Raw genomic sequence first — 72,089 nt, 5'->3', positions numbered from 1 at the left:
CACTTTACGCCGCCTGCTGGTCTCTCCCCCCCATCCTTCGCCACTTTGATCCCGCCTGTCCGACAGAAGTTCACACTGACGCGAGCGGTGTGGACTTGGGCGCAGTTTTTGCCCAGCGAAAGCCTGGGTATCCGGAATACGTCGTCGCTTACGCCAGCCGCGCCCTCACCAAGGCGGAATCAAACTATTCTGTCACAGAAAAAGAATGTCTCGCCATCATTTGGGCAATTGCCAAGTTCCGCCCTTACATTTACGGCCGGCCCTTCTATGTCATCACAGACCACCACGCCCTATGCTGGCTATCCTCCCTCAAAGATCCTTCTGGCCGACTCGCCCGCTGGGCTTTACGTCTCCAGGAGTTTGATATACACGTCATTTATCGCTCCGGCCGCAAGCACTCGGACGCCGACGCCCTTTCTCGTTCACCACTCCCATGCGAGTCAACCTCTGCCCTCGTCTGTGCCTACGAATTCTCTTCGTTCAACATCCCTGATATGCTCTCCGAACAACTGAAGGATCCTTGGATCACCTCGCTGCTAAACTTCCTGAACACTCCCTCGCCGCATCATTCGACCCGGACCCTTCGCCGCCAAGCCCACCACTTCGCCGTTCGTGATGGCCTCTTATACCGCCGTAATTACCTCCCCGACGGCCGGAAGTGGCTGTTGGTCATCCCTCGACACCTCCGTGCTACAATCGGTGCCTCTATTCACGCCGCTCCACAATGCGGCCACGCCGGTGTACTGAAAACATATGCTCGCCTTCGTCAGCGATTCTGCTGGCGAGGTATGTACCGCTACATACGTCAGCACATTCGGTCATGCACCGCCTGCCGACGTCGCAAGAAACCTCCCCACTCCGCCGCCGCTCCTTTGCAGCCGTTACCTTGCCCTGGCCGTCCCTTTGACAAGGCGGATTTAAAGTGGTGGCGAAGGCTGGGCCGAAAAGTGGTTTACCGCGACTGCAGCACAACCAGAGGATGGGGGGCAAAACACTCATATAAAGAAATGATAAAGCTACAAAATTGGAATGTAATCTGCCAATAGAAAAGAAAAAATATATTAGCACCTTGTTTTAAGAAAGAGGTAAGTCATTTTATTAAAACCTGGCAAATTTTGTATTTTTGCAACACTCTTGACCTGCCCCCTATTCATGAGTGTGCGGTGCATTACAGCGCGTCTTTGCAGGCCTTGTTTCGATACCCGGCTAACCCGGCCACGCCAGTGTCTGGAAGTGTTGCTGCCTTTCTATGCTGCCCCTCCTTTACCAGTCACTTTCATTGCGTTCCCAGTTGCACATTAACAAGGCCATAACTAGCAGGAACTCGAGCACACAAGGCGAGCACATTTGACTGGCAAAGGTTGGGGCGCGCTGAAAGGCAGCAACCTTCGAGAGGTACGGGCTCGAAAACGCGGATTCTACAGAAAGACTGCTTTATAATTCGCGCCAAAGCATACGTTTGCGTGACGTCATTCTACGTCACGTTTGCGTAGTTTGCCCCCCAAAATCCAGGGGGCGCTGGAGTGCCCACGAGCCGCCATTTTTTGGACCAATGGGCGTCTATGGAGTCTTCGCTACCAGTGTACATCTACCTTGCCTTTGACCGCGTCGGCATTGATCTTTATGGCCCGCTTCCAACTACTTCGGCTAATAATCGGTGAATCATCGTTGCCGTTGACCATCTCACCCGTTACATCGAAACGTCGGCTCTCAAATCATCAAACGTCAAACGTCAAACGTCAAAACATCAAACGTCGGCTACCGCAAACGATATGTCGCTCACTTCATTCTACACAGTCTTCAAGGTGAAAAACGTAGCGCAAAGAAACGAGGACACAGAAAGACGGACAACACACGGCGCTTACTTCCAACAATGGTTTATTTCAGAAAGAAAAAGTGGTTTTATAACGAAATCACGACCAACACGCTGACAAACCATGTGCTAGCAAAGCGTATCAGCCAGATATGCGAGCTTTTTCGCCATCAATGATACAGAGGGGGGTACTTACACAATCATCTTTCAAAAGTGATATCCATTCAGCTTCTATGATTTCTCGTGTCAACCGGTTATTGTGCACATTTAAAACCATGCATTGTTCAAGAAGCGGTATGCAGTGACATGACCGGCAGTGGACTGACAACCCTTTTCCACGCATATCATCTACGTCACGCCCATGCTCTCGAAGCCTATCATTCAGGCATCTGCCGGTTTGCCCTACATACTGCTTGCCACAGGAAAGAGGAATTTGATAAATGACATTTTCAATACAATGGACAAACTTTTTCCTATGTTTTTTCGTACAACCAACACCGTTTTTAGATTTTTTGAAATGTTTCGTACACAGATGACTCAACTTCTTAGGCGCAGAAAAAACCACTCTGGCTCCCGAACGTTGCGCTATTTTTTTGAGATTATGAGAAAACTTATGAAAATAAGGAATGACGGCAACTTTTTCTTTCTTACTCATGGCATCCTGGTTATCCTGGCCTTTTTTATTGCAGACATTCTTCAAAACACCTTCCGCCACAGACACTAGGACATGGGAAGGGTAACCAGCATTCTCAAGCCTCTTACATTGCTGAGAAAAACTTTCATGCATGAGGTGCGGGCAAGACTTCTTCAAACAAGACTTCTTCAAAGTAAGCGCCGTGTGTTGTCCGTCTTTCTGTGTCCTCGTTTCTTTGCGCTACGTTTTTCACCTTGAAGCTATGAACCAACAAGCCCAAGCATATACCCTTCTGAAATACACAGTCTTGTTCTTCGTCACGGCGCCCCGAAATAACTTCTAAGTGACCGCGGCCGTGTTTTTCTCTCGGACGCCGTCGAGCCCTGCTCAAGCAACGCCAAATCGTTCATCGCTACACCAGCGCCTATCACCCCCAGACCAACGGCATGACTGAGCGGTTCAACCGCACTCTGAGTGACATGCTCGCCATGTACGTTGACACCGCCCACTCCAACTGGGATCAAGTGCTCCCGTTCGTCACGTACGCGTATAACAAAGCTACTCAGACAACAACGGAGTTTTCTCCTTTCTTCCTCTTATATGGCCGGGAGCCTATATCCACCATGGACACCATCCTTCCTTATCACCCTGACCCTTCCGAGACCACCTTACTCTCCGAAGCTCACCTGTATGCCGAAGAATGCCGGCAACTTGCCCGCTCTTTCACCACACAGCAACAATCGGATCAGAAGCACCGTCTGGATTCCCCGGACCCTCCAGCGTCATACCCATCTGGCGCCCTCGTTTGGCTCTGGGTGCCTTCCTCCACTCCTGGCCTCGCCACGAAACTACTGTCTCGCTTTCACGGATGTTACCGGGTTGTCCACCAAACTTCTCCGGTGACTTATATCGTTGAGCCGCTCGTTCCCTCTTCGGACCACCGTCGCCGGGGGCGCGAAACTGTGCACGTTGAGCGCCTCAAGCCTTACTATGACCCGCCCATCCTCTCCACTCCGTAAGTCGCCAGGATGGCTCCTTTTTCGGAGGGAGAGTAATTGTAATGGGACCGACAGGCGCAGCGCAGCGAAGAAGCGGACGAGTTCAAGCGGGACCACGCAGAAGCAGACGAACTGCAGCTGGGATTTTTGAACGACGCCTGTGAGTGTGCCCGTCGTGTCGCCGGTCAACCAAGACCAACCGACCTGTGCTTCAAATAAACGCCTTGACAACACATAGGTTTTACAAGACGTTGTGTGGTACGCGTCAAAACTTGCTCTCATAACTGCGCGAATGGCGCGTATTCATGCATAAAACAGCGAGAGAAGTTGTTTTAGAGCGAAACGAGCCAGATCTAAACATATCGGTTTTGCAAGCCGTCCTGATACGCGTCAAATCTTATTGCCTCAGAACTGCGCGAAAAGCGTGTATTTCTGCTTAAAACAACGGGAGAATTTGTTTTAGTGCGAAGCGAGCCAGATCTAAAAAATTTGATGTGATAATGCGCGAAACCGCGTATTCATGCTTAAAACAACGAGAAGTTGTTTTAGAGCGAAAGGAGCCAGATCTAAACATATCGGTTTTGCAAGCCGTCGTGATACGCGTCAAAACTTTCTCTCAGAACTGCGCGAAAGCGAGTATTCTTGCCTAAGAGAACCGAAGTTGTTTTAGTGCGAAACGAGCCAGATCTAAACACATCGGTTTTACAAGCCGTCGTGTGATACGCATTAAAACTTGACCTGATAACTGCGCGAAAACGCGTATTCATGCTTAAAACAACGGGAGAAGTGCTTTTTGTGCGAAACGAGCCGAATTTAAACACAATGGGTTTTACAAGCCGTTCTGTGGTACGCGTCAAAACTTGCTCTCATAACAGCGCGAATGGCGCGTATTCATGCATAAAACAGCGGGAGAAGTTGTTTTAGAGCGAAACGAGCCAGATCTAAACATATCGGTTTTGCAAGCAGTCCTGATACGCGTCAAAACTTATTCCCTCAGAACTGCGCGAAAAGCGTGTATTTATGCTTAAAACAACGGGAGAATTTGTTTTAGTGCGAAGCGAGCCAGATCTAAAAAATTTGATGTGATAATGCGCGAAAGCGAGTATTCAGGCTTAAAACAACGGGAGAAGTTGTTTAAGAGCGAAACGAGAAACATCTAAACACATCGGCTTTAGAAGCCGTCGTGTGATACGCGTCAAAACTTGGTCTCATAACTGCGCGAATGGCGTGTGTTCATTTATTTATTTATTTATTTATTTATTAATACTGCAATCCCAGGAAGGGATTTTCGCAGGGTGAGCATACAGAAAATAGGTAAGTACAAATATTAAAAAAAAGTACAAAGGCCACAAATTAATAATAAGCAACAAAACACAACCGAAAAAATGAAAGGCTCAATGACGTAACACAACAAAAAAATACACTAAGGTTTGGGGCATATAAATACACTACTATCAAGTCATCAGTGAACATGGTCAACAGGAAATTAATTAAATGAAGAAAGAGCACCAAAACGATCACAATATTAAATTCAGTTCCAAAATGGGAACCGGGAATGCATGACAGAGGACATTATTGTGCACTGAGGTTGCCGATGAATGATGTTACAGATAGCTGTAAGACTTCGTCGTTAGTAAGTTGATTCCACTCCGTTACTGTTCGCGGAAAAATGCTGAAAACAATCGAAGTTGTTTTAGTGCGAAACGAGCCAGATCTAAGCACAGCCGTTTTACAAGTCATCGTGCAATTCGCGTCAAAACTTCATTTCATAACTGCGCGAAGAGCGCGTATTCATGCTTAAAACAACGAAAGAAGTTGTTTCAGAGCGAAACGAGCCAGATCTAAACACCTCGGTTTTACAAGTCATCTTCTCATACGCGTCAGAACTTAGTCTGTCAGAACAGCGCGAAAAAGCGTTTATTCGTGCCTAAAACAACTCGACAAGTTGTGTAGTCCAAAACAAGCCAGACCTAAGCACAACGGTTTCGCAAGCCATCGTGATACGCCTCAAAACCTAATCTCACAGAACTGCGCAAAAGCGAGTATTCTTGCTTAAACCAAAGAGAGACGTTGTTCTAGTGCGAAACGAGCCAGATCTAAACACATCGGTATTTCTAGCCGTCGTGTGCTACGCGTTAAAATTTGATCTCATAACTGCGCAAAAAGCGCGTATTCATGCTTAAAACAACGGGAGAAGTTGTTTTAGAGCGAAACGAGCCAGATCTAAGCACATCGGTTTTACAAGTCATCGTTTGATACGCGTCAAAACTTGATCTGATAACTGCGCGAAAAGCGCGTATTCATGATTAAAACAACGAAAGAAGTTGTTTTAGAGCGAAAGGAGCCAGATATTAGCACTTCGGTTTTGCGAGCCGTCGTGATAAGCGTCGAAACATAGTCTCAGAACAGCGCGAAAAGCGTTTATTCGTGGTTAAAAAACTCGACAAGTTGTTTAGTCCGAAACGAGCCAGATCTAAGCACAACGGTTTTACAAGTCGTCGTGTAATACGCGTCAAGACTTAATAATTTTTTATATATTTATTACAACATCATAGGCACCTTTAAAGTGGTATTACATCTCTCAGAGCTGCGCGAAAAGCATGTATTCTTGCTTAAACCAACGGGAGTTGTTTTAGACCGAAACGGGTCAGATTTAAGCAAATTGGTTTTACAAGTAGTCGTGTGATACGCGTCAAAACTCATTCCCTCAGAACTGAGATAAAAGCGTGTATTTCTGCTTAAAACAACGTGAGGAGTTCTTTTATAGCGAAACGAGCCAGATCTAAACACACAGGTTTTACAAGCCGTAGTGTGGTACAGGTCAAAACTTGTTCTCATAACTGCGCGTATGGCGCGTATTCATGCTTAAAACAACGAGAGAAGTTGTTTTAGAGCGAAAGGAGCCAGATCTAAACATATCGGTTTTGCAAGCCTTCGTGATACGCGTCAAAACTTTATCTCAGAACTGCGCGAAAGCGAGTATTCTTGCTTAAAACAACCGGAGAGTTGTTTTAGTGCGAAACGAGCCAGATCAAGGCATATCGGTTTTACAAGTCATTGTGTGATACGCGTCAAAACTCGATCTCACAACAGCGCGAAAAGCGCGTATTCCTGCTTAAAACAACGGGAGAAGTTGTTTAGAGCAAAACGAGCCAGATCTAAACTCATCGGTTTTCCATTCTTCTTTCACTCCCTCCCTTGTCCCTTCCCTGAAGGCGCGGTTCAGGTGCTCAACGATATATGAGACAGATACTGCGCCATTTCCTTTCACCAAAAAACAATTATTATTATTATTATTTTTCAAGCCATCGTGATACGCGTCAAAACTTAATCTCTCAGAACTGCGCGAAAGCGAGTATTCTTGCTTAAACAACGAGAGAAGTTGTTTTAGTGCGAAACGAGCCAGATCTAAACAGATCGGTTTATAAGCCGTCGTGTGATACGTGTTAAAACTTGATCTCATAACTGCGCGAAAAGAGCGTATTCATGCTTAAAACAGCGGGAGAAGTTGTTTTAGAGCGAAACGAGCCTGATCTAAGCACATCGGTTTTACAAGTCATCGTTTGACACGCGTCAAAACTTGATATCATAACTGAGCGAAAAGCGCGTATTCATGCTTAAAACTATGGGAGAATTTGTTTTAGAGCGAAACTACCCAGATCTAAACACATAGGTTTTACAAGCCGTCGTGTGATACGCGTCAAAACTTGATCTCATAACTGCGCGAAAAGCGCGTATTCATGCTTAAAAAAACCGAAGAAGTTGCTTTAGAGAGAAACGAGCCAGATCTAAACATATCGGTTTTGCAAGCCGTCCTAATACGCGCCAAATCTTATTCCCTCAGAACTGCGCGAAAAGCGTGTATATCTGCTTAAAACAACTGGAGAAGTTGTTTTAGTGCGAAACGAGCAAGATCTAAACACATCGGTTTTACATTCCGTCGTGTGATACGCGTCAAACTTTGATGTGATAATGTGCGCAAACGCGTATTCATATTTAAACAACGAGAGAAGTTGTTTTAGAGCGAAAGGAGCCAGATATAAACATATCGGTTTTGCAAGCCTTCGTGATACGCGTCAAAACTTTATCTCTCAGAACTGCGCGAATGCGAGTATTCTTGCTTAAAACAACCGGAGAAGTTGTTTCACTTCGAAACGAGTCGGATCAAAGCATATCGGTTTTACAAGTCATCGTGCGATACGCGTCAAACCTCGATCTCATAAAAGCGCGAAAAGCGCGTATTCCTGCTTAAAACAACGGGAGAAGTGGTTTAGAGCGAAACGAGCCAGTTCTAAACTCATCGGTTTTGCAAGCCATCGTGATACACGTCAAAACTTATTCTCTCAGAACTGCCCGAAAGCGAGTATTCTTGCTTAAACCAACGAGAGAATTTGTTTTAGAGCGAAACTAGCCAGATCTAAACACATAGGTTTTACAAGTCATCGTGCGATACGCGTCAAAACTCGATCTCATAACAGCGCGAAAACGCGTATTCCTGCTTAAAACAACGGGAGAAGTTGTTTAGAGCGAAACGAGCCAGATCTAAACTCATCGGTTTTGCAAGCCATCGTGATACGCGTCATAACGTATTCTCTCAGAACTGCGCGAAAGCGATTATTCTTGCTTAAACCAACGAGAGAAGTTGTTTTAGTGCGAAACAAGCCAGATATAAACACATCGGTTTTATAAGCCGTCGTGTGATACGCGTTTCGTTTCGTTGACAACCCGGATCACTGCTTTCAAGGGGCACCTTCAGTTCAACCCCGCCTTCAAAGCCCAAGGTTTGATTCCCCGTTCCTTACTTCTGCATCGGCCTGCTTGCACAAGGTTTGGGTTGAGTGTAGTCTCAAAAGCGGAACGAGAGCTTCTACAGGCTAGGATCCTGGAATGCAAAGACAAAATCAGAAAGCTGGAAAAGGATGCGCTTTTGCAAGACGACGGTTAGAATTCAACTGCCCGGAAGAATTCCCTAGCATACAACTGCATGCAAACTTCCAAGCTGGCCTTCGGACGCGACAAGCTAAGCTTGCTCACGAGAACAAATTGGAGAGGCTGAGGCAGAGCCGGGGAGGCAGCTCTTCGGATGCCCGAAAAGCGTTAGTGCGAAACCTTTCGTCCTACCAGCCGAACCGGGCGGAAATGTCTGTTTTGAGCCTTGGCCTGAATTTCAGCACTGGCCCCGCTCTCGACATCAGAAAGGTTATATGTGCTGCAGAGACTGCTTTAAACCAGGTTGACCCGTCGCGCCGAGACGAAGCCCGCACACGCCTGGTGAGTGTCCTTTCCAAGCTACGTTCTCATTCGTCGGTCTCTCCTCTTACGCGCCAAGAAAAAGAAGCTATTACAAGCCTCCGCACCAATCCAGACATTGCAATACTTCCGGCCGACAAGGGGAATGCCACTGCACTTTTAGATAAGTGCGATTACAAAAAGAAAATGCTGATCCTCTTGGAAGACGCTAATACTTACTCTCGTCTCGCTCGAGATCCGACGGCCAAGGTGCAGAGAGAACTACAAAAATTGCTGGCCGACGTTTTCCGAGCGGTGCCCCCGCAGCACAGGTCGCTGTATTTCTACCCATTGTGCCACAATGGTTCAGCACCGGCGATCTACGGCCTGCCAAAGATTCACAAGCCTGACGTCCCTCAGCGCCCTATAGTGGATTTTACGCGCTCACCGCTTCAGAATCTGTTCAAGTTTCTGCACAGAGTTATCTCTCCTCTCGTCGGCAGGAGCCCTACGCACCTGCGTAACACCCAGCACTTCATCAAAAAGGTTGAAAACCTTAAAATCAACGCTGGAGAAATCTTGATTTCATTCGACGTAAAGTCATTCTTCATACGTGTGCCGATTGTCCTTGCCCTGGAAGCATGCATCGCTGCCCTTGAATCAGACCCATCACTGCCAGAAAGAACCTTGATAGATGTGCATGACCTGACCCGCCTTCTGAAATTTTGCCTGTCAAACACGTACTTTACTTTTGAGGATGTCCCGTTCAGGCAGATTCACGGAGCCGCCATGGGTGCATCGATTTCTGTGACAGTTGCGAACTTGGCCATGGAAGAAATCGAAGGCCGTGCTCTTGCGTCCTTCACGCCTGAACCAAAAGTATTCCTGAGGTACGTTGACGACTGCTTTTGCATCCTGAAGAAAGAAGCATTGCATGACTTTACTATGGATTACAGGCGCGAAAACAGACAGACCACAAGATAGATAAACGGGACGGAGCGCCACTCACAACTGATTTATTCAAAGGCACGACAAACATATATATACCAGCTGACACGCAAGGAATACTATCATGTTCTAATCTGATATGACAGCGAACGCGTGAAAAAATCGTTCTCTGCCCTATACAACGATATGGACGTGTCGCTGACACACATGCTTCTTTTCTTAGCAATAAAAAATGCTTCGATTAATTCCCTGGCTTTTGTGTCTTTACTTCTTGATAAAATTCGCACACCAGAAAACCATGGCTCACAAGAGCGTGACGGGCAAGACCTTATATGCTTAGGCAAATTTGGCCCTTCCTTATTTTGCTCCACATTTCTTTCATGTTCCCTAATTCGCTCATTAACGCAGCGTCCAGTTTGCCCTATATAGGAGCGGCCGCACGAGAGGGGGATTTCATAGACCACACCTTCGTTGCACTTCATGAACGATCGCCCATGTTTGGTGCCACACCCTCTCTCATCATTTCGTTCTCTTTCAATGCGAGAACAAAGGCTTCGGAGCTTTTTTGGGGCTGAAAAGACAAGCGGCGCACCATGCCTGCTCGCAACCTTTTTCAAATTGCTGGATAACTTGTGCACATAGGGCACCACCACAGGTCGCACCACCTCTTCTCGAGGGACATCTTGGCCATCTCTCACAGCCTTTCTTTTTATTTTCTGTAGTAGGCTTTCTGCGACCGCCGTTACGAGCGAACCAGGGAACCCGGCTGAAGACAGCCTAGCCAATTGGTTTTGGAAACTTAGTTGCATCTTGTGAGAGCATGATTTTCTAATAGCGGATTCGAGGCAGAGTGTAGCAATCCCCCTTTTTATTAGCTTGAAGTGAGCAGAATCCTATGGCAGAAGCCCCTTTTTTGCGCGCGGAGCATACGCCCAACAAACCTGTTCCTCACAAAAATCAGAACTAACATCTAAAAACTATAAAACATTACCTTCAGGAGCTTTACAAGTAAAACTTAAGCCATTTCCATTTTGTCTAAATAAGGATAACACATCACGCACACTTTCTTCGAAGTTTAAACTTCCGTCCTTGGTAAGAATGATTAAAAAGTCGTCCACATATCTGAACACTTTAAAAACTTTGCTGCCTGGTAAAACCTGGTTCAAAACTTGATCCATTTGGGAAAGAAAAATATTACACAAAACCGGTGCAACACAGGAGCCTATACATATGCCAGCTTTTTGCAGAAAACACTGCTCGTCAAAAGTTACGAAGGTAGACTCTAAATAAAACTGTAAAAGGGTTAAAAAGTCATCGATGGATACACCCGCAGTATTTTGAAAGGAAATAGGGTATTTACTTTCAATGCAATCTCTGACAGCAGTAAACAAGGCTTCGTGAGGAACAGAATAAAATAAATCCACAACATCTACCGAGAAGGCGCGTCCAACATCACGATGCGATTCAAAGAATTCACACACTTGATCGGACTTTTTGGTAAGAAAGGGGTCTTCTATATCAAGCTTACCCAACTTATCTAACAAGAACCGGCTAAGCAGCCTCTGCCATGACCCCTTTTCAGTAACGATAGTTCTAAAGGGCATACCTTGCTTGTGCGTTTTTACTGAAAAGAACACTTTTAATGCATTATTCTTGCATTTGGCAATCTGTTTGCTCAACCGGACTAAACCGAGCTGCTCACACATTGCAACAGCTCTGTTCTTAACTTTTGTCGCTTTCACTTCGACAGGCGAAAAATTCTTATCAATTGCCCGGGTTGCTCTTTCCGAGAAATTATTTTCCGATAAAACTACAAATCCACCTTCTTTATCTGCTTGTAAAAGCTTTAGGTTATTGTTCTTAAAGAAAGACACAATAGCTCGGAGTGAAGTTCCCTTATGACGAACAGGTACCCGGTTACAGGATTTAAGCAGGCAGTCCACGCCCTCAAGTAGACACTTTTCATGCTCCTCTGGATTGGCCTTACTGGCGATTCGACGATTGATGGCTATCAGTTCTTGAGGCGGCACTTGTGGTTCCAGTTCAAACTTGGGCCCCTTTTGAAGCACTGATGACACTTCCTCAGGCAGATGAATGTCCCTCACAACCACTGAACCTCCCCCACAATTCTTCTTCTTCATACTTCTTTCCTTTAGCAGCTTGTCTAACATGCACACCCAAAGTTGTTCAGTCATTTGGGAAGCTAACGTCTTCACGGAGCGAAGATTTCTGTCAGCGAGCCAGGTAGGATATTGCTTTTGGCAGGATACACGTAGAAGATCATTTAGCAGGCGGATTTGACGCCATAACTCAGACCTGAGGATCCTACTTATCCGCTTCACATGCCCCCAGGAGGGTAGAATAGGCCGGAAAAGGGCACTTCAGCAGGCACCAGTCCATTCTTGATACAGAAGGCAATATTCCTTGCACGACAGGTGGTAGCTACAGAACATGAAATCCATTGGTCAATAAAACATGGAGACGACACACACACAGACAGGCCCACTGTACTAGAAATATAGCTTAAAAGAACGTCTTGCTGGGCAAGTTGGTACATCTTTGGATTACAGGCGCGAAAACAGACACACCACAAGATAGATAAACGGGACGGAGCGCCACTCACAACTGATTTATTCAAAGGCACGACAAACATATATATACCAGCTGACACGCAAGAAATACTATCATGTTCCAATCTGATATGACAGCGAACGCGTGAAAACATCGTTCTCTGCCCTATACAACGATATGGACGTGTCGCTGATATATATATGTTTGTCGTGCCTTTGAATAAATCAGTTGTGAGTGGCGCTCCGTCCCGTTTATCTATCTTGTGGTCTGTCTGTTTTCGCGCCTATAATCCAAAGATGTACCAACTTGCCCAGCAAGACGTTCTTTTAAGCTATATTTCTAGTACAGTGGGCCTGTCTGTGTGTGTGTCGTCCCCATGTTTTATTGAACAATGGATTTCATGTTCCGTGGCTACCACCTGTCGTGCAAGGAATATTGCCTTCTGTATCAAAAATGGACTGGTGCCTGCTGAAGTGCCCTTTTCCGGCCTATTCTACCCTCCTGGGGGCATGTGAAGCGGATAAGTAGGATCCTCAGGTCTGAGTTATGGCGTCAAATCCGCCTGCTAAATGATCTTCTACGTGTATCCTGCCAAAAGCAATATCCTACCTGGCTCGCTGACAGAAATCTTCGCTCCGTGAAGACGTTAGCTTCCCAAGCGACTGAACAACTTTAGGTGTGCAGGTTAGACAAGCTGCTAAAGGAAAGAAGTATGAAGAAGAAGAATTGTGGGGGAGGTTTAGTGGTTGTGGGGGACATTCATCTGCCTGAGGAAGTGTCATCAGTGCTTCAAAATGGGCCCAAGTTTGGACTGGAACCACAAGTGCCGCCTCAAGAACTGATAGCCATCAATCGTCGAATCGCCAGTAAGGCCAATCCAGAGGAGCATAAAAAATGTCTACTTGAGGGCGTGGACTGCCTGCTTAAATCCTGTAACCGGGTACCTGTTCGTCATAAGGGAACTTCACCCCGAGCTATTGTGTCTTTCTTTAAGAACAATAACCTAAAGCTTTTACATCAGATAAAGAAGGTGGATTTGTAGTTTTATCGGAAAATAATTTCTCGGAAAGAGCAACCCGGGCAATTGATAAGAATTTTTCGCCTGGCAAAGTGAAAGCGACAAAAGTTAAGAACAGAGCTGTTGCAATGTGTGAGCAGCTCGGTTTAGTCCGGTTGAGCAAACAGATTGCCAAATGCAAGAATAATGCATTAAAAGTGTTCTTTTCAGTAAAAACGCACAAGCAAGGTATGCCCTTTAGCACTATCGTTACTGAAAAGGGGTCATGGCATAGCTGCTTAGCCGGTTCTTGTTAGATAAGTTGGGTAAGCTTGATATAGAAGACCCCTTTCTTACCAAAAAGTCCGATCAAGTGTGTGAATTCTTTGAATCGCATCGTGATGTTGGACGCGCCTTCTCGGTAGATGTTGTGGATTTATTTTATTCTGTTCCTCACGAAGCCTTGTTTACTGCTGTCAGAGATTGCATTGAAAGTAAATACCCTATTTCCTTTCAAAATACTGCGGGTGTATCCATCGATGACTTTTTAACCCTTTTACAGTTTTATTTAGAGTCTACCTTCGTAACTTTTGACGAGCAGTGTTTTCTGCAAAAAGCTGGCATATGTATAGGCTCCTGTGTTGTACCGGTTTTGTGTAATATTTTTCTTTCCCAAATGGATCAAGTTTTGAACCAGGTTTTACCAGGCAGCAAAGTTTTTAAAGTTTTCAGATATGTGGACGACTTTTCAATCATTCTTACCAAGGACGGAAGTTTAAACTTCGAAGAAAGTGTGCGTGATGTGTTATCCTTATTTAGACAAAATGGAAATGGCTTAAGTTTTACTTGTGAAGTTCCTGAAGGTAATGTTTTACAGTTTTTAGATGTTAGTTTTGATTTTTGTGAGGAACAGGTTTGTTGGGCGTATGCTCCGCGCGCAAAAAAGGGGCTTCTGCCATAGGATTCTGCTCACTCCAAGCTAATAAAAAGGGGGATTGCTACACTCTGCCTCGAATCCGCAATTAGAAAATCATGCTCTCACAAGATGCAACTAAGTTTCCAAAACCAATTGGCTAGGATGTCTTCAGCCGGGTTCCCTGGTTCGCTCGTAACGGCGGTCGCAGAAAGCCTACTACAGAAAATAAAAAGAAAGGCTGTGAGAGCTGGCCAAGATGTCCCTCGAGAAGAGGTGGTGCGACCTGTGGTGGTGCCCTATGTGCACAAGTTATCCCACAATTTGAAAAAGGTTGCGAGCAGGCATGGTGTGCCGCTTGTCTTTTCAGCCCCAACAAAGCTCGGAAGCCTTTGTTCTCGCATCGAAAGAGAACGAAATGATGAGAGAGGGTGTGGCACCAAACATGGGCGATCGATCATTAAGTGCACCGAAGGTGTGGTCTATGAAATCCCCCTCTCGTGCGGCCGCTCCTATGTAGGGCAAACTGGACGCTGCGTTAATGAGCGAATCAGGGAACATGCAAGAAATGTGGAGCAAATAAGGAAGGGCCAAATTTGCCTAAGCATATAAAGTCTTGCCTGTCACGCTCTTGTGAGCCATGTTTTTCTGGTGTGCGAATATTATCAAGAAGTAAAGACACAAAAGCCAGGGAATTAATCGAAGCATTCTTTATTGCTAAGAAAAGAAGCATGTGTGTCAGCGACACATCCATATCGTTGTATAGGGCAGAGAACGATTTTTTCACGCGTTCGCTGTCATATCAGATTGGAACATGATAGTATTCCTTGCGAGTCAGCTGGTATATATATGTTTGTCGTGCCTTTGAATAAATCAGTTGTGAGTGGCGCTCCGTCCCGTTTATCTACCTTGTGGTCTGTCTGTTTTCGCGCCTGTAATCCAAAGATGTACCAACTTGCCCAGCAAGACGTTCTTTTATTGACTTTACTACTCACCTCAACAGTTTGGAGCCTAGCATACAGTTCACCGTTGAAGAGGAAATCAACGGCTGCCTCCCATTTTTAGATATACTCGTTTCCAGACAGTCCTCACGTCTAAATTTCACCATTTACAGAAAACCCACGCATACCGGCCGGTACCTACATTTTAAGTCCGTTCACCCTGATTGCCAGAAACGTGCTGTGGTGTCATCGCTCCTCCGACGAAAAGAAATGTGTTCCAGACGAGAAGACCAGATTGCTGAAGATGTGAGTGTACGGCGTGACTTGTCCACATGTGGCTATCCTGTACACGTCATGGACTCCGTACAGCGCCAAATGGAACGTCCTAGGCTGCAAGCTAGTCCCGCTACCCAGAAGCGAGCCGCGATTCCCTATGTTCCTAGCATCAGGGAACCTTTGGCGCGCATGTTACGGTCCTACGAAGTCAAGACAGCGCATGTGCCAGCCCGAAAACTGAGGAGTCAGGTTGTGCACGTCAAAGACAAGCTAAAGAAAGAAAAGTTCCCAGGTGTCGTGTATTCGATACCCTGTGCGGACTGCCGTTCTGTGTATATCGGCGAGTCGGGTAACTTTGAACGAAGAATACGGGACCACCAGAGTGACGTCAGAAACCGGCGCGCAGGTCAAAATGCGCTTGCCGAGCACTCGGTTTCAGCCGCACACAACATAGACTGGGCCGAGGCACGTGTGATTGCAAAAGAAAGGGACAGAAAGTCACGGCTCTATCTGGAATTACTGATTATTCAGACGACAGCGCACACGCTCAATCGAAATGACGGGAACTTGCCCCCAATCTACGCCAGGTGTCTGGGGTCGCTCATGCGCCGTGTATAAATAAAGGACGAAGCTACGTTATGCCTCATTGTGAACAAGGCTCCCGTGGGGGAGCCGAAACGTCATCCCATCTTTTCATTTGGTCGGCGCCTTCTTCTTTCGTCATAGAACTTGATCTCAAAACTGCGCGAAAAACGCGTATTCATGCTTAAAACAACGGGAGAAGTTGTTTTAGAGCGAAACGAGCCAGATCTAAGCACATCGGTTCTACAAGTCATCGTTTGACATGCGTCAAACTTGATATCATAACTGCGCAAAAAGCGCGTATTCATGCTTAAAACAACGGGAGAATTTGTTTTTGAGCGAAACGAGCCAGATCTAAACACATCGATTTTACAAGGCGTCGTGTGATACGCGGCAAAACTTGATCTCGTAACTGCGCGAATAGCGCGTATTCATGCAAAAAACAAGCGGAGAAGTTCTTTTAGAGGGAAACGAGCCAGTTCTAAACACATCGGTTATGCAAGCCGTCGTGATACGAGTCAAAACTTAATGTCTCAGAACGGCGCGAAAGCGAGTATTCTTGCTTAAAACAATCGGAGAAGTTGTTTTAGAGCGAAGCGAGCCAGATCTAAACTTATCGGCTGTGCAAGCCGTCGTGATACGCGTCAAAACTTTATCTCTCAGGACTTCGCGAAAGCGAATATTCTTGCTTAAACCAAAGAGAGAAGTTATATTTAGACAGAAGCGAGTCAGATCTAAGCCCATTGGTTTTACAAGTCGTCGTATGATACGCGTCAAAACTTATTCCCTCAGAATTGCGCGAAAAGCGTGTATTTCTGCTTAAAACAACGGCAGAAGTTGTCTTAGTGCGAAATGAGCCAGATCTAAGCACACCGGTTTTACTAGTCATCGTGTGATACGCGTGAAATCTTGATCTCATAACTGAGCGGAAAGCGCGCATTTATGCTTAAAACAACGGTAGAAGTTGTTTTAGAGCACAGCGCGCCATATCTAAACATATCGGTTTTGAAAGCTGTCGTGATACGCGTCAAAACTTATTATCACAACGGCGCGAAAGCGAGTATTCTTGCTTAAAACAACCGGAGAAGTTGTTTTAGTATGAAACGAGCCAGATCTAAGAACATCCGTTTTACAAGTAATCGTGTGATACGCGTCAAAACATCATCACCTAACTCTGCGAAATGACGTATTTATGTTTAAAACAACGGGAGAAGTTGTTTTAGAGCGAAACGAGCCAGATATAAACACATCGGTTTTACAAGCCGTCCTGTGATACGCGTCAAAACTTGGTCTCATAACTTCGCGAAAAGTGCGTATTCATGCCGAAAACAACGGGAGAAGTTGTTTTAGAGGGACACGAGCCAGATCTAAACATATCGGTTTTGCAAGCTATCGTGATACGCGTCAAATCTTAATCTCTCAGAACGGCGCGAAAGCGAGTATTCTTGCTTAAAACAACCGGAGAAGTTGTTTTAGTGCGAAATGAGCCAGATCTAAACTCATCTCTTTTACAAGTATTCATGTGATACGCGTCAAAACTTCTCTCAAAACTGCGCGAAAAGTGTGTATTCTTGTAAACAACAGAAGATGTCTTAGAGCGAAACGAGCCAGATCTAAGCACATTTGTTTACAAGTCTTGGTGTGATACGCATCTAAACTTGATCTCTCAGAACGGTGCGATATTCGTGTATTCGGGCTTAAAACAACAAGAGTTCTTTTAGACGGAAAGGAGCCAGTGCGCACTTTTCCTGAGTCCACCATTCCAGTTCTCGTTTTTGTTTGTGTGTAGCGCGTTATTCACACCAAATCGCACCAACTGGGGTTTAATTCAGAAAAACAGAAATTGGTTATCCAGATCCTCTCGTTAATTTCTTCGCCACCAAGAACTTGCAGGTGGTGTGCGGAGGGGCGTTTTGTGGTGATGCTTGATACAACTTTCGGGGAAGAGCTGTTGCTGCCATTCAGAAGAATTTCAAATGCATTGCATTCAGGGGCAGTCCGATGAAAGAAGCCGTTGACTTAATGCAAAAGTATAACCTGATGAAGTTGGCGACTTATGTGAAGGCAGAAGCTGTAGTTTTGGCATTGTTTTTAACAGCCAAGACACACAAACAAGGTTTTGATTTTCGAACGAATGCATCCGAACGCCACAATTGGCAACGGATGGTGGCTTTGTACTTTTTGAAGCACCTCTCGTCATTGGAAGTGAAAGACCCTTCCGCTGTTCTTAACTCAGATGCGGTCGTCTACCTTCTGAAGAACAAAAATCCTGCGAACGGCGGCACGTTTAGTGTGGACTTTCAAGATTTTTATTACTCCATGCCTCATGATGGTCTAATGAAAAGCGTTTTATGGTGTATCTTTAGGGACAACAATGAAGTGGCCTTTGTTGACAGGTGTAGCGTATTCGTACAAGCCTTTTTAGAAATTTTGTCCTTTAATTTGTCTACTGTGGTAATCGGTTAAAAGGGTGGTTTCTTTGTACAACGTACTGGCTTGTGCTTTGGATGATGTGTTGCCTCTGTTTTGATCAATATTTTCTTTAGTGTCCATGTTTAGGTGAGTTGGTTTACCATGCTGAACCTAAAAGCGCAAAAAGAAAAGGGCACAGAATAAGACAGGCAACACGAGCGGTTACTTGCAACTGATTATATTTCATTCAACAAGTGGAATTTCATGCTCCCGATATTGCCTGCGCTTGCTTACAAGGAATTACCACAGACTGGTGAAAAACAACAATTATGAGCGACACACTTGAACGATGAGAGATATTCTATCTCTTTTTGTGACAACAGAATTGCCGGAGCACTTATGCAGTCATCTCCACCTCGCGCTATCTCCAAAGCCTCAACAATGTGTCGCGTAATTTGACATTTGTTCATATAAAGGACTTTGCACTTGTGGAAGAGAGGACGACAGCCCTCTTTTCTGGTTGCACAATCGGGCATCAAAAGCTGTTAGTGAGATGCACAAAAGGTGTTGTGTGCAAAGTGCCTTTAACCTGTGGTATATATAATAATAAGCCAAGCGGGAAGATGCCTGAATGAGCGATTGGGTGAATATGACGACGTTGTGAAGAACAATAAAGAGGGCACATGAGCATACATGGCCTCAAGTGCAAAACCAAAAGAAACGAGGTTTGTCGTCCGCTCTTTCACAAGTGCAAAGTCAAATATATGAACAAATCTCAAATTACGCGAGAAATTGTTGAGGCTTTGGAGATAACGCGAGCTGGCGACGACTGCGTAAGTGCTCCGCCAATTCTGTTGTCACAAAAAGAGATGGCATATCTCACATCGTTCAAGTGTGTCGCTCGATAACTGTTGTCTTTCACCACTCGGCGGTAATGCCTTGCAAGCATCCGCAGGCAATGTCGGGAGTATGAAATTCTGCTTGTTGCATAAAATGAAATCAGCTAAAAATAAGCGCTTGTGTTGTCTGTCTTATTCTGCGTCCTTGAGTTTTGCGCTTTTACGTTCAGCATGAAAAACGAACACGCCCAAACGCGGCCGCTATTTAATTATATTTCTAGTTCAATGGGCTCTTTTTCATTTGTCAACATGAATCTGTATTTTGTTGTGTCCCTCACCGCAAACGCCATCTTCCAAGCTCGTGTTCTTTCTGTATTCGCTGCAACGTACTACCTCCGGCTGTCACTGCCCTGTTTGTATTCCTTCCACCTTCGGTCAGTCATGGCAAAAGGATTCTCATGATACTTCAGGCGGAGTGGAGAAGGCAAGCAAGACTGTACAAGGACTGCTTGCAAGCAAGGCTTTTCACAGTTGAGAGCCTGCCGACTGCCAACAGAAAATGGCAGCAATTCGCTCGAACGCTCAACCAGGCCTCTGATTTTTTTTTGGAGTACTGTCCTTCAAGGGCTTCGCAAACTGTTCCTTCCCAGCAGTCTACGTCGCACAACCACGTCCGAAGGTTTGCGGAGGTAACACTTTCTTAAGAGGTGTGCCGTACACTTCAGCTGGGGCCAAAGTTCGCTGCGGAACAAAAGAAATCAAAATCAGAACTCTAACGTTTTCCCTTTAAGTGTTTTGAGAGTCCTGAAGCAAGATGAATGATGTCTTCTTTCTTGTGATAAGAAAGGTGGTTTAGCAGTGATGCCTACGAGCCTTTTTCATGAAAAAGTCTCTCATGCTGTTGAGAAAGTACTTAATAGGCAACAAGGTATAAATCTGTCAAAAGTAAGATTGAAAGCAAGAGTGTTGAGCATCTCCCTGAATCTCACCAGCTTAGCTCAGTCTGTAGGCAAGGCGAGTGGTGTACGTCGTAACGTGTTCTTTTCCTCTAAATCACGCAAAATGAAACGTCCCTTAAAAATTATTGTAGCTTAAGCGCGCAACAAGCAAAAATCAGTCTCTGACTTCCTACAGAAAAGTAAAAAAAACATGTTGTTGTTGATGCCCCTTTCATGACAACAGAGTCCGGAAGTGTCATTGATTTTCTGAAGCAAAATGAAGGAAAGAAGATGGTTGCCTTCTCAGTCGATGTAAAATACTTTTACTACTCTTTGCCGAAAAACTGATTGTTGCAGTGCGTTGAAAGATGTATTGAGAACGCTGGGCCCATTGCTTTCAAGAACTCAGTGGGAGTGAGTGTTGGAAGCTTTTTAGAGCTTTTAATTACAATCACCCTCGATGAGGCGGTAGGAAGACTTTCAGATTATTTTAAGCATAACGTATGTCCACTTGTCGCCACGCATGAACTCCCTGAGAACAGCAGCAGACGCTTTCTCGATATCAATTTAACCTTTTTAGAAGACCACACTTGCTCGATTTATCTTCCCAGGGATGAAAAAATAACCTTACTTTTCAGATTCGCGCATTGAAAGTTTATAAAAAGAAGCGTAGCTCGTTTAGGGTTTTTCAACTGCATAAAAAAGTCATGCGAACATGCAATTTGCAGAAAACCTTTTCCTGCAGTGCAAGTTGCAAAATGTGGGTTATCCGTTGCACATGCAGGTTTCAGTGGCTGAAGGACTTATCAAAAAGACAAAAAGGGAAGCCAAGTCTCAGAAAAGCCGGACAAGACAATATAATAATAATAATAATAATAATAATAATAATAATAATAATAATAATAATAATTGGTTTTGGGGGAAATGAATTGGCGCAGTATCTGTTTCATTTATCGTTGGACACCTGAACCGTGCCGTAAGGTAAGGTATAAAGTAGGGTGTGAAAGAAGAAAGGAAGAAAGGGGTGCCGTAGTGGAGGGCTCCGGAATAATTTCGGCCACCTGGGGATCTTTAACGTGCACTTACATCGCACAGCACACGGGCGCCTTATCGTTTTTCCTCCACAAAAACGCCGCCGCGGCGGTCGGGTTTGAACCCGGAAACTCCGGATCAGTAGCCGAGCGCCCTAATCAAAAGCCAATAAGAAATTGGCAGTCATTCTTTTAAACATAAGCTTTCGCACATTCTTATATAAAATTGGCAGCAGGGTAAACGTTGACGTGTTGTTCACTGCCCCAAATAAGCTGAGTTCATTATGCAAGCAAAGCAATTCAGAAAACCCGAGAAAAACTGGTTGCACAGTCAGGCATAAAGCCCTTGGCGAGATTCACAGAAGGTGTTGTGTACAAAGTGCCGTTAATCTGTCTTAAATAATATATAGGTCAAACGGAAAGATGCCTTATTTAGTGACTGGGTGAGCATAATTACGCTGTGAACAACAATTGAGGGGCCCACATGAGAATTCATTTTTTCAATTAGTGCAAAAGCAAAAGAAAAGAGTGTTGTCATCCGCTCTTTCACAATTGCAGTTTTTTATATGAACAAATGTCAAATTACGCGAGAAATTTTTGAGGCTTTGGAGACAGCGCGAGCTGGCGATGACTGCGTAAGTGTCCGGCAATTATGTTACAAAAAGAGATGGCATATCTTCGTTCAAGTGTGTTGCTCGATAACTGCAGTCATTTACCACTCTGTGGTAATTCGTTGCAGGCATGCGCAGGTATGCGCAGGCAATATCGGGAGGATAAAATTCCGCTTCTTGCATAAAATGCTTTTTGAAATGTTTTTTTTTTTTTTTTGCTTTTACGCTCAGCCCCTACCTTTCAGTTCCGCGCATTAAAAGCTGCATATTCCGTTGGAAATGCTGTTTGCACAGCGATGACTCCATCGAGTACCTCGGCGAGGCCAGCAGTGAGGACGGCTTTGAGACTTACCTCAGTCGGAAGACCAAGAGAAGACTTCAAAGCGCCTGATTGTCATCCAGTGAGTCCACTGTAAAAACAAGTGGCAGCACACTGGCACACACCATCCTCGTCCATCTTGTGCAGCCAACCGACATCAGGCGGCTTAACAGGCAAGTCGTCACTGTAGAACTCGAGGCCCTCGTGCCTAACGAAATCAAAGACGTTCGAGTGAATGCGCCGAAAAACATTTTAGCCGTTGATGTCCACCATGCAGCTGCGCTGGAACCACTGCGGGCCATAACCCAGCTCGTAAGTTTATCAGTACATACTCTTATCCCGCTCGGCGGGAATGAGTCCTCTTCGGCCCCATCTATGTTGTCGACGAGGTTATCACGCTGGATGATTTGCCCATACTCGTGAGGCCGGCAAATGAAGGCACCGTAATTCTACTGGTATCACGTCTGGGCAATTCCCGTTGTGTGAAGATTTCGTTCCAAGGCGACAGCCTCCCATCACACGTGAAGAAGGGTCATTTCTGTCATGCCGTGCGGCCATTTATTCCAAAACACCTGCAATGCCACAAATGTTTGAAACTGGGTCATGTGAGCGGGGTCTGCAATAACACGAGTGTGCTCTCGTTGTGCCGGAGCTCACAGCGCTGAGTCCTGTAATGCACAAGTGCTTAAGTGTTCCAACTGCACCAGGCCTCATGACGCCCCATCTAGGAATTGTCCGCGCATAAAAAATGAGCATGCCGTTCTATAGCAAATGGTTCGGGACTGTTCTACGCACCGTGAAGCTGCCGCGACTGTTCGGAAAAGGCGTTCTCGCCGCAAGAACTCAAGAAAGTCTATTGCAAAAATCAGCCACATCGGCTCGCCCACGGCACATCCTTCTCAACCTCCTCCCGTGCCGCGACGTACAAGTGTGTCCAGTACGCGAAATATCATCAGGATAATCAGACCTCTTCGTGTGCGGATGCTTGGCCAGCGCTTCCGCCGTTACGTCCTGTTGAGCCTCCTCAGTTCAACCTCCCATCGCAGATCTCACCTGTCGTTAGAGAAGTGCTCCAAGAGCAAGATCGCCAAGCCCTCGTGATCCTCAGGACGGTGGTCGACATCATTCGCCCTCTGAATAGGCCCTGCAATCGTCAACCGCCCAAAACGTCTTACTTGTGCTGGGCTCTCTGGTTCCAGCACTACAATATCTTTATTACAGAATGGCTGGCCAGCTTCCCACATTTCGTGAGGAAGTCAGGGGCGCTGCGGTCTTCCAGTGGAATGCAAGAGGCATAAAGTCATGAATCGCAAGTTTTCGGCAATATGTTTTCAACAACCACTTCCCGATATTAGTCTTCTGCGAACCTAACTTATCCCAAGCAATCAGGCTTTCCGGGTACAAGCCCTTCGTTGCTCCGACATCCGAGGAGCGCAGCAAAGTCCTGGTATACATCCGCACAGACATAACGTACGCTTTCTGCCCAGTTCAACCTCACAATGACAATCGGTACGTGCGTTTCATAGTCGAAAATGGATTCATAGAGTTCACACTGGTTGCGGCGTATGTCTCCCGCTCCTCTCAATTGGACTGCGAGAGGTTGAAGACAATTATGGAGGCAACCCGGGCTTCTTGGATTATTAGCGGAGATTTCAACGCCCCCACCAAATGTGGAGAAGTCCTACAGTCAACGCCCGAGGGAGGAATCTGGCCTTATTTGCTTCAGAAAATGAACTTTACGTAATGAATGACGGCCACCCGACATACCTGCGAGGCAGTTCATACAGCAGTTGCCTAGACCTGACGCTAGTTTAGCGGTCTCTGCACTGGCGTGTCCAGTGGTTTTGTGATGTGGAGACCAACGAGAGTGACCACATACCCACCTACTTCAAGATTACAGGTCTAAGGGCCTCCAGCCAAGCTAAACACGTGCACAACGATTGGACGGCATTTAAAACTCGAATGGAAGAGGCCTGCAAAGAAGTGCTCACTTCCAGTTTGGAGGAAATTATGGCAACAGCAATGAAGGCTGCTAGAGGCTTCCTCACGTCTACTAGAATGCGCACTGAATTTGCTGTCGAATTAGACCACATACGTGCTATTCATCGGCGTGCAAAAAGACGCTACAGACAGATCAAATGCGTAAGGGTCCTCAGAGAGGCGCGCCGTGTGCAGAGGAAAAACAAACGACGAATGGACACGCTGGCAGAACAGCGCTGGAAGTCCTACTGCCAATATCTGGATCCACGAAAGCCTGGACAGTGCGGGGGCTTCGAACGCTTCCACAGCAAAGACAGCCTTTCTATGCGTTGGCTCTACATCAAAACCGTCACTAGATTGAAGTTGCAATTGACTTCTGCAGGACAATCGCGGGTGCAGTGAATACCTCGAGTTCCCAGCGTGTTCCTCCTGCATCACGGGATTCAGCGATTAATGTTGTCTTTACTCGTGAGGAACTTGACGCTGCCCTTTCAGAATGTAAGCGTTCATCTGCACCAGGTCCATACGGCATTGCATATGCTGCGCTGTGCCACCTCCACCACGACGCGCGTATAGAGCTACTCAGCCTTTACAACCCCTCGTGGCCAGACGGAGTTGTTCCTCCATAGTGTAAATCCAGTCGCATATCATTACTAAAACCAGGGAAATCCCCGATCAACCTGTCATCGTTCCGACCAATAGCTTTGGCCAGCTGTGTGGGAAAAGTCATAGAAAGAATGCTTCTGGCGCGTCTTGAGTGGTACCTTGAGCACAATAACGTGTATACTAATGCCATGCGCCTTGAAATTCAGGGCATAATGAAAAAATCGAGCTTATCGACGCCGACCATTAAGCAGTTTACACTGTACCTACTCCACGTCGCATATAGTGGCGGCACTCATGTGTTTACAGATGGTTCGGTCTCAGCTATCAGTTCAACGCACGCCGTGGTCATTCCTGCGAGACAGACCAGTATTATCCAGCAAGCTTCGCATTGGCCAACCTCCACCGGGTCAGAATTGGCCGCATTTCGTGCGGCGTGTGCAGTACATCGGTGCATAAGCACCCAACAAAGGGCTCTGTTCTGCGACTCAAAAACAGCCCTACAGTGTCTTAATTCTACGTTACGCCATGGCGATCACGATCAACTTGTAGCTGAATTAAGGCATGTCCAACACCAGGCGCAAGAAGAGGGTCATGGCATCGTCTTCCAGTAGATACTGAGACACTCTGGCATTGTCGGAAACGACGCAGCTGACGCTGCAGCTCGAGCGGCTCACGGCAGTGCCAACATTGTTCAGTTACCGTTTACAAGAGCCGACGCACGGAGGCATCTGCGAATGTTTAGTCGAAGAGAGCTTTTAGCGTCGTGGTCTTCTACTGGCAACTTCACATGCCGTCTGCACCGCCGAGACCCCTTACTCCAAATCAGTCCTCCGCCCGGACTCTCCCGCTGCGATCCTAGGCTCTTGTGTCGCCTGTGGCTTGGAGTGGTGTTCAAAAATGCCTACTCCCACTTAATCACAATGGCAGACTCTTATGCGTGTGAGATCCGTGGGTGTGACGAAACTATAGAACACCTTCTTTGTAACTGCCCTCGGTTTCAGCGCGAGCGTGCACTCCTGGCTGCATCACTCGGCCGTTTAGATCCTCGGCCCCTTACCGCCGTATTCACAAACAACCCTCCACGCGACGCTCCGCATCCACTCCTGGGAGTGGAGGAGAGCGCTCATCCTCGGCCCGAGGAGCAGTCGCGCTTCTTGAACACACCTCGGACATTCCTCCATCGAGGAGCTGGCCGAGTTGCCCTCCTCCACTCCAGTGCTTTCGAGGACGAGAAAGAAACTGCTGGTGTTGAGAGTATTGTAAATTCCTGCAAACAGAACACCACCTAATTGATAATATAGAAATCCTTTTGTCTAATTTAGCGGTAAACTGCAAGGTAAAAACAAATAAACTGCATATTTTTTGTTTTTCTATAAAAAAACGTGTACTTTTAGAAGAAATAACCAGTTTTCTTTACCTGTCTGGCAACTGCAGCAGTCGCATCTGCCCGGCGCGGCATTTTTGTTACGGTCCCTCTTCCCTTTTTCCCCTTGCTCGCCGCGTGTTTCTCGTCTGTTCTGCTCCCGATTCGCTTCGTGCAGCTTTGTTGCAGTGTTTGTGCTTGCGCGTGTTCGACTGTTCGTGTGTGTTTAGGTGTTTTTGTATCTGCCCTTCCTTTTTTTTTGCGTGCACAATGTTCGACCATGATGAGGTATCGGACTTCGATACGACACCGTCGGCATCTGCTTCGGACGCTTCCCAGCGCGCCAAGAAACGGCCCGCAGTTCCGCGGTTCATTTTCACCGCAGATGAACGCCTCGTGTTAAGAAACATAATGGCGAAGTATCGGGACGTTGTCGAAAACAAGCGAACAGACAACACCTCGAAAAAGGCAAAGGACGAAGCCTGGGCTCAACTTTGCGAAGAGTATAATAGCTTGGCCGGCACACGCACTGTGTGTGTAGCACAGTTACGGAAGCTGTGGGACAATATGAAGTGCCGCTGGAAGAAGAAGTCCGAAGAAAATAGGGAAATCTTTCGGACAGGTGAGCGAAACAGTTTTACATTCAAAAACTGTCCCATACATTTTCCTGCATGTTCGCACGTTTCATCTCCAGGCATCATCTTAATCCTAACAATTTGACGTTATTTCTTACTAATGCGAAAAAATTATATGGTAACGTCACCTCAGCAAAACGTGTCCGCAAATTCTGTCCGCGCGATTATGTCGTTCTGTGGAGATAAATATGCAAAAGTTTGAGTTAGGCAGTGTGCGAGTAGATCTTGAAATGGGAAAAGTTTTTTGATTAATTGTAATTAGTTAATTAAGTTGAAATAATGAAAATAAATGCTGTCTTTGAAGCAGGTTTTGTGTGACTGATTCGATGAAAAACGATGTAAATGCACGAGAAGGCTTACTTAGTATAAAAAACTGAAGTTAAAAAATGAAAACAAGTAATAAAAAACAAAAAGAAAAATTAACTGAAATAAAAACAATTTCTAGTAACGAAAACAAAATAAAAAGTTAAAATAACGGAGGGAGAAAGAGAGGAAAGGGAAAGGCTTTCGAATTTCCTCTCATAAGCAGATGTATGTGCAATCTTCTAATTTTTCTTAATGTGAAATATCTTTGAGCTACTTTTGAGCAATACATTGCTGGTTTGTGCTGTTCTGGTTAGCTTTTTTTTTCAAGCATTGCATGCTGCGTACAAAATACACCTCCCTTCAGTGTGTTTCACTGCACGGATGGTGCTGTGGGAGATGCACAATTAAGAATTTTGGTGCAGGTGGTGGTACTCTCGAATGCCGGCCAATGAGTCCGGCTACGGAACTGGTTGGCGCAGTTGCTGACCATATGGCAACAAGACTGCCAAACCCATTTGACAGTGAATGAGCCCACGTCGGCAAGGCAGTGCTGTCCCTGCCACCTGCTGCACTATTAGAGGCCATGGTAAACGGCAACGAAACAAGCCAAGGTGACTTTTCCAGTAAATAAGGCTGCCCTCTTTAAATACTAGTTACAACTGTCACGGTTAGCCTCGTGCATCAAGTCCAAAACCTGCGCCTGGGCTGAGAAAGACTTTGTCGGGGAGGGCTATGGATTAATTTCAACTGCAAGGGATTGTTTAGCGCCCGCATTACATGCCGCATGCCGCATTACACCGGCATTTACACATCTCGCACCTATCGATATGTGGCCGCAGCATCCCTGATTCAATCCGCAACTGGTGCTCAGCGATCGAGCGGCACTGCAGCAGACGTTAGTTATTTTCTGCTCGTTGTATGTGCATGTGCTCAAGCAAGCGGGGCCACATATTTATTAGTACTTCTTGACGGGCTCCTACTGGGTCCATTTTTCATGACGTCCCATATATGTTGATAAGTTTATTTTTAGATGTCTACAATAGTCGTGACCATGTAAAGGATGTTTTTGATTCTCTGTTATGGTCTGAATAGCCTCTATTCATGGTCTTATTTGTTCTTTGCGTGTCATAGCACAGTAGTCTGTACGTAAGCATAAGAGTCCACCAATTTTGTCACAGCATTGCAGAGTTCTCATGAAGGCATTGTATGTATGCACATGTTTTTGCAGATGATGTTCCTGCACAGTCACCATTGCTGAACAGCCGACCCATAAACGAGGATGAACTTCCTGTTCAGGTAGAGTGCCTCAACGCAAGCAGACGAACAGTGGTCGTGCCAAATCAGAGCTCATCTGAAGGCATCCCACAAACACAAACTGCTCGCACGAGGGCAGGTGGCCCCCGTGTTGCTGCGGTAGAGCGGACGCTGGCTCCTGAACTAGCCGCCAGAATTACGGCTATTGAAGCTGAGGAGCGGCGCAAGGAAGAGCTGCCCCAACCCGACGTGCAACTCCGCAGGAGCCAGCTGGCCGAGCAGCGGCTAAAAGTCAAAATGCAGCGCAAGCTGCTTTCTCTCGACATTCAAATTCGGAAAAAGCAGTTAGAAGCAATGCAGCGCTAAATGGAAAAATAAAATTTAGTTGTACATATTTGTCTGGGAACACTTCTGTGTATAATTACAAACACTGTCGTCATTTTGATGCAGTCATACAGTATATGCTCATTCCTTCAGTTTTTTAAAAACAATGTTCTTTATTTAACACACTGCACATGTATAAACAGCACAAAGAAATATAATATGGAAAAGATCAATCAGTAAAAAAGGGAGGTAGCCTAAAATTGGCCAAAAGGAAATCCGTCGTTGGCCGAAATTGGAGAGTGCCATAGTCGTTCACAAGGAAATTGACAAAATACTAGTTGTGAAGGGTGTCACGCAGGGAGACACGTCTCCAGTACTATTTGCCACGTGCTTCCAGGATATTTACAGAGAACTAGAGAGGAAGCAACTGTAGATGAAATTTAATGGCGAATGCCTCAATAATCTGAGATTTTCTAAAAATATTTCACTGCTAAGTAGCTAAGGACAAACTTCCAAGCATGATCGAAGACAAGCAAAGGAAGCAGAACGGTGGTTGTAAAAATAATATTGACATCTCCAGTAATGTTAACACTCGGAACGGAACAGCCCACGAGAGGCAGCAAAGCATTGAAAGTTGTAAGGTAAATGCATCTATTTAGAGCATAGTGACCACAGATCCGCACCACACGTGTAAACTAACTAGGATAATAAGAATGATGGTGCAGCGCATTTGGCAGGCACTCTCCAGCCATGAATGGCAGTTTACTAGTATTCTTCAACAGCCATATCTTGTGGGGCAAAGCCTATAACGTATGGGGCCGATACAGTGCAGAACTACAAAAAGGAAAATGATAAATGTAGCGGTTAAAGTGCAGAATGAATGAGGGAATAAATGAGAGTTGGTGACATCCTAGATGGAATCAAGAAATGGGCATGGGCAGGGCATGTAATGTGAATTCAAGATGAATGTTGGGCCATTGGTAACAGAATGGATCCCAAAAGAAGGCAAGCATAGGAGAAGGCGGCAGAAAGTAGGTGGGCTAATGAGATAAGGAATTCTGCCACAACAAGGCGGCCGCAGCTGACACAGGACAGGGTTAATTGCAAAGATACAGGAGAGGCCTTCGTCCTCCCGTGGACGAAGTTCAGCTGATGATGACATTAAATTGCTATAAGAAATAGAAAAAAAATAGGCAAAAACAATGCAAATACCATAAAAGTAACGGTTCTTTAACACTAGAAAAGTATTGTGTACATTTGCCGAGAAGGTAATTAGGACACCTAACGGAATGATCTGGCTATAAGCCCCACCCGAACATGAGAGCCATTCACTGTGTTGGCAGAAGGCTGCGGTGGCACATGGAGCTGCTGGGGTTGCACGCTGGGCCGTGGCTGCTGGATAACGGGGAGGGCCACAGCAGGTGGCTCCGGGTCCTTCCGTAGAACGGCGAGGTTGTGAAGGGCGCCGCAGGCAGTTATTATAACTGCTGAGCGCTCAGGGCGGTTTTGGAGGCCCATATCTAAGCATGGAAAGCGGCGCTTCCAAACTCCAAAAGCCCTCTCCACACTGTTTCGGGTTTTGATGTGGGCCGCCTGATACCTGCGTGAAAGACGAGCAGTTTGAAGTAATAGTTCAGGAGCGTAAATTGCTGGGCTAGTTGGTTCATAATGTTGTCAGGGTGGAACCAGCGGAACACAGACGCAGGACAAGAAAAGGAGGTACACACACCACACCGCTGGACTTGCAACTGATTTATTTCGAAGAAAACCACCACATTTAAAGGATTCCCTGCGCAAGCGCACACTCTGGATGAAGGGAACAACTGTATTAAGATAAAAGAAAGTTATATTCTTTATCCGTGATAAAAACCGAGGGATCGCTGACACACTTTTCCTTGTTTTTCCTGATTAGAAACGCTTCAAGAATTTCACGCTCTCGTCTTGTTCTCCCCCAACCGATAATGCTCGTGCGGTGAAGCAAAGGAGAACATCCCTCGCATACCTTAACATGCAAGGCTAAATTGCTGCCAGTGCCTGAATTGAACGTTGTTCGGTGCTGCCTCAGACGTTCATTGATGCACCCTCCGGTTTGCCCGATGTAGGTTTTCCCACAGGACAATGGGATGCAATATACCACCCCTACTTCACACGAAGTGAACCTCGTCTGGTGCTTGGTTTTACAGGTCCCTTTTTTCTGCGGACCACCAGACATGCGGGCGCACACACCAGATAGTTTCCGGGGGGCAGAAAAAACCGCAGTGACACCGAATTTTTGTGCCACTTTTTTTAGACTATGCGATGTCTTGTGGCAGTAAGGAAGCACTTCAATCTTCTTCCTGTTCTCTTGCGATGGACTAGCAGACATAGCCGACAGTTTCTTCATCTTATTCCCCAGTGATTCAGCCACTGCAAGCAAAACCGACGAGGGAAACCCAGAATCTGACAACCGCGCGACCTGCTCGGCCAGACTTTGCTGCATGACATGTGAGCAACTTTTCTTGAGAGCGTTCGAAAAACACAAATTTGAGATGCTGCGCTTCACCAGCTTCGAATGCGCCGATTCATATGGCAAAAGCGACTTTTTAGTCCTGGGCGAATATTTCCAACACACGTGCCCATCGGGTAAAAAAGTCAATTCTAAATCAAGGAACCTAATGGTCTTGTCAGATGGAATCTCTTTGGTAAAAGCCAAGTTGTTAGAGCATGCGCTAAAAACATTTAAAAGCTGGTCTGCCACAAGAGTGAGCTTGTCAGTTTCGTTTAATTTTAAAATGACTAGAAAATCGTCCACATATCTGAAAACCCCAATAACACGTGTGTCTTGAATGGAATCCTGTAGAATCGAGTCAATTTTTGCTAAAAAAATTTCGCACAGAAATGGCGCTACACACGAGCCAATGCAGATACCTCGGTTTTGCACTACGTACTTGCTGTCATATTGAACAATTGTCGAATTTAAATACACCTTCAACAGCTCAAGGAAAGATTCCAGAGATATGCCACACTTGTTCTGGAAGGAAATTGTCCCCGTTTTTTCAATTAATTCGCGTACAGCACAAAAGAGTTCATCATGCGGAACAGAGTAAAACAAGTCCTCAATGTCCAAAGAGAAGGCTGCATTGGCACCGGGAAAACCGGAACAGAGGAACTCCACCAGGTTCAGGGAGCTCTTCACCCTAAAGGGATCCGTCGGCACCAGACCATCGAAGGAAACCTTGAGGTAGTTGGAGACCACTTTTTGCCAGGAGCCTTCTTCTGTAACGATGGCCCTGAACGGATAACCAGGATTTATGAGTTTTAGCGCTGAAGAACACCCGCAGGACGTCTTGATCACTCTTCCGAACTTCTTCTTCAAGGCGACGCAAATTCAGCCGATTTAAAAGCCCCAATGCCAGAGCCTTAGGCTTTCGTGGTTTTAAGTCTGAATTCCTGAAGTTCTTCTCGATAGCCTCGGTGGCTTTTGTCTTAAAAAGTGAAGAAGGCAAAACCACGAACCCACCTTCCTTATCTGCTTGCAGAAGGCTGAGGCCCTCCTGCTGGAAATGGTTGACCAAGGGGCGAAGATCCTTGCTTCTTTTATGTCGGCTGGGCCAAGTCCGTGCAAGACAGCCGACTCCTCCGAGACGCAGTAACTCTTCTCCTCAGGTGGTGCCTTACCAGCAATACTGTGCACAGCTGCCAGAAGTTCATGCTTTCGAACCTGCGGCTCCAGGGCGTACTTAGGGCCAAGCTTCAGTAGGTTGTCGAACTCCGATGGAAGGGAGGCTCCTTCTAGGTACGTCACAGCTGTCCTTGTTTCAGGCTCTCTCTTTTTCTTGGGCAAATGTCGTCGAAGGTCGTTCCAGTAGGTTTCCGTAAGTATGGATGCTAGGCGAAATTGTTCACGAAGCCTGCTAGAAGCCGCCCAGGGATTCCCGATCTGAAGGCAGGCATGCCGCAGCCAATCCCGCAGGTGTCTGACCTGCCGATATAGCTCCGACTTGAGTATTCTACAGACACGCTTCCAGTGGCCTGAAGACGGTGGCAGAGCTCCGAAAAGCTGGCAGACTTCCACTGGCGGAAATCCGCTTTTTAGACAATGCGACAGAATTCTTGCCTTACATGTAGTCAGAGCAATGGCGCTGACGCAGGAAGATAAAACATCCGAAGATGCTTGAACACGAAAAAAAGGGCCCAGAGTAGAAGAATAATAGTTCAGGAGCGTAAATTGCTGGGCTAGTTGGTTCATAATGTTGTCAGGTGGAACCAGCGGAACACAGACGCAGGACAAGAAAAGGAGGTACACACACCACACCGCTGGACTTGCAACTGATTTATTTCGAAGAAAACCACCACATTTAAAGGATTCCCTGCGCAAGCGCACACTCTGGATGAAGGGAACAACTGTATTAAGATAAAAGAAACGTATATTCTTTATCCGTGATAAAAACCGAGGGATCGCTGACACACTTTTCCTTGTTTTTCCTGATTAGAAACGCTTCAAGAATTTCACGCTCTCGTCTTGTTCTCCCCCGACCGATAATGCTCGTGCGGTGAAGCAAAGGAGAACATCCCTCGCATACCTTAACATGCAAGGCTAAATTGCTGCCAGTGCCTGAATTGAACGTTGTTCGGTGCTGCCTCAGACGTTCATTGATGCACCCTCCGGTTTGCCCGATGTAGGTTTTCCCACAGGACAATGGGATGCAATATACCACCCCTACTTCACACGAAGTGAACCTCGTCTGGTGCTTGGTTTTACAGGTCCCCTTTTTCTGCGGACCACCAGACATGCGGGCGCACAAACCAGATAGTTTCCGGGGGGAGAAAAAACCGCAGTGACACCGAATTTTTGTGCCACTTTTTTTAGACCATGCGATGTCTTGTGGCAGTAAGGAAGCACTTCAATCTTCTTCCTGTTCTCTTGCGATGGACTAGCAGACATAGCCGACAGTTTCTTCATCTTATTACCCAGTGATTCAGCCACTGCAAGCAAAGGTGCATCAATGAACGTCTGAGGCAGCACCGAACAACGTTCAATTCAGGCACTGGCAGCAATTTAGCCTTGCATGTTAAGGTATGCGAGGGATGTTCTCCTTTGCTTCACCGCACGAGCATTATCGGTCGGGGGAGAACAAGACGAGAGCGTGAAATTCTTGAAGCGTTTCTAATCAGGAAAAACAAGGAAAAGTGTGTCAGCGATCCCACGGTTTTTATCACGGATAAAGAATATAACTTTCTTTTATCTTAATACAGTTGTTCCCTTCATCCAGAGTGTGTGCTTGCGCAGGGAATCCTTTAAATGTGGTGGTTTTGTATTCTTCGAAATAAATCAGTTGCAAGTCCAGCGGTTGTGGTGTGTGTACCTCCTTTTCTTGTCCTGCGTCTGTGTTCCGCTGGTTCCACCCTGACAACAGTTTGAAGTAAAAACTTGTATAGCTGTGCTAAACTGAAGAGCACAGCAGTCTGCGCATTACATTCTCAGTGGCCCCATTGCAGCTACTAATGAAGCTTTAATTACATTAGCACGCCTCGGGAAGTATTAAGTCATCTTCAGGGGCTTTGTCCGTCAACCGGTGGCAAATGTATTAAGTCTGAATGTTGAATTTGTGTTGAATTTGATTAGAAAAATGGGAAAAGCATGGGAAAATCAAGTGTTTCGGTAACAAAAAAAAATGGAGGATCCACTCTTTGATGTAAAGAGTTTACAGAGCAGAACAGCAGCAAAAGGAGATGACATTCGTACATTTGTGTTGCCTTCAATCAAAGAAACTATGGTGTATAAGTTCCCTCTTGTACTTACCTGCCCTCTGGGGTATTTGGTGGGTTGGCATCTGCCAGAGGTGTCATTAAAAATGACATTCAGGGATAACCTGCGTCTCCCAGTAGCAACCCGGGAACTCTCTTCGTCTCGTAGAGGACTCGTGCACGGCTGTTATCAAAAATTCTGCTGTCATGGACTGATCCAGGCCAGCCGACGACCAAGTCGTAAAATTCCAGTCTTGGCCCCGTTATTTCCTGAGGATAAAATATTATGTCTCTGTCATGAAGATGTTCTCAGGAAATGAATATAAATTTTTGTGGCTACATGTCAAATCACTGTACTCTTCAGCAATTAATATCTATTTATATAGCTTAGGTTCTATGTTTTACAAGCAACAAGAGCCAGAAAAATTAGCACATTCATTAAAACGGCGCAAATTGTTTGCTTGCAATGCGAGTGAAAATTTGGTGCTTCATGTAACAGGAACGCTAGGTAACATACATGGTATTTATTATTTTTACCCTCAAGGTCATGCAGGCATTTCAGAAGGGTGCAGGCAGAAAGAAATGTAAAACAAGCAACGTGAAAAACAAATGACTCCTCCTATATATACAATGTTAGCTAAGAAATAGAGAACAAATTTATTAGTGGATACAGAAGTGCGCAAGCCAAAACATTGAGGCATAAATAAAATATTGTACAAAAATATACCTGCATCACAGATAAATTGATAGCACAAGTCGCTTTGGACATAGAAGGAGTTTGCGCATACTTAGAAGCAATAATTGAACCAGACCCTCCAATCTTGAAAAGTGATGCAGTGCAGGTTCAAAGCACTGCAAGAGATCGATTATCTTTTTTTGCTCAATGTTTACATGGACATTATTTGAACAAGACGACAGCTATGATGGGCAATGTGAAGGAAAGCGGCCCTTATGTTTGTTCTAAATATCAACACGCGTTAATATGATATAATGTCACCTAGATCGCGATAAAGTTTTGCAAAAAGAAAAATGGGCTCACCTGCACATTGATCGAAAAGTAACCTTTTCTGTTGCGGAATACTTCTCCGAGTTGACCGCCAGGAGACTTGATTCGGATGTGGGTGCAGTCTATGCAACCAGTCACCCCAGGGAAACGGCCAAGGCGGTAGAAGGCCGTCGTATCCTCTTGGAACTCGGCCGCTGTAGCAGGGAACTTCACAGTTCGCGGGAACAGATGTGCCGCAATCAGCGTTGATATTCGTTCCACTGCACGGCACACCGTCGGTTGCGAAACATTTATCAAGTCACCGGTGACGACTTGGAATGTTCCACTTCCATAAAATCGCAGCGCAACGGCCAGCTGAAGCATCGGTGGCAGCGGGTGACCGCGATTGCTGACGCTTTCTTCCATGGGCAGGCACTTCAGGAGCTCTCGCACGGTGTCCTTCGTAAACCGGTACCGGGATAAAAACTCCCCATCGCTGAAATGCTCCAGCGGGTTTATTCTATCCCGCAAAGCCCGCTGTGGCACAACTGCAGCTTCGCTATCGTCGGCGCCATCGTGAAACAGTTCGTCCACACGTAGCACATGTTCGGCGAACTCGGCGAGCGAGCCGGCAGCCATCTTGACACTGTTGAGGGGGGACGCTTCGGTCTAGGAGGCGTTCAAGGTAGCAACAGCGCCACCTAGATATTTTGGAGGAAACCGTGGAGGAGTTCCTCCGTTCGAGGGCCGGTAGGAGTGGAGGAGGTTTTAAGAAGCACGAAACCGGCTTCGAGGAGCAACTCGAGTGAAATTTCAAGTGGAGGTCTGTTTAGGAATACGGGGGTTAGTGAACCCAAGATTCTGGGTCCTTGGAGTAAGTCTTCATCGCAGAAGACAGCTTTGAAGGAACTTTTCATGTTCTTGAAGGACTCAGGACTGAGTGCAAGGTTGTGAACTATCAGTGTGTGCCCTCTGTACCCTGCAAGTAATGGCCAACGGACATGTGGAAAAGTGATCATCTCCCTTTGTTCTCTCCCCTTTCTATCTCTCTCTCTGTTCCACTTCCCACGTGTAGGGTAGCATACCGGGCGCTGCCTAGTTAACCTCCGTGCCTTTCCGTTGGTCTTTCGCTCTCTCTCTACGTTCAGCAATATTTTCCTTGGGCGTGTAGATAGAAATACTAAACAGGACCAGTCTTCTGGGCTCGTACTAAAATATTTCCCGCTATGTTGATGATTACTTTTTCTTTTTTTGCTTGCTCTGACGTCCCCAAAATAAACAAGGTTTTAGAGAAAGGCGGATGTGGGTTGAAGTTTAGCACAGAAACCCCTAAAAATGGAAAGCTACAGTTTCTCAATCTATGCTTTACTGGCCGGCAGGGCCACATTTGCTGGCCGTACAGTGCACGGTCCTCCAAAGATTTACTGAATTTCACCTCGGGGCATTCAAATCTGATAAAAATGGTATTACCACTTAGTGTATCAAGGCAGCTTTAAGTAAATCGTGCTCTCACACCTCGCAGCAGAGTGTCTACGCGCAGGTGAAATGGGTGGAGGCCAGCGGGCATCCGAAACACGTCATATTGACCACGTGACAAGTTGGTCAGGTGGGTAATGCGGGCGAGGAAGCCAGAAAGAGGACCGAGAGACTCAGAAATTTGGGGTGGCATTATAAGTGCACAAAATGGCACATGTCTTTAAGAAGGTCGGAGGGCGATATGGGGTATCAGTGGTGTCTTTCGGCCCCGTTAAGATGAATATTTGCTCAAAGGTAGCAAACAGAATGCAAGTGTCACCAGTAAGGAGAGACGAAGGTGTACCGTTCGGCACTCTTCCCCGTTTGTTCTTTGTAGTATGGGCCTTGTTTACCGGATTCTAATACCCTGCGGTGCAATTTATATAAGACAAACTGGGAGGTATCTTAATGTTAGCCTAGAGGAACACCAGAATACCCTAAAAGACTGTGTCAACGCTTTTTCTGAACGCTGCCTGTTACGCAAGGAGAAGGAAGGGGGTGACAAGAGCGAGAAAAAGCACACATGTTCGCCGATGTTTTCTAAAACGAAGATCTTGTTTAGGCATGGCGAGCAGGTGATCCGTGAGATTATGGAAGCCTTCTATAAAAGAAATTGCCTAAACCCCTGCATTAGCCATGTTTTCATCAACGTGGCTGATTGTGAGTTTGATTTTTTAGTTCTGCGTTGCAATGGCTTAGATCCTTTATTCCTTGGTGTTTTTTTTTTCTGGGCGTGTGACACGCGTTACTTGGGAAAAATGATTTTATCCTGACTCGACTGTTTGAGAGCAGTGCCTTTATCGGGGGTCGTGATGTATTTGTGTTTTTCCAAAATAAACCCCAGTTGTTAGTTCAGCGCCTGTGTCGTCGTTTCGTCCTGTGCTGTCCCGTCTGTTGTTTGCGCTGTCTTAAACTGAAGTAGGTCGCTTTGCTACCTGGCCTGGCTTGAAAGGAGACGTAATACGCTGCGCCCTCTCGTATCATGTGTGCCAAATATTGAATCTTCAAGGCGGACGACCGTTCGGCCTCGTGCAGCCGATTAACACCCAGAATCCCTGGCAAATCGCGCCGTGTGAAATCATAGGACCTTATCCCATGACAACGAGAAGGAACAAGTTCTTGCTGGTGGTCTCGGATCCGTTCTGCAAGTGGTTGGAACTTTTCCTCTTTATAAATCTGACGGCACGAGTGATCATGGAGAAGCTGATGGACGCATTCACCAGCTTCGGTTTCCCAGAGCAGCTGATAACGGACAAGGCGTCCTACATCACTGCGAAGGTGTTCGTTGATTCGTGCGCTGCACTCGGCATTAAGCACATCAAAACGACCACCTATCATGATCAGTGGAACCCCACGGAACGCGTCAATCGCAACGTCAAGCACATGGTTGTCGCGTACTCTGAGAGGCACAAAGATTTGGACTTCTATCTGCCGGAGATCGCGTTTGCTTTGCGTACGACCGTTAACCGCTTGACTGGGTATGCGCCGTCTTCTCTCAATCTGGGTAGAAAGCTGCTAAATCCAATAGACCGGGTTCTATCGGACAGCAGGAGGACGTCAGTCTCTTCGTGAGCACGAGCTTGAAATGCGACGCAGCTGCGCGCTAAGATGACGGAGGCCTTACGCAAGGCTCGCCGCTACCTGGGCACCGCTAGGGCGCTGCAGAAATCACAGTACAACCGCTCGTTCCGGGTTGGTTGTTCACTACGATGTGCGCGATCTGGTGCTTCTGCGCCAGCACGCTTTTAGCGACGCTAGCAAACAGTTTGCGGCCTCGTTGGCGCCGAAATGGATCGGGCCGTTCCGCGTGCGAGAAAAATTTTCCTCGCTCCTTTGCAGGCTCGAGGACACTCGGTCGAGACTGACAGGCGGACCAGTGGGCGTATGCGGCCTGAAACGTTACGTGCAGCGAGATGAGTGGCTAGAAGACACAGCCCGACCCGCGTCGCCGCTGGATAACGAGCACTGCGATCAGCCGGTGAAACCCGCGTCCCGCTAAAACTTGCACCGTGGCAGAAACAGAATCTGCCTGCGCAGCCTAGAGCGAGGGCGTGAGCCGGCAGGCAGTCCCGTTGAATGCTTTAACTTACGGGCCTCCCATGCCGATCAGTGTTGCGTAAGACTGACGCGTTAACCCTCATGACTCTCGTGATGGTCGAACCGCTACGTAGCACGCGCTGCGGGAGTTGGCTACAGGTGTGTTGACCTTTCTCAGCGCAGATGGAAAAGAAACAGGTCACATCCGTACCACACCGTTCACCACTACCGACTGCCAGCCACCATCCAGCTTCGGCAACGCGCCGAGCCCAAGGCCCGACGCTGATCCCCGCCCGCGACCTATACAGTCGATAGCCTGCTGTAACCAGACCACACCTGCTAGCCCCGGACGCAGATCTGCCACACCGCATCGTAGCTGCCCACCTGCCGACTGTGCGCCGCCGCCTGATGACAGCGCACCCGGCCGCTGTCACAGACGCCGCCGCATCCCCTCCTTGAGAGGAAGCTGGCCAAACGCAGACAGCGCAGCCGCGGCCCCATTACCAGCGCAGCCCTGGGCCCTCGGCAGATGACCAGGCATGCCAGGGCAGCCCAGCCGCGACCTCATCCTTAAAACCGCCGCAACCCTGGTCCGTGAAGCCACCTGAGCCAGTACCTGAGGACGGCGCAGCCATGTACACAGCTTCCAAGCGGCGCCAAGGAGGCGGTCGACCAAATTCACCGGAGCGGCGCAGCCGCGCGCGCTCGGAGGACCGAGATGCCTTTCGACATCGTCATCGCGCGGGAAGCCAAGCCTTCGGAGTGGAGCAGCTGATAGGCGAGGCCGTGGCGCGCCCGTCACCTGATGGAGCTGCGGGAGCCGAAGAACATCGAATCTCGATCCATGGATGGCACAGAAGTAACGTTGTCCCTGCTTCTGCGTTAGGGGGCTTCTTAAAGACGGGAGAATGTGGGATACAATGGTATCCCTCCTCATACCCCTTGCCAGTGGCGAACGTGGCGCTCACGCGCGCGCGCCACCGGCAATGTGAAGAGAAGGCACTCCTGCATCTCTGTTCATTACGCAGCCTTCACATGACGTCACGGCAGCGCACTGGCGACTTAGTGAAGTGGATGCATTCCGACGCCCGTGAGTAAAATGTCCGAAGGGCATAAAAGGAGGAGCTCGTGGCGGGGAAGCCCTCTGGCTGCTGCCCCCCCCCCCCCCCCCTGTCAGCGCCAAGGGACCCCTTCGCTGCCCGCTGACCCCCGAACCTCACGCCGTTCGACAACAGGACTTGATGAGCTACAGAACGTCTATTTTTTTCGAATAGAACATTTTCAGTTGTGTGCTTTGCCTCGCGTTAGGACAATAAACTATTTCCTAGCGTGCCCTGTGTTGCCTATTTCGTCCGGATCTGCTGTGGCTGCGACTATGCGCCACGGATTTGGGAAACGTGCCGCGTACGAGTAACGCCTGTGTGTAGCTGGCACGGAAGTTCGCCTTCCCGGCCGGCAGGACGCGGAGTGACCCCGTACCTTTTATCCCTGCGATTATCACGAGACTGCGACGAGCCCCATGTAAGTATACCAGCAAATTTCGCCAAGTGCGAGCTGCAAGGACCCCGGGACGAACATCCGCCGTCGCAAAACGAAGAGAAAAGCGGCGAAAGACAGTGCGTACCATGATACAGCAATAAGTGAAAGTTCCTTCCCGCGCTTGCAGCTGTTGCGATAAGCGCCTTCGCCAAATGCTACTTGATTATGACCAAGGCTGGACTGTTTCGTGCGAATAAGAGAGCGGAGATCACGCAGAGAGGACGCAGCAAATAGCAGTTGGAAGCAGCCAAATATCTCGTATGACTATTTCCGAGGTCTCCTGTGCATAAACAATACGGCCGGAAACCAAGCGCCACTCGCACTGGACGCTCTTTAGGCCAGCATCTTCGCTGGGTTTGAAATGCACGCGCAATCGCGCGGGCCCGCGGCATGAGCGGAGATAAGCAAGCAAGAAAGCGCCCGGGCAATATGGCGCTGAGCTCATTTCAGTGTTCAAGAAATGTCACGTCACGCCCTCTCCTTAAAATTCTCTTTGGATGTGTCGGTTCATTTTCCAACGGAATCTAACTTAATCGTCCACTCATGATCTGTCTACACGATGATGTTTTATTGATTTAGTCTCCAAAACGTCTATAAGCCGAGCTGTGTGTGCAGAACAGATTATTTTCGCAGCGACAAACTTCCTATACTCGTGTATAAGCGGCATAATAAGCAGCGGTAACGATTAGGCTCTCGACTAGTGATGCCTCTATGTTGTTCCTAACGCGCGGATAAAGCCATTTCAGAGAAACCCACGATGCTAAGCCGCTCCTCATGAGCTATGCGCCGGATTTTTTGTGCTGCAAGGCACATGCGCGGCCAGAAATTTCGCTTAACCCGTGAACGACGGCTGAAGTGGAACAGCGCTGTGTGAGCTCGATTTACTTCGTGCCTTCAAAAACGCACGCCTGCATTCCGAGCTTCACTACGTTTATGTTTAATCTTTGTGTTACCGCCCATCTGGACCATACCATAGAGTGCTGTTCATTTAGAGGTGAGCATCGCTTGCTACGTGTAGACGCTCGCTCGGCGCGTTCCGTGGAAAGCGACGTTTGACCAAAGATGTTTTGTAACTCTATATAAACTGGGCATTTCAGCAAACAATTTCAAAAAATTTTAAATATTGGCTTATTGGGGTAAAAGTGCAGAGAACCGGCGAATCGTCTTAAGTTGTAAGCTGGTTAACGAATTTTTAATAAGTAACTTTTAACTATTAGAGTTAGACGCCTAGTTGTAAACAGAGATTTGTAGCCGGTGGTTAGTAATAGCCATATCAGTGTTTAGAATTTTGAAAACGTAATTAACCTCGACCAAATATGGATGCATCGTGCGAAAATACGTGCGCTTTCGGAAGCATGCAGGCAGAGCAACCCCTCCAATGCACGTAACTTGAAGAAAAAGCGAAATTTCGAAGTTTTAAAAACCGTAATGGCTAGTACTAACGACTGGCTACAGATATCTAATTGCAACTAGGCACCTAACTCTACTACTTAAAATATTTATCATGCAGTTCACCTCCCTCCCTGCCACCAAATGCAAGGCAGGGGTTTATTGGAAAGAGCTGGGAGGACGGGAGCAGCCGTGACAACAGTCCGAGGGCAACCAGGTCGGGCACAGACCTGGTCTCCTGACGCGCAGGACCATCTTCTTCGTTGTCACGAACCCTCTGCTTTGTCTTTGTCGTCTCCTTCTTTACAATTATTAAAAATTAGTTAACCATCTTACTACTTAAGACGATTCACCGGTTCTATAGTGCCCGCCAGTACTAATAATGCTATGGGGCAAAAGCCATATCCCACAAAGCCTATTTCTGAAATTTTTTGAAGGTGTTCGCTGAAACACCCGGTAGACTGGAGCACCGGACGTTTCTCAAAGCTGCAGTCCTGCCGAGCGCTGAAGGAGTGATATACTGTGATGGTTGAATAAAATTAGCTGCCGACACGTACGGCTAGTCTGTAAAAACAACGCGGAGAAGCCACGAGCTGCATACCGTCGCCCATTTCGTTGCACACCTACAGGTTCGTGCATCCCTGTTATCCAAGTCGCTGGCCGCCGCCGCTGGCCTGCGCGCTCTGCCTTTTGAAAGCTGAGTAAAGGTCGCGCCGACAAAAGATGGCTTACATTTCGTTTCGAGAGGCTCGTTCATGAACGCCGCTCTCGCGTGCACGAATTTCTTCAGCAGCATTTGTGCTAGAAGCAGAGTATGCTTTTCTGATCTCAGACTGGAACATTACGAAAACGCCTATGTAACTCCGCACTGATCTGAGAAAACAAGTGGAATTCAGCTTTCGCTATGTTATCATGGCTGCGCCTCTGGTTTAAGACTGTGATGACCCCCATAATGCGCAGGTCCACACGGGACGGAGAGGCAAAGAGACACCGTATGGCTCAGTTTAAACAAACAGGTATATTCAATAATTACACATGATTAAGGTTATACATCAGAGGCTGGGGCGTCCGAGCTTACGTGCCGACGACTTCATGGGGGCGATGGAGTGGCTCCGGAGTTGGGCTCGAGCGGTTGCTGGCAGAAGCTGCACGCCGTCGGGCTTCGGCACTGAAGGCCCTCTTGGCGAACGATGTCGTCCTGAGCGTCTATGCAGTAGAATTTCAATAGTCGTCCGTTTCTTCGAGGATGGTTCACAAACCCTTCCTCTAGTGTCGTTCGGCTTGGAAGATGAACCGGAGGCGAGCTTGTAGATGATGACAGCAGAGCATATTTTACAACATACATATGCAGAGAGTTAAACTGGAAAAAGCAGAACTGAATTTACAAAAGAACAAACTTTGCACTACTTTACTCATCGACCGGGCAGGTTAGTGCCTAAGTAGCATCACATTACATGCTAAGCATGGAGCCCCAGCTCAGACTGGACTGCATCCGTTTACATGTGCTTTTAAGCACTTGATTAACAAAGGACTAAGGGCGGTCATTTCCAGTGGCCCGCCCAAAGCATCAATTCTCCAATCCAAAATAACATGCGAGATGGGGACCACCCCTTGGGTTGGGCTTAGCCTCGAACCCAGAGTCTGTTAACAATACAAACTAAATAAAAAAACAAAAACGCCACCACTCTCTCTCAAGTGAGAGTATACACAGGCTCTCTCTTCGGAGCTAATTCACTAGCGCCTGTCTTTCCACATTCTTGGCGAGTACTGCCTGTCCGCCATGACAGGTGTCCGTCGCGGCCCTTCTGGGAATGCGCTTTTGTTCACGAGGCACGGCGGGAAGCTGTGGGGGCCTTCCCGGCGATAGCCCACGTCGAAAGGGGAAGGAGGGAAAGAATGTTGTCTTCGCGGTAGCGCATAGCGTCGGCTGTGATACGGCGCGCTCTGGCCCGCTGACAGCTCCCTTGTCCTGGAATGTGCCCGGAAATTGGGGAGGATAAAGCCTGTTTCCCCGGGGCGGCGGCGGGTCCGGTTGTTCTGGTCGTCACTCAAAGAGCATGGCTGGGTAATTGATGATGCCGCTGTCACGGGTCTCCGTCTACGCCGCGCCGTCGAACGTGGATCCTCGTAGCACACACGGAATGTCACACTCGCTCACCCTCCAGAAGAATGTTCTCCGAACATTTGAGTCCACGCAGCTCCCCTTGTCTTTCTGAATCGCCTCGCACAGTGCGTCCGACAAAACACTTTTCGCTGCACTCAACACCACTGCACAACACCAATGCCTCCGCTGTCATAACTGGCGTCTCCAGGGGCAGCACTGATCTTCTTTTACAGATAAACATGAAACTCAGCACCCAAGCCTCTCCTTTCTAGTCCAAACTGGACGAAATAAATTTACCACAGTTACAAAGGAGCTCCCACTTCTAGCACGATCACGGCACAGACAAAAATATAGATAACGAAAGGAAGTAGGGCAGGTTCTGCATGCGCTCCGCATGCTCTCCTGTGAAGGTGTTACTTAATGACAGAAAGGTTTAACTATTAACTCCGATAACTTAACACATACGCATATAGCAATGTTATGAGCTGCGGCATTACACAATTCTAACCAGTTCACAACTCCGCTCTGTTTACGCCATTAGTCCGACTTAGCTTTCCGATTTCGCAGCGGATATCGGCCTTCATGAGTCATACTAAGTAAGTCTGTGCCCCTTTGTCTGCTTTGGGACTCGCGAGGGCTCGTGGCAGGAGCCTCTCCTGGCGTTATCTGCGCGGCAACCTCGCGCGCTTCTTCTTCTAGCAATGCATGAAGTAAATGCGGTGGCATTCCGGCCGTAGAGAAGAAAGAATGGCGATTCGCCCGTGCTCTCGTGTGCTGCGGAATTGTAGGCAAACATTGCATACGGGAGCCACAAGTCCCAGTCCCGCTGGTCGCGCGAAACAAAATGCGACAGGAACCCGGCCACGGTTTGGTTCAGTCGCTCCACCGCGCCGTTGCAAGCCGGATGGTACGGTGTTGTCTGCTTCTTAGCGATCTTAAGCAGCTCGCAAACTCTCCTCATTAGCTGCGACACGAAGTTCGTTCCCCGATCTGTCAAGAGTTGCCTCGGGGGTCCATGTCGGAGCACGATCTGTTCGACAAATGCTCTTGCAACCGTGTCTGCCTTCTGATCTGGGAGTGCTACCGCTTCCGCGTATTTTGAAAGGTGATCGACAAATACTAAAATGTACTTGTTTCCGGAAGTGGTCGTGGGCAAGGGGCCCATTATGTCCATACCTGTCCGCTCGAAGGGAGCCGAAACCTCAGGGAACGGCTGAATTGGAGCTGGTCTTCGTCCCTTGGGTGTTTTTCTTTCGAGACAGGAATGACACTTCGCACAGTAGTCTCTGACATCCTGCCGCATGCCACTCCAAAAGTACAAACGCTCCACACGCCTGCGTGTCTTCGCTACGCCAAAATGACCGGCGCATGGCGCATCGTGAAACGCGCGAAGAACCCTTTCTGTCCACGACCGAGGTATGACGACTCTCTCCCAAGCGGTTTTCTCTGGTCTCCCTTTCCTGGTTGGCCTCGTGCGCCGACACAGGGTGCCGTCTTTGCCAATGAAATAACCTAGCTGTTCGGGGTGAGACGGTGCGCCCTCTAAGCTTTCGATTATTCGCTTCAGGTCAGGATCTTTGCACTGCTCTGTGCGTAATTCGGCGGGGTCGACTACGGGGACAAACTCATCTATAGCTGCCACGGCAGCTGTGCGGCTGAGTGCATCAGCATTCAGATGCGTCTTTCCTGACTTGTGCTCAACTTCAAAGCAGTATTCCTGCAGGTGTAGATTCCATCTAGCGAGTCGCGAGTTAGGGTCCCTGACACTCATCACCCATTTCAGAGGATGGCAGTCTGTGACTAGCTTGAATTTGCGGCCGTAAAGGTAGCATCTGAAGTGCTTTACTGCCCAGACAACGGCGAGGCACTCCCTTTCCGTAGCTCCGTACTTTTGCTCTGTGGGGCTCAGCTGTCGGCTAGCAAAAGCAACGGGATGTTCTTTGCCCTCGATAACCTGAGAGAGCACGGCACCAACTGCGAACTTTGACGCATCTGTGGCCATAACGAAGGGCAAATTAAAATCCGGGTGGCGCAACAGCGGTGCACTCATTAGCTTCCTTTTCAGGGCCCCAAAAGCATTCTCCGCGTTTTCGTCCCAGCGAAAGGCGACATTTTTGGCTGTTAAGGCGGTGAGCGGCTTAGCGAGCTTGGCGAACTCCTCTATGTGCCTTCGGTAGTAACCGATCAGGCCGAGAAACTGCCGGACCTGGCGGACGCTAGTCGGGGATGGAAAATCTGAGACACATCTTAGTTTCTCAGGGTCCGGTCGCACGCCGTCAGCTGAAACAACGTGCCCGAGGTATTTCACCTCGTTTTTGAGGAATTGGCACTTAGAGGGCTTCAGCTTGAGACCCGCTGCTCTTAGTCGCACCAAAACCTGCTCAATATCGCGCAAATGGTTATCAAAACTGTCACTGTATATGATAATGTCATCCATATACACGAAGCACAGCCTCCCCAGAAGACCTGCCAGGATAACATCAGCGGTTCTCTGCCAGACAGCAGGGCTGTTGGCCAGACCCATCGGCATTCTTTTCCATTCATAGTGCCCTGAGGGTGTGTTGAATGCCGTTTTCTCGGCATCTGCCGGATCCATTGCTATCTGCCAGAATCCCGCCGCCATGTCCACTACCGTAAAGTACCTGGCAGAGCCCAGCTGAGAAAGCGTCTCCTGTATATTGGGGATGGGGTATGGATCGATGCGAGTTACGGCATTTAGTTTGCGGTAGTCCACTACCAATCGATACGAGCCATCTGGCTTTTCCACCAATAGTGCTGGTGCTCCCCAGGGTGACTTTGAGTGTTCGACAATGCCGCGATCAATCAGGTCCTGCACCTGCCGCTCCATCTCCTCACGTTGGGAGTAAGGAATCCTGTACGCACGCTGGTAAACGGGCGATGAAGTGCCGGTTTCTATCCTGTGCTTTATAACGCCACAGCAGCCCAAATCCAGGTTGGACGCGGCGAATACCTCCGAGTAGTCGTTCAGCAAACCAGCCAGAGCCTCCCTCTCCCTGGATTTTACGTGAGAAAGATCGAACGACACCTTTGGAGCAGCCGAAGGACTAGCATGCTCTACAGTTGCGAGTACCGTATCGGTGGGCTCACGTTGCTCTATCGCAGAGGTGAAGAAAGCCAATGTTTTGTTCTTGGGAAGGCTCAGTGGCTGCTGGCTACAGTTAACCACCCGTAGGGGCACTCTGTGGGCGTCATTAACTGTCACGAGGCACGCGGCTGCCTTCAGGCCATTGCTGAGAGAGTCGACCGGCTCAAGCACTCCCACGGCGCCGCTCTCTACATCTGAAGGCACAAACGCGTACAAAATGTGCTCCGACCAAGGAAGGACGGCCGCCTCCTCGACCAGCCGGACGGCAACCAGCGAATATACCTTCTCCAATGATCCCACTGTTTGACGGGTGTCAATATCGGTAATGCGAATCTCAGCCCCTCTCCTGTTCAAAAACGGAACTTTTGAGCCGCCCGCATTAACCTCTTCCTCAGAGAATGAGACTACTACCTTCCCTTTTCTCAAAAAATCCTGCCCTAATATACCTGACACTCCGTTTGGCAGAGACACCGTGTCCGGGCATACGTAGCAGGGGTGCTCCAATGCAATTCCGCCGAGGGAGAAGTGTAACCGGTAGAGTCCACTTATGCCAAGAGGATCCCCCGTTATGCCTACAAATTTGGTTGCCATACCACCAGACGCTTCCAACACCTCGCGGTCCCCCTTCGTTCGAAGCGTGTTAAAACTGCTCTCCTTAAGCAATGTCACCTTTGACCCCGTATCTATCAACAATTCCATACAACAACCATTTAACTTGCAACGCACAACAGGGCATGCCTCGTCGGCCACACAAACTACCACCACCTCATCATCTACTGCTCCCTCCCCACGCTCCTCAGGCTGGGGAGGACTAACTAGTTTTTTGACTAGGTATCTGGAGCCCCGCTGTAGGCTTGCTTAGGGCGTGTCGCGCCTGCTTCTCTTTGTGGCTCCCCACGGCGCACGTTTTGGCAGAACCTGGCGATGTGTCCGCGACCCTGGCAAGCGAAGCATACGATTTCTTCAGTATCTCGCATACCGCGCCTGTAGCTTTGTGGCGGTCTCCGGTTTCCAGCGAATGGGCGCTGTTGAGCGCGCGCTTCAACCTGGCGTTCTACCTGCTGAGTTAGCAGCTGTTCCAAGCGATATAACCGCTCTGTCAAGAGAGCAACCTCAGGGTTGAGCACCGCTCTCTCTATGACGCGTACTCTCGCTGCGGCTGTCGTTAACGCCTCATTTCGTTCCTCATCCAATGCGGCCTCCACGGCTTGGTCGAAATTGCTCGGCTTGCGCGAGAGCACGAACCGGCGCACGGGGTCTTGCAGACCAGCCACGAACAAAGCGGTCATTTCCTCTTTAAGTATATCCTCCGCGTATTTCTTCTTTAGCTGGTCTCCTTCCTCCTCCCTGCTTAACGTATCGCGTGCTAGGCGCTGAAGCCGCGACGCAAATGTTCGCACGTCCTCCCCTACCATCTGTCCGGCGTCACGGAACCTCTGTACCCGCACGTGACGTGGTTCAGTGTCGAAATGCTCAAACGCGAGCTTCTTAAATTCCGCAAATGATTTTGTGGATTTTACTTTTTCGTCTCGCCAGGCAAAATCATGAGCAGCTCCTGCCATCTTACACCTCGCCATTCCCAGCATTTGAGCATCGGACCATCCCCCCTTTTTCCCAATCTCTTCTAGCATGGAAAAGAAATCGCAGATTGGAACCCCTGTCTTATCTCCCGTAAACGTCGGAATGACGCTTCCTAATGCCAGCATGCTTGCTCCGAGCGACGGCTGTGGAGTGGGAGCTCCCTCAGATACAGTCATTTTTTTTTTCAAGCCCTCCAGTGCCTCAAGCCTCTCAAATGGGGGTAAAAGTCCCACAATCAGTCCCGTGATTCCCTTTTGATTACAATTTTGAAGTCATGAATGTCACAGCATTCAGAGGACATTTGCTTTTGAGACCCCACTTCTGACACCAGTGTGATGACCCCCATAATGCGCAGGTCCACACGGGACGGAGAGGCAAAGAGACACCGTATGGCTCAGTTTAAACAAACAGGTATATTCAATAATTACACATGATTAAGGTTATACATCAGAGGCTGGGGCGTCCGAGCTTACGTGCCGACGACTTCATGGGGGCGATGGAGTGGCTCCGGAGTTGGGCTCGAGCGGTTGCTGGCAGAAGCTGCACGCCGTCGGGCTTCGGCACTGAAGGCCCTCTTGGCGAACGATGTCGTCCTGAGCGTCTATGCAGTAGAATTTCAATAGTCGTCCGTTTCTTCGAGGATGGTTCACAAACCCTTCCTCTAGTGTCGTTCGGCTTGGAAGATGAACCGGAGGCGAGCTTGTAGATGATGACAGCAGAGCATATTTTACAACATACATATGCAGAGAGTTAAACTGGAAAAAGCAGAACTGAATTTACAAAAGAACAAACTTTGCACTACTTTACTCATCGACCGGGCAGGTTAGTGCCTAAGTAGCATCACATTACATGCTAAGCATGGAGCCCCAGCTCAGACTGGACTGCATCCGTTTACATGTGCTTTTAAGCACTTGATTAACAAAGGACTAAGGGCGGTCATTTCCAGTGGCCCGCCCAAAGCATCAATTCTCCAATCCAAAATAACATGCGAGATGGGGACCACCCCTTGGGTTGGGCTTAGCCTCGAACCCAGAGTCTGTTAACAATACAAACTAAATAAAAAAACAAAAACGCCACCACTCTCTCTCAAGTGAGAGTATACACAGGCTCTCTCTTCGGAGCTAATTCACTAGCGCCTGTCTTTCCACATTCTTGGCGAGTACTGCCTGTCCGCCATGACAGGTGTCCGTCGCGGCCCTTCTGGGAATGCGCTTTTGTTCACGAGGCACGGCGGGAAGCTGTGGGTGCCTTCCCGGCGATAGCCCACGTCGAAAGGGGAAGGAGGGAAAGAATGTTGTCTTCGCGGTAGCGCATAGCGTCGGCTGTGATACGGCGCGCTCTGGCCCGCTGACAGCTCCCTTGTCCTGGAATGTGCCCGGAAATTGGGGAGGATAAAGCCTGTTTCCCCGGGGCGGCGGCGGGTCCGGTTGTTCTGGTCGTCACTCAAAGAGCATGGCTGGGTAATTGATGATGCCGCTGTCACGGGTCTCCGTCTACGCCGCGCCGTCGAACGTGGATCCTCGTAGCACACACGGAATGTCACACTCGCTCACCCTCCAGAAGAATGTTCTCCGAACATTTGAGTCCACGCAGCTCCCCTTGTCTTTCTGAATCGCCTCGCACAGTGCGTCCGACAAAACACTTTTCGCTGCACTCAACACCACTGCACAACACCAATGCCTCCGCTGTCATAACTGGCGTCTCCAGGGGCAGCACTGATCTTCTTTTACAGATAAACATGAAACTCAGCACCCAAGCCTCTCCTTTCTAGTCCAAACTGGACGAAATAAATTTACCACAGTTACAAAGGAGCTCCCACTTCTAGCACGATCACGGCACAGACAAAAATATAGATAACGAAAGGAAGTAGGGCAGGTTCTGCATGCGCTCCGCATGCTCTCCTGTGAAGGTGTTACTTAATGACAGAAAGGTTTAACTATTAACTCCGATAACTTAACACATACGCATATAGCAATGTTATGAGCTGCGGCATTACACAATTCTAACCAGTTCACAACTCCGCTCTGTTTACGCCATTAGTCCGACTTAGCTTTCCGATTTCGCAGCGGATATCGGCCTTCATGAGTCATACTAAGTAAGTCTGTGCCCCTTTGTCTGCTTTGGGACTCGCGAGGGCTCGTGGCAGGAGCCTCTCCTGGCGTTATCTGCGCGGCAACCTCGCGCGCTTCTTCTTCTAGCAATGCATGAAGTAAATGCGGTGGCATTCCGGCCGTAGAGAAGAAAGAATGGCGATTCGCCCGTGCTCTCGTGTGCTGCGGAATTGTAGGCAAACATTGCATACGGGAGCCACAAGTCCCAGTCCCGCTGGTCGCGCGAAACAAAATGCGACAGGAACCCGGCCATGGTTTGGTTCAGTCGCTCCACCGCGCCGTTGCAAGCCGGATGGTACGGTGTTGTCTGCTTCTTAGCGATCTTAAGCAGCTCGCAAACTCTCCTCATTAGCTGCGACACGAAGTTCGTTCCCCGATCTGTCAAGAGTTGCCTCGGGGGTCCATGTCGGAGCACGATCTGTTCGACAAATGCTCTTGCAACCGTGTCTGCCTTCTGATCTGGGAGTGCTACCGCTTCCGCGTATTTTGAAAGGTGATCGACAAATACTAAAATGTACTTGTTTCCGGAAGTGGTCGTGGGCAAGGGGCCCATTATGTCCATACCTGTCCGCTCGAAGGGAGCCGAAACCTCAGGGAACGGCTGAATTGGAGCTGGTCTTCGTCCCTTGGGTGTTTTTCTTTCGAGACAGGAATGACACTTCGCACAGTAGTCTCTGACATCCTGTCGCATGCCACTCCAAAAGTACAAACGCTCCACACGCCTGCGTGTCTTCGCTACGCCAAAATGACCGGCGCATGGCGCATCGTGAAACGCGCGAAGAACCCTTTCTGTCCACGACCGAGGTATGACGACTCTCTCCCAAGCGGTTTTCTCTGGTCTCCCTTTCCTGGTTGGCCTCGTGCGCCGACACAGGGTGCCGTCTTTGCCAATGAAATAACCTAGCTGTTCGGGGTGAGACGGTGCGCCCTCTAAGCTTTCGATTATTCGCTTCAGGTCAGGATCTTTGCACTGCTCTGTGCGTATTTCGGCGGGGTCGACTACGGGGACAAACTCATCTATAGCTGCCACGGCAGCTGTGCGGCTGAGTGCATCAGCATTCAGATGCGTCTTTCCTGACTTGTGCTCAACTTCAAAGCAGTATTCCTGCAGGTGTAGATTCCATCTAGCGAGTCGCGAGTTAGGGTCCCTGACACTCATCACCCATTTCAGAGGATGGCAGTCTGTGACTAGCTTGAATTTGCGGCCGTAAAGGTAGCATCTGAAGTGCTTTACTGCTCAGACAACGGCGAGGCACTCCCTTTCCGTAGCTCCGTACTTTTGCTCTGTGGGGCTCAGCTGTCGGCTAGCAAAAGCAACGGGATGTTCTTTGCCCTCGATAACCTGAGAGAGCACGGCACCAACTGCGAACTTTGACGCATCTGTGGCCATAACGAAGGGCAAATTAAAATCCGGGTGGCGCAACAGCGGTGCACTCATTAGCTTCCTTTTCAGGGCCCCAAAAGCATTCTCCGCGTTTTCGTCCCAGCGAAAGGCGACATTTTTGGCTGTTAAGGCGGTGAGCGGCTTAGCGAGCTTGGCGAACTCCTCTATGTGCCTTCGGTAGTAACCGATCAGGCCGAGAAACTGCCGGACCTGGCGGACGCTAGTCGGGGATGGAAAATCTGAGACACACCTTAGTTTCTCAGGGTCCGGTCGCACGCCGTCAGCTGAAACAACGTGCCCGAGGTATTTCACCTCGTTTTTGAGGAATTGGCACTTAGAGGGCTTCAGCTTGAGACCCGCTGCTCTTAGTCGCACCAAAACCTGCTCAATATCGCGCAAATGGTTATCAAAACTGTCACTGTATATGATAATGTCATCCATATACACGAAGCACAGCCTCCCCAGAAGACCTGCCAGGATAACATCAGCGGTTCTCTGCCAGACAGCAGGGCTGTTGGCCAGACCCATCGGCATTCTTTTCCATTCATAGTGCCCTGAGGGTGTGTTGAATGCCGTTTTCTCGGCATCTGCCGGATCCATTGCTATCTGCCAGAATCCCGCCGCCATGTCCACTACCGTGAAGTACCTGGCAGAGCCCAGCTGAGAAAGCGTCTCCTGTATATTGGGGATGGGGTATGGATCGATGCGAGTTACGGCATTTAGTTTGCGGTAGTCCACTACCAATCGATACGAGCCATCTGGCTTTTCCACCAATAGTGCTGGTGCTCCCCAGGGTGACTTTGAGTGTTCGACAATGCCGCGATCAATCAGGTCCTGCACCTGCCGCTCCATCTCCTCACGTTGGGAGTAAGGAATCCTGTACGCACGCTGGTAAACGGGCGATGAAGTGCCGGTTTCTATCCTGTGCTTTATAACGCCACAGCAGCCCAAATCCAGGTTGGACGCGGCGAATACATCCGAGTAGTCGTTCAGCAAACCAGCCAGAGCCTCCCTCTCCCTGGATTTTACGTGAGAAAGATCGAACGACACCTTCGGAGCAGCCGGAGGACTAGCATGCTCTACAGTTGCGAGTACCGTATCGGTGGGCTCACGTTGCTCTATCGCAGAGGTGAAGAAAGCCAATGTTTTGTTCTTGGGAAGGCTCAGTGGCTGCTGGCTACAGTTAACCACCCGTAGGGGCACTCTGTGGGCGTCATTAAGTGTCACGAGGCACGCGGCTGCCTTCAGGCCATTGCTGAGAGAGTCGACCGGCTCAAGCACTCCCACGGCGCCGCTCTCTACATCTGAAGGCACAAACGCGTACAAAATGTGCTCCGACCAAGGAAGGACGACCGCCTCCTCGACCAGCCGGACGGCAACCCGCGAATATACCTTCTCTAATGATCCCACTGTTTGACGGGTGTCAATATCGGTAATGCGAATCTCAGCCCCTCTCCTGTTCAAAAACGGAACTTTTGAGCCACCCGCATTAACCTCTTCCTCAGAGAATGAGACTACTACCTTCCCTTTTCTCAAAAAATCCTGCCCTAATATACCTGACACTCCGTTTGGCAGAGACACCGTGTCCGGGCATACGTAGCAGGGGTGCTCCAATGCAATTCCGCCGAGGGAGAAGTGTAACCGATAGAGTCCACTTATGCCAAGAGGATCCCCCGTTATGCCTACAAATTTGGTTGCCATACCACCAGACGCTTCCAACACCTCGCGGTCCCCCTTCGTTCGAAGCGTGTTAAAACTGCTCTCCTTAAGCAATGTCACCTTTGACCCCGTATCTATCAACAATTCCATACAACAACCATTTAACTTGCAACGCACAACAGGGCATGCCTCGTCGGCCACACAAACTACCACCACCTCATCATCTACTGCTCCCTCCCCACGCTCCTCAGGCTGGGGAGGACTAACTAGTTTTTTGACTAGGTATCTGGAGCCCCGCTGTAGGCTTGCTTAGGGCGTGTCGCGCCTGCTTCTCTTTGTGGCTCCCCACGGCGCACGTTTTGGCAGAACCTGGCGATGTGTCCGCGACCCTGGCAAGCGAAGCATACGATTTATTCAGTATCTCGCATACCGCGCCTGTAGCTTTGTGGCGGTCTCCGGTTTCCAGCGAATGGGCGCTGTTGAGCGCGCGCTTCAACCTGGCGTTCTACCTCCTGAGTTAGCAGCTGTTCCAAGCGATCTAACCGCTCTGTCAAGAGAGCAACCTCAGGGTTGAGCACCGCTCTCTCTATGACGCGTACTCTCGCTGCGGCTGTCGTTAACGCCTCATTTCGTTCCTCATCCAATGCGGCCTCCACGGCTTGGTCGAAATTGCTCGGCTTGCGCGAGAGCACGAACCGGCGCACGGGGTCTTGCAGACCAGCCACGAACAAAGCGGTCATTTCCTCTTTAAGTATATCCTCCGCGTATTTCTTCTTTAGCTGGTCTCCTTCCTCCTCCCTGCTTAACGTATCGCGTGCTAGGCGCTGAAGCCGCGACGCAAATGTTCGCACGTCCTCCCCTACCATCTGTCCGGCGTCACGGAACCTCTGTACCCGCACGTGACGTGGTTCAGTGTCGAAATGCTCAAACTCGAGCTTCTTAAATTCCGCAAATGAATTTGTGGATTTTACTTTTTCGTCTCGCCAGGCAAAATCATGAGCAGCTCCTGCCATCTTACACCTCGCCATTCCCAGCATTTGAGCATCGGACCATCCCCCCTTTTTCCCAATCTCTTCTAGCATGGAAAAGAAATCGCAGATTGGAACCCCTGTCTTATCTCCCGTAAACGTCGGAATGACGCTTCCTAATGCCAGCATGCTTGCTCCGAGCGACGGCTGTGGAGTGGGAGCTCCCTCAGATACAGTCATTTTTTTTTCAAGCCCTCCAGTGCCTCAAGCCTCTCAAATGGGGGTAAAAGTCCCACAATCAGTCCCGTGATTCCCTTTTGATTACAATTTTGAAGTCATGAATGTCACAGCATTCAGAGGACATTTGCTTTTGAGACCCCACTTCTGACACCAGTGTGATGACCCCCATAATGCGCAGGTCCACACGGGACGGAGAGGCAAAGAGACACCGTATGGCTCAGTTTAAACAAACAGGTATATTCAATAATTACACATGATTAAGGTTATACATCAGAGGCTGGGGCGTCCGAGCTTACGTGCCGACGACTTCATGGGGGCGATGGAGTGGCTCCGGAGTTGGGCTCGAGCGGTTGCTGGCAGAAGCTGCACGCCGTCGGGCTTCGGCACTGAAGGCCCTCTTGGCGAACGATGTCGTCCTGAGCGTCTATGCAGTAGAATTTCAATAGTCGTCCGTTTCTTCGAGGATGGTTCACAAACCCTTCCTCTAGTGTCGTTCGGCTTGGAAGATGAACCGGAGGCGAGCTTGTAGATGATGACAGCAGAGCATATTTTACAACATACATATGCAGAGAGTTAAACTGGAAAAAGCAGAACTGAATTTACAAAAGAACAAACTTTGCACTACTTTACTCATCGACCGGGCAGGTTAGTGCCTAAGTAGCATCACATTACATGCTAAGCATGGAGCCCCAGCTCAGACTGGACTGCATCCGTTTACATGTGCTTTTAAGCACTTGATTAACAAAGGACTAAGGGCGGTCATTTCCAGTGGCCCGCCCAAAGCATCAATTCTCCAATCCAAAATAACATGCGAGATGGAGACCACCCCTTGGGTTGGGCTTAGCCTCGAACCCAGAGTCTGTTAACAATACAAACTAAATAAAAAAACAAAAACGCCACCACTCTCTCTCAAGTGAGAGTATACACAGGCTCTCTCTTCGGAGCTAATTCACTAGCGCCTGTCTTTCCACATTCTTGGCGAGTACTGCCTGTCCGCCATGACAGGTGTCCGTCGCGGCCCTTCTGGGAATGCGCTTTTTTTCACGAGGCACGGCGGGAAGCTGTGGGTGCCTTCCCGGCGATAGCCCACGTCGAAAGGGGAAGGAGGGAAAGAATGTTGTCTTCGCGGTAGCGCATAGCGTCGGCTGTGGTACGGCGCGCTCTGGCCCGCTGACAGCTCCCTTGTCCTGGAATGTGCCCGGAAATTGGGGAGGATAAAGCCTGTTTCCCCGGGGCGGCGGCGGGTCCGGTTGTTCTGGTCGTCACTCAAAGAGCATGGCTGGGTAATTGATGATGCCGCTGTCACGGGTCTCCGTCTACGCCGCGCCGTCGAACGTGGATCCTCGTAGCACACACGGAATGTCACAAGACGTTTCATTGAAATTGTTCCTATTTTGAGCGCGTTCGTTGCTTTCGTTCATATTTCTAGCCGCCTTAGGTGAGCTTACCAGCATGCAGGAAACACTTCTTCACTGCGTTGCTCGGGTTGCACTTGAAGGAAAAAGTAAGTGAAATCGAGAGGTTATTCCATTATGACGCTAATGTGTATGTTCCCTTAAACTGAAGCCTGCGCTCTAAAAGAAGTGTGATTTCAGTCTTTTTTTGAGGGTAAACCACTTATCGCTGAGCAGACACCTTTAAGAGGATAATATTACGCTATTGGCTCTAGACTAAAGTTTTAGTCAACGTAAAACAATATAAACGTTACACTCTCTCTAGTTAAAGTTGCACCTTGAAAGGCAGCGAAAGTTTATGCTGCCCAAGACTATAGTTACACCTTTTCAGAAAGACTATGTTTTAGTCCACGACACACAGTGTGAACGTTACATTCTCTAGTGTAAAGTTACGTATTGAAAGGCTGTGCAAGTATATGCTGCCCAAGATTAAGTTACTCCTTTTCAGGAAGACAATATGTTAGTCCAAAGAGGTGACCTCTTACTCCCACCGCAGCCTAAATTTCTGTCATCAATACCAGTGCAACTTTAGGCTGTCGAGGAGTATTTATACATTTTTTGAGCGGTATGTTTTTTTAGACATAACTTACTTCCACAGCAACATAAAGCTACGCTCTTCAGGCCAGTGCAAGCTCAAGCCACCTAAGAGAAGCCTTTACGAGAAGCCTATTTGATATTTTTTAAAGGGAGCAGTTATACTTGGCCAAACAGTGCAAATTTGACCTCCTAAAAGGTAAAGTTATGGTACATTAATAAGCATAAAGATATCCTTTCAAAGCGTAGTGTTATCCACAAATAACAAGTTATGCATTACATTGCCTTAGAGCAACATGGCTGTCCAATATTATACATAATGTACTCCCTCTAAGGCATAAACTAGTTTATGAAGACTACTTGCTCACCTTATAAGTGAGCAAGTGGTCTGTGGGTTTGTGTTTCTCTCCAGAATACAATGGGTGGCCTTCTAATCATGCAGAGTAGTGGTAAAATGTGTACACAAGAAGCAGGCATGTATAATGTGTAGTAGTTGCATGTTCTAGTTTAGGCACAGTGCATTAGCAGAACAAAATCTTTCACTACTGAAAAGAAAACATACCACAAACGGCCTTTATTTTAAATAAGGCTGCAGTCAAATTGCTCACAATCCACCGATTTCTTTTCCTGGAGGACCAGACAGCAGGACCGACCTGGGCAGCAGACAAAAATACACACGCACTTAATACACTTATACAACACATAAAGAGGCGTAGAGAGCCGAGAAATTTTGTAATACAGTAAAGTAAAAGAACTGAAGTTTTTCAAATACAAAATTCATTAAAGAGTTAATTTCAATTTCAATTTATTTCCCAGAAGGTTCTGGTCGGCTGACTGGGCTAAAAGCTGTGCGTAAACAGCTTGACGAGGCCCCAGCCAGCCGTTACAAGGCATAACAGCACACATTAAAAGAATATTCATATACATCGAGAAGAAAATAGTTGATACAACAATGAAACAAAAGGGTATCATGGATTCAAGTAAATGCAATGAACATATAGTTATATTAAGAGGACACCAGAAATATCAGTGCGGCAAGTAACACTAACTGCAAGGAAATATGCGTACAATCAGCTCAATAAATGACAGCAAATCTTACACACTTTATTAACACTTTAAACGAGAAGTTTGTTAAAAAAAACTAAGGAAAACTGGAGAGAAATTTTCAGCTAAGAGAAAGAACATCAGGTTACATCATTACAAAATAATGACGTAGTGTAGCTTTGGTAGATTTATTCGTGTCTTTGTATTTGTTGAGAATTGTGGGAAGATTGTATTCTAGTGTCTGCAGCCTGTAGTCTTCGAAAAAACGGTACTAGCCATTTGTCTGTGTTGCATGTGTACTGGATGGCTATTTTCTTTTAGCAGTGTGTTACCTTCTACCATTGATCTGAAGCTGGAAGGGAAATAGTATGACAACAGAATTCGCAATTCGTACATATTTTGAATCCTTACAACATTGTGCGCCTAGAGAGCTTGTCGAGTATGACCTAAGTAATCAAGATTCGCAATATGACGAATGGCTTTCTTTTGGAGCAGTGAAATTTTCTCTATGTTTGTTTTAGTAGTTGTGAGCCAAACTAAGGAACAGTAATTAATGCGTGAGGCAAATAGCGCATTATATATCTGAAGTTTTATTTTACAAGGAAGAAAAGTGCGGCAGCGACAGATTGCGCCTGTCACTGACGAGAGACTATTAGTCAACTTTTGAACGTGTGAACCCCAAGTAAGGTTAGAAGAAAATGTTACCCCAAGTATGGTGTGTTCATGAACGAGTTCAATTTTCTCACCAGCACAGGTAATAACACCTTCAAACCTGATAGCCTTGTTTTTTGGTCGAAATACCATCACTTTTGATTTTGTAGGATTGATTTTGAGTATATTAGCACCACACCACTTCTGAAGGGTATCAAGCAATTGGTTACATTTGTTCATTAGTTTAGTTACATCTACACCAGAAAATAGTACTGTGCAATCATCAGCATATATAATGAATTTTAAGGTCTTATCAATGTTTACAATACTGTTGATATACACATTGAATAATAAAGGGCCCAGCACGCTACCCTGCGGTACACCTCTGATGACTGGTAAAAAGGACGATTGATGGTTGGCAAGATATACGCATGCTGCCTGTTTGCTAAGTAGGACTGTAATAAGAATAGAGGCTTACCCCTGATGCCGTAAACTGAAAGCTTATGGGTTAGAATATCATGGTCCAGAGAATCGAAAGCTTTACTGAAATCGATGAAAAGGCTGACTGTTATTAGTTTCTTTTCAAAATTTTTCACTATGTATTCCTTAAGTTCTAATAATGCTAATTCAGTAGAGCGTCCTTTCCTGAAGCCAAACTGTGCATTAGAAATTAGGTGGAACTTTTCAAAGAATTTGTTAAAGCGGTCATATATTATCTTTTCAAATCCTTTTCCAAATGTAGGTATTATAGATATTGGGCGGTAATTTTTTGGCACGTTTTTATCCCCTCCTTTGTATATAACAGACACCCGGGACTTTTTCATCGCATTTGGAAATTCCCCGGATTCAAGAGAAAGGTTGAATATATACGTGAGTACTGGTGTAAGGTATTCCATAACATACTTGATAGGCTTAATTTGGAGGTTATCAATATCAAGGGCTTTGCTGTTTTTTAGTGACATAAATGTTCTATAAACTTCTGCTTCATCTGTTGGTGAAAGAAATATACTTTCGGCGCATGAACAACTTAAATCTTCGTTTACTTGGGAATTTTTGTGTTGTAGTGCAGTTCCAATGAAGTACTTATTGAAGAAGTCTGCAAGACCTCGACCGGTAATTATCTGGTCTTCGTGAGTTATTTGATCAGGTAATAAATCCTTCCGGTCCCTACTCAGATTATTGATTACTTTCCAGGCTGCAGCCGGCTGTTGTTTACCAATACTTGCAAAGAGATTTTCAAAGTAAGCAACCTTTGCCCGCTGAAGCTCCGAATTTTGCTTGTTTCTGACCACTTTGAAATTTTTCAAATCATCAGGATTTCGCGTTGTTAGAAAAGTGTGAAAAAGTATATTTTTTCTCTTTATAGTCTTTAAGTGGTCGGTTGTTACCCACGGCTTTCTTATCTTCTTTGATGGAGTAAAAGTCTTGACAGGAAAGTGTTTGGAATAGATTGTGGAAAATATCTCGAGAAATTGTACATATGCATCATTTACATTTAACTTGTCATACACAGAAGACCAGTCTTGGAAGCTAATGTCTATTTCGAAAGCCTCTAAAGCACACTGAGGCAAATATTGGACGGTTATTTGTTCAGAACGTTTTTTAGGTTTTGGTAATGAGTCATAGAACATAAATATGGGACAGTGATCACTAACATCTGATGCTATAGTGCCAGCACTAAAAACAGAAGTCTCTGAGTTTGTTATAAACAAATCTAAAGCAGACGAAGTAGACACAGTAACACGAGTCGGTGTATTGATGACACTTATGAATCCCAAAGACTGAAGTTGAATAGTGAAATCAATGACAGTTGAAGTATTATCGAGGGTATTTATATTGAAGTCACCTCCGCATGTTAGCTGAAAATTATTGCTTCGAACATATTCTAGGAGGAGGTCAAAATATTTCATAAAGGATTTCATGTTTCCCTTCGGTGGACGATACATGACCGTGATAACCTCTAGCCCAGCCTTCACAGTCAAACATTCATAATCATTGGTAATTTCACAAAATTCAGGCAGTAATTCACAATCTTTACATCTTTGGACATGGAGCGCTACACCACCACCTCGTCTATCTTTGCGATTGCTAAAGAATCTGTCATACCCATCAAGATGGAGCATGTCACAGCCATCATAGGACCAGGTCTCAGAGATCATTATTGTGGTATATTTAAAAGGAAATTGACTTAACAAATGTGTGATGTCATTTTGTTTCCCATGTACAGAACGAGCATTGATGTGCAAGACTGTTTGAAGCGAGGGTGGTTGAGGACGAATGCACTCAGGTAAGACGAAGCTGTGACAATCCATCTTTACCGATTTAACAAGCAACAATAACGCACTAAAGCGCTAAAGCTGTCTAGGACTCACTCGATTTTCACAAGGTCAGCCTCACAAGTGATCTGAACAACATCAGAAGATTCTGTTTGCTTAGCAAAAATTTTTCCATTCAGAGTCCACACCGACTTCCATTTGTGCTCATACTTCCGCTTTACAGTCATACCCAGGAGTCTCTTTAGGGCCGGGCAGAGGTGCTCATTTATATATACTGGGGCGGGATTACTGATCCCAATATCCTCATTGGTCAGTCGAGCCTTTTTTCCTTTCCTAAGTATGCTGTCGCGTTTTGAACGAGATTTGAATTGGACAATGATGTTTGATTTGTCAGCATCTCTTGTTGGAACTCGATGGCAGGATTCAATGTCATCCTCACTGATTGACTCTTTGATTGCTTCTCCAACCCCTTGAACAATCTGTAGGACATTCTCATCATCCTGCTTTACTACACCTTGGATTTCAATATTCATGTTTCGAGAATACTGCTCCATGTGAACAATGCGTCTTGCAGCTTCATCATGTTTTTTTTCTAATGATATGCACTTCACCTTAAGTGCTTCATTCTCTTTTTCGAGTTTAGCGTTCCTTGAGATTTCAGCCTCAAGTTTTTGTTTCAGCTCTTCCATGGAGTCATGAGCAAACTCAAGGCTCGTTGTCATGTTACGTTGTTCAGCCTTTAGTTCTCTAATTTCGTTTCGAAGATCCCTCTCAATGCACTCTCGCGAAGTTTTTATTTCCTGTTTGAAGTCTTCTTTAATTTTCACTAACTCAGCCTTCAGCTCCTCTTTAAGCTTAGCAACTTCTTTCGCCATGCTACGTTCAAGGCCTATTGCACAAAAAAACGCCAAGAAGCTCACAGTTTGGCAGCAGCGACGATATGGAAAAGACCAATAGATTTCAAACGGCTTTGGCACTAACCTGCAGCAAAGACGCGGAGACACGATAAGTTGCTGCACTCAGTCGGTCGTCGCTGCTGCCAAGTGGGGACCGTGGCGGCGGATGGGTCCTTTTGTAACCCAATGCGTGTGACGTCAGGCGTCAGGTGGACGCTGCAGATAGCGAAAACCGCTGACGGGAAACGCCCCTTGTAGCCGGTCCAAGTCGGTGGTCAGCCAAGCACGTGTACTCAGCTGGGCTGCTGGGCTAGTCTTGAGCGGACAGTGCAGACGGCGCAAAGCAATCTGCAGCAAAGACGCGGAGACACGATAAGTTGCTGCACTCAGTCGGTCGTCGCTGCTGCCAAGTCTGTACTCAAGTTTTCGCTTGAAAGCAAGGAAGAAATAAACCGGCACAAAAATCCTTCGTTTCCTAAAAAATTAAGGCAGATAGGTCCATCTGCCACAACATTGTACCAAATTAAGGTTCCATGAGAAAATGGAATCAACCGCTATAACTATTTCATGCTCTCAGGCTACTAGACATGTCCACTAATTTACTTAACTGGGGCTATATAATGTAACAATGGCACTGCCTCGAGAAGACCTAAAAAGAATTCAATTTAATCATTTCGGATGACAGCTAAATGGGGACTTTCTACATTGCAATTAATATGGTGAGTGAGCATGTGTGCCATGAAGACGCAAAATAGACATGAGTGCCATCAGAGCATGCTACAGTCAGAAACAACAAAAGAACAAAGCGGCCGCTCAAAAAAGGCCCTTCAAACAATGGCACTGACTGCTTCTTCTAATGTCACGGTTAGTTTAAGCCCTGCTTTATCCCCCTTCATCAGCCGCACCATGGTGATGTCCCACTCAGGTCTAAGGCAATTAACCAGGACGTGGTGAGAATCGATTGACGCCATTGGTTGGAGGGCATCCTATAACGGGAATTTGCCGCCTCGTTCTCGGGTTATATTCACCTACAGCCTGCAAAAATAGGAGGTAGTGACGAGCCAGATGACATGATAAAATCAGCATAAATGGCAATCAGAGGCTTTCTTTTGGTGCGCTTCCCGCACAGAACATCTGCATATGCCTGGGTGACCATCAGCAGTGGAGTGATTGCACAAGGGATTTTACCTCTCCTTAGTGCCACCACGTAGCTAGTTTACTTTGATGTTGCAGTGCTGTTTTACATCAGTTTTGTACACCGCACAAAATATCAGCATTGTGGTGAATTTTTGTAGTGCATTTTCTGGCTCGGTGAGCCCACACTTGGCACTCCACCTCTACGAGGGTTGAGACTTTCAGTTGATAATGCTTGCACTTACCTACTGTCCAATGTAAGCGCAGAGAACGTGGGCCTAAGTTATATGCCGCCATAGGGGGAGCTTTAGAAAATGTGATAGGGTGGGTGCACTCAAAGGGGGCAGGCTGTACAAAGCGACTGCTCTCACTTTTTATTTTGACTGCAATATTTAATATTCTCTCTGGCACCTGTAGTCAGTCACACTGGTCACTGTCACAACCAAGGTACTATGTGTCTCTTTACAATGATGACTTTACAGTAACAGTGCCAAAGCTTTGGTTAACCAGAAAAGCAGGGTTTTTTGGGAAACATTTCACTGGTATTATAACTGAGCAGAAATAAAATTGATACGAAAATAACTACGTCAAGAGAAAAGAGCCCTGTGGGAACACTGGTCACAATCAGGAAAGCTAAGTGTGAAAGAAGTCGGGTTCACCCAAAACATCATCTCTTGACTCCGTCAATGATGAGTCATTCAGAGCCAAACATCCTAGGTTTAATCTCAACCATATTCGATTTGTTCAAAAACTTCATGTAAAAGGTTTGCAATTTGGAAAATCTAAGCCAGATGCCAAATAAATAATCATGAGGTGAGTGCAGTTTGAAGAATGAGAAAACTTGTGAAACCGGCGTCGCTCAATGATCGACCAAAAATCCAGATTTCTTAGAAGATACACCACAAATGTTGTAATGACATTTGCGAAAATTCTGGCTTTTGATATGATTCAGATCATGTATTTTTGTATGGTATAATAATTTTTTAATTCAAATAAAATGTAAAAATTCCGCTACTTTGACATTTAAAAAATATGAAATTAAGAAATGTCCATATTGCTTCCCTAGATGTCTATTACCAATAAAAAATGTTAAAGGTGATGCAACTGAATGAGTCGAAGAGAAATAAAATTCTTAATTTGCTGAAAACTGCGTTTGGGACCATAAAAACTCGTTCACTTAACTCTGAGGTGGTTCAAGTAAAAATACTACCAGCGATGACAAGTATAGTAGAACAGTTTCTTGCGTTTCATTTCTGAAGTTTTAATCGAGGCGATTTTTGTTTAAAGCGAGAATAAAATTTTTGAAGTAGAGCTCGTCTGCCGCGAGCTGCGTCGTCTCTTTGCACCTCTTCATCACAGAGCGCAGCAGAGCCCTCAAAACATTGTGTAGACGAACAAATAATCGTGGGAAAAGATTTTCCTTGCACTGCCGGGGTGGCACTCGCACCAGTGAGATTGTTATTCAGTGTGTTCATGCCACACTAAGTCACTGTTGCCAAGACATGACAGACATAACAGGCAACGCTGCGGATGTAGTGTGTTCGCAAAACCATTTTACTCCACCACTTATCATCTGTTCTGCTCAAAGCCTCACTGAGTGTTTGAATGAAAACAAAGCGGTATAAAATGAACTGCTATCACTGAAATCCACGCTCAAAGTAGTCAGGCGCTTAGAGTTCAGTACCTCTGGCTATAATTTTCACTGAGTGAGGACTACTTTTTAGGCGCGGATGGTGTATATGCGATTCGACCTATGAGATGCATATCGTATCACCACATGTCAATTTTACTTCTCGAAGTCTCGATGAGCCGCAGGAAAAAAATGTGGCAAGAGGTAAAACGATGGGCAGGAGGCAGTCACTCAGGGTAATTGAGATTTGCAGCACGAAATATGCATGTGGTCACTGTGCTTGTATGGTGAACTACATTTTGGGCACGGACTTGAGATTTGCAAAAAGGCGTGCTAGCTTTGGCAGCGTTGGCTGCTATGCAAGAAAAAGAGTATACAGGATTCAAGGAGGAGGTTACTGCATGCCGGTGCCGTGGTCGAATTACGTTTGACCACTCCAGAGCAGGGCAGCTTCACTCGATCGGACCGTGCCATCGCAAGCTTGTCTCGCTTTACCAGAAGCCACGGCGAGGACTCCGTACCGTCACGTGCGCTTCGGCGTACATGCTTTCCGTGATTTTATTCGGACATTAAAAGGACTGATGCTAAGAAAGTGCCAGGTGGTCGTTCCTTCCTTGTGGCTCAAGCGCGACAGCACACTGAGAGCCATAGTTTTGCGGCTCTTGGCTGCCATATGCCATAGGGGGTTCGTTTCAACTTCAAAAGCCAAAACAAACTCGCTTATCGCATACCACCCGCCGAATGTCATGCGATACCTGCCTTCGCTGCAGCCCTAAACATGCACTTGAGTGAGTGAGGGTAAACTGAAGTGGTTATGTGGCCATAAATGTGTCATGACAGGTGCTGTGTTACTCGTAGAAGCGTTAGTAGATGACACAACTTGCAGCACGACAGCTCGACTTTAAAAATCTTTTTCTCGCTTTGAACAAAAAGCCCCTCAATTAAAGCCTCAGAAAATAAAGCCAATAAATTATTCTACTAAACACGCCATTGTCTGTATCTTGACTTGGGCCACCTCAGGGTTAAATAAAAAAAGTGTTTACTTATGTTCCGAAATACACTTTTCGGCAACTTCAGTACTTTAATTAACTTCGACGCATTCAGTTTCATCAGCTGTATTATTTTGTATTGCTAATAGAAATCTAGGTAGGCATGAAGGCCATTCTGAGAGGAAGTTTATATCTTTTTAAAATGTCAAAATAGTATTTTTTAATTTAATTTAACTTAATATACTTATACCGTCCAATAATACACGATCTGTATCATATCGAAAACCAGAATATGTGCAAATGCCATAAAAATTTGTGCAATGTTTTCTAAAAATTTAGATTTTTGATCATTATTGAGCAGTTCCTGGTTTCACACCTTTCAGAAATGTTCAAACTGACATTACCTCGAAAACTTTTTTGCCAAAATTATTCTAGCTTAGATAACGCACGCTGGAACCAGCTTGAATGAATTTACTTCAACAAACTGGAGATGGTAGAGCGCAATGTGTGGGACACTTGGAGTGGATTGACGGATTAATAAATCTCACTTCTACCTAGTTATGCTAATTAGAATCTAATCAGTGTTGTTGGTACTCTCTGGCTCTTTCTTTGCACATTAATGTCTCTATGGCAGCCAGAACCAATTTAGGACGGAGGTAATTGAATTTTAATGTTTCCTAAAGCTTGATTCAAACTCGTGATCCAAATACTCGATTCAAAGTCCTGACGTACACGCCCGAAGACTGGTTGCCACCATTCTCAAGTGAATAATGGTGTAGCAAAGCCTCTGCTATCCCTGCCAAAAATTAACTGTAGACACGCGTAGTTGCTAAACCGGCTGGCCATGGTAACACTTGTATTTTGTTGTTTGATCATCGCTAGCTTACAAAAGCTTCACTTTTGTGAGAGTGGTCTCGTTGTGATTAAAATTACATAGCCTTGATACTTAAATCCATGCAAGTGGCCCTATAATGCTTACGTGAACATCTTCACAATCACAAAGGCATAAAAAGCAGCAGAATCCATTATTCCTAAACTGTGAATGAAACAACGCAAACAGTTCTTAGTCTCTATGTGCTGAATATTAGTTCACACTGCTACCAGATCATATCCTCCGTCAGACCACAGTAGTATAGGAGTAAATTACAGTGCCGCAAAAATTACAGAGAATAAGTAACTGGTACGGCTACTACAAACTTTCCATCAGCTGTTTCAAGCTGGTAATGCAAGACCAAGCTCTAATGCTTATTTTTCTGACCTAGCGTCAACAGTAACAATAGTTTTTCAGTCATTCTGACCAAAGGGAAGCAGGACTGCTGGGTTGTGTAGTCCAATGAGCATTTCACAGAGGCAACATCTACAATAAATCAGCAAGCACAAGTCTTCACATACAAGCATCTGAACATTGCTCATTTCAAAACAAAATTTTAAATGTGTTAGTGAAAGCCTATATGTTCAGAAATCTGTAAGAAAGTTCTAAATGATGCACTCAATGAAGAAATCGCACCTTTCGCAGCTTTTCAAAGCGCAAAAAGGGAAGGGCTCAAACCACTGGTCGCAGTGGCACTGCTTGTAGGGTAAGCAGAAAAACCAGCTGCTCGCAATCTGCGTTAAATATGAACATGATGATGTAAGTCATCCTCTGAAAAATGCGTACCATTTTTTATCACCATAAAAATGTAAAACACTTTAATGTAAAACGGCCTGCTCGTAAATTTACTCCACAGAAGCACTGTCTAGGAAGCCACAGCATTTCATTTCACAGGCAGCATTGTAACTGCTGCAATGACATCATTCTAGTGAACTAGAATATATTACAGTGGCTCAACCGGTAGGGCGCGTCTGCCTTTCCGGGCAGCCCGTTACACTCTGGAAAGCCACCAGGAGCGCTGCAGCTTTCATACTGCAGCGTGGCGGCTCAGCACACTACGCATCATGGAGCACGGAAAGGCAATAGTCTTTAATGAATGCTTTCTCCTGTTAGAATTGCGTTCCAACAGTGCACTTCATATCCTGAGCCACATTAAAAGAGAATAGAAGATAGAGCCTGGATGCCAAGAAAACTGCGAGGAAGTTGCAGCTGGGATTGCAGCTTTTTATGTCACAGCAAGCTTGCATAATTTTTACGAAGAGCGTAAGCTACGCTAGCACCAAAAGTTGTGAAAGTGCACAGCCTAAATTTTGCCAAAGTTAAACATTGCTTAGTGCACTTTTAATAAACCAGACTTCAGCCCATTCTTTATTTCCTTGATTTTATGGCCGTACGATGTGTAGAGTACTGCTTTTAAATTGAACATCATGTGAAAAATTCTGGTACAATCAGACATCTGATTCGACAATTACGCAAAAGCAGTTGGATTTAGCCTCAATGATTACTTAGATGCTTTTACTCTAATGAATGTTTTTACTGCATGCTGAGGCATCACACACAACAAATAATGGCCGTGGGGTGAAGAGTGATGCTAGTTCTGCTTTAGCAGCAAAAGGTGCTAAATTTACTCAATGCCCCACATTTGGAACGACAGACTGTGCATCATCAGGCATAAATTATTGATATGCAGAGTGTTCAGAATTTACTTTTAAAGACTTCTAAAATTATACCTGCACTGAGTGCTGAGTGGTGCGTGTGTGTACTGTGTGAGGTCAGTGCACGATAAAGAACCCCAGGTGGTCGAAATTTGCGGAGCCCTTTATTACGGCGTTCCTCATAGCCTGAGTCGCTTTGGAACGTCAAGCGCCATGAATCATAAACCATAAGGTTCAAATAAAAGAAAAACGTTTCCGCTAGTAAAACTAACCGTACAAAACAAAGAACAAACTTTTAACTTCACAGTACTTCGCAAAAAACCTGGATCAGCATGCGTACGTGACGCTAAATAAACATGAGAGGCAGTACTCAACGCTTTCTCGGTTACAGGTTACGGCATCGAGTACGGTCGATGCTTAATCACTGCGTTGACAGGGTGATATATTTATAATTTAGACGCTTATCTTATCATTCCTGACAACTGGGTGATTACATGAGAGATAAAACTGCCTAAATATTTTGTTTTTAATTTTCTCAATTATTTTACTTATGCGCACGTTATTCAGTAGGCCAACAGTGAATTTCATTTTGCGAAAATGCTATTATTTGAGAAGAAAAAATTTATAAACGATATCATGGCAGCGGCAGCATTTTCAAGCATAGCTCAATTTCGCTAATTTGCCGTGACCTAAGTATCTAGTTATGGAGGCATGATGTATATATTATTCTTGCTGAATGTACAGGAGAGAAGGAATATGCGGACTTATTTCAGTCATTTTGAGGAAGTTGTCGCGCTCTAGAAAAAATTTCGAAAACGACACAATTCTGAAACAGCGTTATCTAATTTTTTCTCCACAAATATATAACACAAATCCTTCAAATTTACGCAATTAATAACCATCAATGTGCTAAAAAAGTGTACAGGATTTCATTGTTACATAATATTGGGAAGTGCAACAAGTATTGCCCTAAATATGGCATTTTTGAATACTGTAGGTTTTTTAAAAAATCAAAGAAAAAACTCCCCAGCTTTAATTTTCCTTAAAACTCATAAAACAGGGCTCTAGAAGGAGGGAAAAAAGCGTACGCAATAATGTGTTGCATTATTTTGTTTTCAACAATGTTATCCGAGCTCAAATTTGTAGTTTTTGAGCATCAGACAGAGCTACTAAATGAGGGAGCGGAAGCAGAAAACGCTCTCCACAGTTCTAAATTTTCGACATATCCCGAGATCGAGAGCTTCTAAATCAAGAAAGAGCGTACCTAATACTTTTTGTGGAGCGACACTAATCTGTAGTATAAACAGAATTCAGTAGCACTGCTATCGCTGAGTGCAGGTAAAGAAAAGTTCTCAATGTAATTTAATGACTGCACAGTGTACCTATAAGGTGGTCTTTCATTAAAAAACTCCAACTACATAGTAAAATTGAACGCGGATGTATACAGCATCATTTCGAAGTCAAAGTTTCCTTTAAAAAAACATCCCAATATGAGCTTGCCACAGGTGCTTTACAAATCCACATTCTGTACCATAGGCTTTCACCATAGGCATTTTGGATGCTGTATGATAAGCAGAAGCTGAAAGGAAATTGTACTTAAGTTGAAGAAATGCCTACTGCAACAAAGCTATTACCAATCCAGGATATACTAGCATAACCAACCAAAATAAATTAACAGCGGCTAAAAAAGAAATCAAAAAGTATTCTTTAATTCAAACACGAATTAAAAAAGAAAATTAGCCACAGTATGCCGGCAGTCAAACGACATAGCGAGGGCCTGGGGACACACGAATCTTCAAAGTTGCACTGTGCAGTAATAGAATTACATACAAAACTTTTCTTTAGACGCATTCCTATGGGCCGCACCCCCCAGTTGATACCTGCACCCGGCGATAACAGCACTATTGAGTCCTGCTTACGTCATAGATCAGTGCCTGTCCACAAAAAGTATTAGGTATGCTCTCTCTTGATCGAAAAGGTCTCAGTATTGGGATCTGGAGAAAATTTAGAGCAGCCGAGGGCGTGTTTGCAGCTTCCCTCTCATTATTTAGACGCTCCTGCTGATCCGAAAATAACTACAAGTTTGAGCTTGGATAACCTTGTTGGAAACAAAATAATGCAACATGTTCTTTCGTACTTTTTTTACTTCCTTCTCGAGACTTGTTTCCTGAGTTTTAGGAAAAATTGGAGATGCGGTTTTTTGTTGAACACATTTGTGAAAAAAACTACTATGCTTAGAAATGCCAAATTTAGGGCAATATTTCTTGCACTTCCCTATATTGTCACGAACGGCGAGACGACGGTCGCAGTCCTTCGGGCAGCACCTCGTAGTTCAGCTCACTGATGCGGCGAGGAACCGTATACGGGCCAAAGTAGCGCTTTATGAGTTTCTCGGAGAGACCTCGACGCCGTACCGGCGTCCACACCCATACCTTGTCACCAGGGTAAAAATGGACATCACGTCGACGGAAATTGTACCGACGAGCGCCTGTATGCTTTTGGTCGAGTGATTCGCCGAGCTTCCTCCGCGCGCTCGCAGACTAGACGGGCATCATCGACTATATGACAGACGGCTCGTGTGGCAGCATAGCGTCAAGCATCGTGGTGACTTTTCTGCCATGCACCAGCTGGAAAGGGGACATACCTGTCGCTTCCTGGACTGCGGTATCATACGCAAAGGTAACGTAGGGTAGTATCTCGTCCCAAGTGCGATGGGTGATCTCCCCATAGATGGCGATCATGTCAGCCATCGTCTTGTTCATCCTCTCCGTCAACCCATTGGTTTGTGGGTGGTACGCCGTAGTTCGGCGGTGGCTGGTGCAGCTGAGACGGAGGATCTCCTGTGTCAGCTGTGCCAGAAACGCGGCACCCCGGTAAGTGATCAAAACGGCAGGGGCACCATGCCAGAGCACAATGCACTCAATAAAAAACTGGGCGGTCTCAGCACCCTTCGCAGAAGGAAGTGCTCGGGACTCGGCGTATCGGGTTAGGTAGCCGGTGGCTATGATAATGTACTTGCTACCCGACTTCGACGTTGGAAATGGGCCGAGAAAATCCATTCCGATTGTGTGGAAGGGAGCATGCGGTTGTTCTAGCGGCTGGAGAAGACAAGCTGGTCGTGTAGAAGGTCTTTTCCGTCTTTGACACTCTCGACAAGTTTTGACGTAGTGACGTACGTACTTAGAAAGTTGCGGCCAATAATACTTCTCTCGAATACGTGCAAGTGTTCGGCTGTAGCCAAGGTGACCAGCGGTAGGATCATCGTGACAAGCTTCAGCCACCTCGTCGAGCAAGTCTTCTGGCACAACAAGGCGCCATGACCTCGGGCTGCTGTCGAAGTTCTGCTTGCACAATACGCCGTGCAGAATACGCAGGAAAACGCGGGGCACCACGTCTTCGTGGCCTTCCGGGTGTGCATCCAGCTGACGAATCTGAGCATCATTGCGCTACCGTGCAGCCATACCTGCCGTGTCCAATGCCCCAAGGAAGCCGTCCTCGTCGTCATTATAGCCCCCTGGCGCCGGATTCACGGGGGCTCGAGACAAACAGTCAGCATCATGATGTTAGCGGCCGGATTTGTAGATGATGGTGACGTCGTATTCCTGTAGCCGCAGGCTCCACCGAGCAAGGCTGCCTGCGGGGTCCTTGAGATGGGCGAGGCAGCACAGCGAATGGTGGTCGGTAACGACGCGAAAAGGGCGACCGTACAAGTAGGGCCGGAATTTGGTGATCGCCCAGATGAAAGCGAGACACTCTTATTCAATTGTCGAGTAATTGCCCTCCGCCTTCGAAAGAGCTCGGCTGGCATAGGCAATAACCAGCTCGGCGCCGTCCTGGATTTGCACAAGCACTGCCCCTAGTCCTTTGTTGCTGGCGTCCGTGTGGAGTTCAGTGTCGGCATCTTGATCGAAATGGCCTAGTAGAGGAGGCGTTGCAAGGGCATGCTTTAATTGGCGGAATGCTGATTGCTGCTCCTCGGTCCACTCAAAGGCGACACTATCCTTTGTAAGACGGTAAAGTGGCGCTGCGATACAGTGTTCTTGTCGGATGGTGGAGGGAAGGATTCTACGGTAGCCGTTTTCTCTGGATC

This window comes from Amblyomma americanum, chromosome 6 (genome assembly GCF_052857255.1).
Source record: "Amblyomma americanum isolate KBUSLIRL-KWMA chromosome 6, ASM5285725v1, whole genome shotgun sequence".
NCBI classification, from domain to species: domain Eukaryota; kingdom Metazoa; phylum Arthropoda; class Arachnida; order Ixodida; family Ixodidae; genus Amblyomma; species Amblyomma americanum.
This window is presented reverse-complemented; position numbering follows the sequence as displayed.